Source organism: Porites lutea, chromosome 6, assembly GCF_958299795.1.
Source record: "Porites lutea chromosome 6, jaPorLute2.1, whole genome shotgun sequence".
In the NCBI taxonomy this organism is placed as follows: Eukaryota; Metazoa; Cnidaria; class Anthozoa; order Scleractinia; family Poritidae; genus Porites; species Porites lutea.
Window position 1 is genome coordinate 11,098,436 of NC_133206.1, and position 72,089 is coordinate 11,170,524.

Consider the following 72,089-nt stretch of genomic DNA (forward strand, 5'->3'; position numbering starts at 1 on the left):
CTTAACTTTACAGACACTGCGCAAAACGGCTTTGTTCAATCCGGGACCTGGCTGTCCAACCAATTATTTATACATATGTTAAAAGATTAACTCTTGCATTTGGACACTTAAAAAAAACACACAACGTTTAAGTTTTGACGACATGTTATGGATACATCACTTAAAAGTCCCCTGATTCATCGTCAGTTCAAGGATATTTACAAAATTGTGATAGTACGATGGGTACTGATGGATCCAAAATAAAATTAAACATGTCTTCAAAACTTAAAAGTTGTAACCTGTTTTTGAACGTTCAATTTGTTTGTTATTGCAGACGGATCTGCAGTATTTTGACTTTTTTTTTCTAGTTTTCGATTATTTGGTGAAGTTAAACTAGACCTTTTCCCCAAAGTTCCCCTAAGACTGGGAAATAGTTCGGGTTGGACTCACCAATAAATTGCCCAAGGGGAAGAGTAAACTTGAAACCGGTTTAGCGGTAATGTCCCTGCAAACATTGACGACTGACACTTAAACGGTTTTCCACAAATTTTACCCCCTTCATCGGAAAATTCCAGTTTAGGTTCATACTTTTTCCTTTTAAAATTTTGGTCTTTAACCCCTCCCCCCCTCCCCCCGCTTCCCATTCAGAATGTCCAATGAGCCTCTATGGGGTGAGAACAGATATTTTCTGGACCACAGAACGAGTATTTTTTATTGGCTTTGCTTCATGCAGAGACAAATAAAACCTCCAAAAGAATTATGCTCAGAAAAAGCGATTTAGCCCTTAACTTTGCAACTTCAACGCAGAAAGGCAAATTAGAGAGATTTAGAATCACGTTTACCGCAAAGGCGGAAAATGTCAGATTTAAGTTGACAGTTTCTCAGAATAGGAAATAAAATAAATAGCAGAAAAAGAAACTGGCGGCTACGCCCATAAAATGTGTTGTTTCCCCCATCACCCTTTCTTTGGTAGAGGTAGGTCGTTAGGTCGGGCCAGCCGAAGATCATAACGAGCCGTTTTGTCACTCTGAGAGAGCTTCTTTTGTCTGAGCGTTAGAAAAGGATGTTACTAAAACGGGAAACGGGGAGTGGGGAACGAGCACGGGAAACGAGAAAATGAAAAAATGGGAACAAAACCTAAGCTGAACCCACGCCCTATCAGTAACTTTATTTTCAATTCTCTGCTTCATATTTCTTTTTCCCGTACCCCGTCCTCGTTCCCCGTTTTGGTACATGTAACTTCCCGTTATAGAAAACAATAGGGAGCTTAAACAACGACGACGGCGACGTCAACGAGAACGGCAAAAAGGGAATAGGTTTAGAGTGGCAAAACAACAACTTTGCACGTGCATCACGCTTTTTTGCACATTTCTTTGCCGTCACTGCATGACTAGGACGTGACATTGCCTAATTTCACGTTTGGTGGGGGACGTGAACACAAGACAACGTATTTCTTTTCCTTTTCCTGAACTTCGATACAGTCTCTTAATAATAATAATAAATAATAATAAATATGACATTTATATTGCGCATATTCAATAGAAATATTTTCATAAGCGGATTACAGACGATAAGATAAAAATAAGTCAATTAAAAGCTACATTCAAATAAAGAAATAAAGAAAGAAAGAAAGAAAGAAAATAAGTAAAAAAAATGAATAAAATAACAAATAAGTCAATTAAAAAGCTATCTTTAAAAGGTACGTTTTGAACAAGAATGGAACAAGATGATATAAGTGCCATAAAGTTTGAAGAAGCGCGACTTCACTTTTTTAATGACATTTTCGTTGCCGTCGCCTTCTACGTTGCTTAACCTCCCTAATGGCAGTGTACAAAAACGGCCACATATGAAAACGGCCTGAAGGGTGTTTTTTAAACAAAATTCCGCATGCTTTTCTAATCGGAGTGATTAAAACCTGCCCCCTGTTGCTCAATTTTCAGCCCAATTTCGTCATGCAAAGATAAAGCTCTAGGGTCGAGATTCAAAACTGCCGTGCACTGCGATTTTCAGTGGTAACGTGGCACTGATCATGAGGGTAAAGAGGGTGGAACGTTTACGTTTACGTGCAACCTTTCATACACTGCCTCCATTCTATTTACACTCCTAAAATTTACGTGCGTACGCGCATAAAAATTACGCGACAGTGAAAATCCACCTTCAGGGCTAGCGCTTGAAACGTCAGTTTTTTCAATCGCGCTACGGTCGCCTCAGTAGATAAACAGGCCCAAATTTTCGCTAGTTCAACAACAACAACACAATCTTTGTTCGCTAATAAGGGTCAGTGTGATCTTTGGTTAGGTAAACGAAAAGTAAAGTGCAAACTTGGTCATGTGGTACCGTGACGTTTGCCATTGACCGCAGAAGTGATTCTAAATCTCTCTAATAGCTCTACACAAATTTAACAGTCCAAAAGAATTCTTGTGTAGCCTGTCGTAATTGCCGGCCAAAGGCGACTCTAATTAAGGTAAACGTTGCTTTTCTGTACTGCCATTTGTCTTGCTAACTTGCTAGCATGCAGAATCATGTTTCTTCTTCTGATTATACTATACACTGGTACGGCTCTTGTGGGGGTCGAAGGAAAGGCGTTCTTGTAGTGGAAGGCCGCCAAGTGTCCGATACACAAACTCCGGATCTTCTCATGATCCCACATAGTAGCTAGGGCATGCCAGGTGAAGGAAAGAAAAAATGGTTAATAATCCATTGAAGGCCCCGTTTATGAGGGGTAAACCCGTCTTGGGTAGAGGGAGGGTCCCCCTCCAAACCGAGTCAACTTTAGCGAGGATTTATGCAAGAAAAATGTTGACCCTTTTCCCGAGCCAACAGCATGCTTTGATTCTCTCGCCTTCATCAAGTTGACCCGGCTGGGCGAGCTAAAGTGTTTGTACGGAGAAAAGTTGGCCCGGCTAGGAGGGTGACCCTACCATCACAAAAGGGAAACCCGCCTAGCCGAGCCAACGTTTTGTTTCCCAACTAAACAGTTCACCACGTTTTGTAGTGAACCATCGTTTTGCGCCCCGCGCTTTGTGTAGATGGCCTCATATGGTCCAGAGTTCGAAATGGTAAGATTTGATTTGATTTAACAAAAAATAGTCCCCTGAGAGGATATGTACTTACTGGCCATAAATAGTCTGTACTCCAGAAAGCATAAAAAAGAAAAAAAAATAAGAAGAAAAAAATCTATTACATTCGGCGAAGAAAATATGGGCGATGCCGGATATCCAACCCAGTGCTTCTGCTTCGAAGGTTATAAATGTTAAAGCTGTGTGCTACGAAGACATTTAATTTCAAACGAGCAGATTTAAATTATTAATAGTTTGTTTCTTTCAGTGTACCTTGTTTTTTTAAGCGAAAAAAAAAAAAAAAGAAAAAAAAGCAAAGACCAACTTCTTACAAATTTATTTCTTTTAATCTAATTATCTTCGAAATGATTAATGTACTTTCATGATATTAAATTGTTGGGCTTAAAAAAGAAAGAAAGGAAAAAAAGAATCTATTAAATTCGTTGTGAAAAAAAGGGCGATAGCGGGTATCGAGCCCAGTACCTTCGGCTCTGAAGATTAAGCTTTAACGCCTCGCGCTACGAGGACAACAGAAATACCCTTACGGACGGACGGATGGACTAACACAGACGTTGACACAATGCGTATTGGCTATAAAGCCAATACGCCGAGAGAACTATGCTTATAATGAGAAGACTCTTCAAACGAGATGACCAGCACGAAATGAGGAAAGCAAAATGCACTACTTAACATATTTTTGACAGCAAAATTACTGGCCTTGTCACATGCAATGTAGAAGCTAGGGACAGACCAGAGGAGGGGTGGGGGACCATATGAATGCGACGGGGATGCTTGTTGGGAAATTAGAATTAAACCTCTAAAAGAGATCAATTTCCGCGTGGTTCGGGCGCTATTTGAATCCTTAAGGAGACTGTACCAAAACAGACAACTAAACCCTGTCAACACTTATCCAGATAATTTTAAAAGCGGAGATTCTTTTTCTCCGTTTTCACCATATGCTGTACACTCTTTATCTCTCCACAATGATTCGTTATTTTTTATGTTTTAAACTACAAAATTTTTCCTTTCTCTAACTGGCAAAACTAGCCAATAAAACGATAGACACCTGTACTACCTTATTACATGAAATTTTCGCGACATGTTTATTTCGCGATTTTGAGAAAATTTTATATTTTGAATCACTTTAAATTCGCGCTTTTTGAGTACAACAATTTACATTTCATAGCCGGGTAATGTTATTTAACATGTATTTGAATAAAATTAAACAACTTTATTATCAAACGAACAATAACGTCAAAATTAAGAAAAACGTAACAGTAGAATCAACAGTAGAAATATCGCGAAATTAACGTGTCGCGAAAATTTCATGTAATAAGGTAGCCAAATATCTTCTCTATACATTCTAAAACGGAGGTGTTATACGCCATAAACTAAGAATATTTACTGGAAATTCAGGGAGCTTTACATCGGCAAAAAAATAAGAATATTTGGCCAGAGCCGGAAAACAATATTATTATACAAAAAAGATTGTTTTCAACACAGGATGATGCTGATGGTGCTTGGTTTGTTTGATATAGAATTTTCTTTAAGTGTCACCCTAGGCGATACCTTTATGGGTAAAACTATGGCTTTCTGTCCTGAACACCCTAAGACAGACCGAAATCTGTAATTTCTACCCCTAGGGAGACGACGAGCATCCCCGTCTTTTTATAAGGGAGTCACCTCTCCCAGCCCTCCACCCGGGGAAGCAAGGATTGTAAATGACTGATGATGCGACAACTGATAGAATAGGTTCCATGTATTCGGCGATAAGCACTACTCTACTAGAAAGCCTTCCGTACTCTCGATTTAGCTTAATAGCCTGACTCGTAACGCGCACGGCGGGAGCAGGGGGTGATGGGAAGGGAGAAGAGAGGAAGACTCTCTTCCTCGCCTTCCTCCTTCCCATCACCCCCGCGCGCCCTTAGGGAGAGGTTGTCAGAGACGACTGGGGACGAATCAGCTTAATAGTTATGATGCCAAAAAAGGTGCAGGTGATATAAGCGAGTTTCTAATACTAACTTATCCTTTTTTAAGGACTAAGATGATTCAAGTACTTGCAAAGAGTAAGTAACAAAGATGCTACAAATGGGTAAAAATTGTGCGTTCGGTAAATCACTAGCGGTTGGTTTAAACACACGAGGCAATACGCATGTCAGAAAAATCACACGGTCCAGAGGAGTTTAGTTGGTTATTAGAGCTTAAGCAATGACGTCGGCGACGAGACAATGTGACAATGGTTTATTTTGATGACATTCCGTTACGCAACATATAGACCGCAGACCTAAAGAATGAGGGCTCCGAACATACCAAGATTGGCTTACCTCGGGACTCCGAGCCTCGTTCGGAAAGCGAACGTCACCCTCTGGGGGACAATCGTTGGTACCCAGACAACCAAAGTCGGCGCCATTCGACGATAACGCGACCACACTTGGAACACGATCGCAAGACGCTACGATCGGTGACGTTTATTTGAAGTCCTCTGTTACCTGTGGAAACATACGTAAAAGCGGTAACTTGTTGCGGTAACTCTTGTCTCCCATAAACAAAGGCCGCTAATGAAAAGTACGCTGTTGCTTCTGCGTACGTTGTATGTGCTTATCAGTGTTTCGTGTGTGTGACTACCAAGCAGCGCTTAAATTTAACCAGCAAAACTCTGGGCTGTGTAATACTACTTGAAAAGGGGTTGCTGTTTGAGGTTTTATATGAACTTAACTGAAAGTATAAGCAATCTATTTTGATACCGTAGTGAATTTAATGCCTGATATTTGTAAGGGACTTGCTCTTTCGCCGTTAAGAAATCTTTTCACTAGGTCAAATGAAAGGCAATTATTATCAGAAAGAGGCTAAGTTGTAAATTTTCAAACACTCGTTTTCAAAAAACGAGAACAAAAGTATGGCACCCACTCCTTCTGAATGAGGAGATACCTTTAAATCCGTTTTTTAGAGAAAAAATAGCAGATTTCTATTCGATAATCTTTTGGATAGGGGCGACTATGTTGAGGTCGTCACTTTAGTTCAAAAAGGCAACACTCAAGCTCTTCAAAACAGATGTAATGTATTTAATAAATTTCCAAGGCTATTCTTAGTACGTTACTTATTCCTTGACCGACAACCCGGCAGTCCAACACCACATCAGGCAGAGGTAAACCGCATGCTTGGGCCGGTGAAGATCCTGTTCAGTACCCAACCTTCGCGCAAAACATCTCATATTTCATCTCATCTACAACATCTGATATCTAAGTCAGCGATCTTAAGAAAATATTCCACACGGGAAACACATACCAGAAAAATCAGTTCATCTGCAACCATTTTCAAAAAGGCAAGCGACTTAAAACCATTATGTTCGTACTACAGAGATCACATTCCTGGAATTTCTTACTGAGGCGGGCCAAGTGGCGGGCACTATTGGGAAAGGTACCAGGCTCCCACCAAGCTTCTGTTTCAAAGCGAGGTTACGTGCGAAGCTATTGATATGAAAATGTTTCCTTATTCTCTGGCAAATAAAACTCATTTTCACAAGAAAGGTTGTGCACTTAGCCTCGTTTAGAAAATGAGAGTTTTTTGGAATTTGGAAATGGCCTATTGAACTGTTGCTTCCCAGATCGCAATAACTGTCACATTTCACATCGCAACGCATCTGATGGATAAAGCGGAAGAATAGTTTAACCGTCTGGCATTACACTATTACTCCAATGACAAAACTATCTATACAGACAATTTTTCGCGCAAAATCCAATATAGATACCAAGAGATCATGGCAGAAGTCGAGTGAAAAAAATCGCTCAATTTCTACTGCTGCTGCTGAAAGGAGTTTATGACGGCTACAGCAACGATAACGTCAAAAAAGGAATAAGTTGCAAAACAACAACTCACTCTTGCACGTTCACGACGCTTTTTTTGTACATTTCCTTTCCGTCACTGCAGGACTACAACGTGAAAATGCCTAATTTCAGGTTTAATGAAGAACGCAAACAAACGAAGACAAATCTTTCTTTCTCTTTCTTTCCTTGGGTATCACTCACTCCTCAACCTCTTCTGATCCAGGCTGGGACATAAGGCTCAAGGGTATCAGTTTCTATGAATTTCACTCCAAGAGAGTTCGCCCATATTTTACAAGTAAGCGAGTTGGAATAATCGTGCTGAAGTAGTCAATTCCTTAGTGGCGTTTTCGTCGGACGAAGACGGTAGGGTTCGATTGGCTGCGCCCAACTTATGGAATGCTCTTCCGCGTGAGCTTCTAGATATTCCAAACCTGCATACTTTTAAGAGCAATCTTAAGACGTATCTTTTTAAGTTTGCTTATGGTTGAATGAATTTTAATTGTTACATAACGATACTTTAGATTTTTATGGCGGAGGTGTATATATTTTTATTGTTTGGCTTATTGTAAATAGGTTTGTAGTTTTTTTTTTTCATGCTTTTATTACTAATGTAATGCGCATTTGATCATTTTTATGAATACCCGTGCAATATATAGAGGATATTACACGGTGCGCGATGATATGAATTTTATTTTCGAGTGGCAAAACAATATTTTACCAACGAGCGCAGCGAGTGAGTAAAATATTGTTTTTGCCACGACAAAATAAAATTCATATCTTCAAGCCGCCGTGTCATGTTCTTTTTATTATATAGACAAAAAGACATTGATAAAATAATAGAGGGAAATGACCGAAATTACGTCATCGATAAACTTACGTGTGAGATTATGGAAAATAAACCACTCGGGTCCCGGATGTAGTTTTTATGAATTTTACGAGTGGCATATTTTCCAGTAAAACACTCGTGTCCATATAATAAAAGTGATTAAATTATTATTATATAGCGCGCAACCTGAAAGGCTCACTTCGGATCCCGCGTAGAACTTTCTAGTTCGTTGCTAAATGTTGTAGGACAAGGAGATGCCTAAACATTCCAGAAAAGAAGCAGTTCTCCAAGTTCTAAAAGCAGCTTGTAAATTGCCCCGGTTAAGAAAGACTATGAAGCAAGTCAGTGAACTAAAGTATTCTACCCATAAGCAAATGGGAAAAAGGTTTAAAAACGCAGGCTAATGGAAAAACAAACAAACAAACAAAACAAAAAGATGATCACGTGATCCCCCTCTCATTGAATAAAACCTGCTCATATCCAGGGCTTCATGTATATTTGCTTTAGGTATGGATTAATTAGTATAAAATGACAAATTGAAAGCGATGTACATCTGTAGGTCCTATTCGTAGCAAAAAACATATATTTTATGTATTCCTCCTTATTAAATCTGCAGTTAAGTACCGTATTTCCTCGAATAATAGCCGGGGGGCAACTATTTCTTTTTTCGCGCGAAAAGGGGGCGATTATTCGAGGGAAGGCGATTGTTTGAGGGAGGCGCTTTTTTCAAATATTGCTTACTGGAAGTCGTGCCCTAAAAATTTTGTTTTATTTTCCCATTAAATCCAAAAATAGTCACATCAAATAAAATAAACATGGGATTTTGAAGTGTTCCAACTTTAGAACCTTGATTAATTTTCATCGCTTGAATCGAGCGTCTGAATCGTCACTAATCAGTTTTGCTGCCGCGATCACATTGCACTTCAACTTGACAAGGAGAGGATAAAAGGAAGAGAGGATGGCGAGAGGAGCGGGAGGGGGGGGGGGGGGGGCGATTATTTTAAATATTCCGTCAAAGGGGGGCGATTATTCGAGGGACGGCTATTATTCGAGGAAATACGGTATACAGACCTCCGGAAATTTTGCGATCCATCTTTACAGACCTAACAGATCATAATCATCATACGCACACGCGTTGTCCTGGCAAGAGAATTCCTCATTCAACCACCTTTAAAAACCTTCGTTTGGATTGAAAACTAATTTGTCTTAAAAGGAACACATACAAGTTAATTGAAACCCGCAACGCTGGAAATAACATTAGTCTGAAGTCTGAAATATCATCCGTCTCTTCGCCTCACCCCCCAACGGGCGGCATTACAAGACAGACTAGAAATAACATATACTAGCCCCCCACACAGGCGTTTTTAGGGAGCTCGTTTTTCATCCCTCCCCACAAACGAGCTCCCCTAAAAAAGCCTGCGTGGGTGGCTAAGCATATACCCACTTAAGCAAATAATCACCTCTGCGGCTTTCAACCAGCTGTCAGTCCTTTTCATTTTACATCTATTATACAAAGTTGCCTTCGTCAAAATTTAGCGAGAAAGAGGAAAAATGATATGCCTTGCTATTTTTACACCATATTTTTCTTGAATCTAGCTTCTCATTTGTAATGTTGAAAGAAAATTCTTGACAAAATTCTTTACGGTAAAAGACGAATTAAAAACAAGACATGAAAACAAAATGCTAATTTTTCCCCTCATTAATCTTTTCTAGGAAAGGAATTAAATGAAGACACCTTTCAAGGAAATGATTGTCTATACAATCTCAAAGATCAGCCAATCATGAGAAGCAGACTAAGCAGTACACAAATACAGCCGTTTGGTTTAATAAGAGGTAAAAATCTGACCCTTCAGTATCACGTTTAAGAACTTCTTACCTCAGTTAGCAAGGCTGAGGCTGTTATCTACAGCTAGAGGGGAAAACGCCACTTCCGTCGAACACAAAAAGATGCAAGCGAAAGCGAGTATGGCGTTGCAAGTTTCTTATATCTGGCGTGTTAGTCGAGATGGTAAGTAAAGCGATCGAGTCCAGGGTTTTTTTTTCCGTACAAAAGTTCACAACTACTGGAACACTTCGAAACAGTGCAGTTCAATTCAATTGCTAACATAGTGTGACAACGATTTTTCGTAAGAAGTAAATGGATGTGACACACCGGCAGGGTTTTCGTATGAAGATATTTCAGTGCAACCAAGAAGAGTAACGTTTACCTTTCCTACCACTTTTACAGTCTCACAGCAGAGAGGTTTTCTTTAACGGATTGAATATTTATTCAAAAATCTTTAGGAGAGTAAAATCACTTTCATGTAAATGATATATATTTATTTCGAAATATAAGGAGAGTGTACAGTTCACGTCCCACGTTACTGTCACATTGTCGCAGGGAGTTTTCGTGTTACGAAGTACACGATCTAATTTTAAAGGGTTGAACCCCTAACTGCTGGAAGTCGCCGATTATTTAAATAGTGAAAATAAACAATCCAAAGATCACAAAAACTACGCAGGGTTCTGTGTACACCGATTTCAATTTTTCTGGAGCGGCAAACCTATTTTTTCTTTGAAGGAAGACGGATAAAGGCCGAACAGCCCAGTTATGAAAAAAAATTTCTTTTCGGCATGGGCACATAGACAAAACTATATTCTTTACAAACACTTACACGGTTACGCCAAAATAATAATTGTATTTTAAGAGCCGCGATACACAGCAACAAAGTCGTATGTACAATTAGCTGGAGGCGGATAAACATTTGAAAGTGCATCACCTTTCCGAAACTTCAAACCATATTTCAGGGATTTTATCTATAACTAACTATCGACACCTGATCTTTAGAAGTGAAGAAAAAAACAGGCTAAGGGGTGTTTTCTGTTGAAATTCAAATATTAGGCCGGCAACCATAGGTCAGCATTTGACTTCATTTAAAGACGAATCATAACTATGACAAAATTCTCGAATCTGATTGGCTATCAACTGCCCTGATTTCAGCCTTAATTGGACAATTTAATAGGACAGTACGCGTCATGCCTAAGTAATTGGACAGTACGCGCCATCACGCGCGCTTAAATGGCTTCTTTTCACTACTAGCATAAAAAAATTGGAATTTCTTCTGTTTTGATTTTAAAAAAGGGCTGATATATCACAAATTTTGTTAAAGTTATGATTAATTGGTAACAAAACTCCGTGTCGTCCAATTCAGTCTGTAATCATACTCGTGATTAAACAGATCGGACTCCCGCTACGCGGTCGTCCGATTTTGTTAATCACTCGTATGATTACAGACCGAATTGGACTCCACTCAGTCCTGTTACCATTACAAATACGGCGGAAATACAGTATTACGCCACGGTAACTGCATTTACTGACGGAAGTTTTCTCGCCTTAATGTTGCCCTTATTCTTGTTTAAGCTCTGAAGATACTCCTAGGAAGACTGGTGTACGTGGAGGGACTTGCCACAGATGCCGCAGAAATAAGTGAATTAATAAAAACCGAGTAAGATAATCATGCCAGGGGCACCCAACGAGAATATAGTTCAAAACCACTTAAACATAGCATTGTTCAACGTACTTTAGTATCTAAACGGTAGATATAGGCATATTTTTATCCCCTAATAATTTTTTATCTGTGCGGATTTCCTAGCTGAAAGTCTAGCGATCCGAAAATTATAGGGATCAAAACTTACCTTTTCGAAAATTTCAGCCAGAAAAAAGGCTCCCGAAAATTCTGGGTGACGTTTTAACAGTAAAAATCCGTTAAAAATGGGCAATTATAGTAGTTTTTAGATGTTCGAAAATCCTAGCAGAGGCATGCAAGCAAACAATGTTACATCAAATGTCCGGAAAATTCTAGATCTCAAATCGTCTTCCGAACAGATATTTTCCGAAAATTGTCGTTGGGTGCCCCTGCTTCATCTCTTATACTCTAAGTTATTTTTCTGCCCCCGGTTCCTCTTAGGAAGTTCAGGATAAGTTACCGCTTTCTATTAGCAATTTTTAGTTGAAATTCGTTGTACTTGTCCCTTAAAGCTTTCAGCAAACAAGATCGTTTCGTTTTTTCTTCAATACAGCTGCTCAAGTGTGCGTAAGGAAAACATTGGATGCCGAGATGACACGTGGTACAAAAAACGTCAAATTTGACAGGCAATAATTCCAGAAGTTTATATCGCCAAAATGGCCATGTCTTAAACAGTCCTAGCAGCAAGAAACAACAACCGTAGGTTCTATCCAAGCCTCCAGACTGATGAAATCTGTATTCGTACGGGGCAACGGCTGTGCGGACACCCCCGGGACACAGTCGCCGCGAGTTTTAAAGCGATGCGCGCAAGTCACACAGGAAACGCGCGTCTTCCTCCCTTGCGAGTATCGTTCTGATTTTTCCCGCTTCATTATTTTCCTTTTGCGTATGAGACGCGGGCCAGGTAGTAAATTGATCGGAAAACATCGCTTGCCGAGACAGCCTAATATAAAACTGGTACAGGTGAAGCAATTCGATAGAGCAAATGGCAACAAGTTGTTTGGTATGGTGTGGTGTGCACAATAGCAAGGATGGACATAGATTGCAGTTATCGAATTATTTTTTAAGATCAGGCAAATTCAAGCGGCCATTCTCAGTTTGACATTCTGATGGTCAAGCTTTCAATTTTGTAGGTCAGCTCAGTTTTGTGTTTGGTTGGTTTACTTTTATCGCTCTGATGTTTCCCGCTTCATTATTTTCCTTTTGCGTGTGAGACGCGGGCCAGGTAGTAACTTGATCGGAAAACATCGCTTGCTGGAGAAGTCAACGATAAACTGAGATAAAGAACAACAGAGCTTATCGTCGCTGCTTGGCAAATTGGTCGCCAATTAGTCATGCACATGAAAAAGCGACAACGAAACAGTCCCGGATTGCATGAACCATCTTTCCACATGGGATTAAAGAGTATTTGACAAGAAATGTTTTCAAACTGATTTTGGCCCTTAGATATGTTTAATTAACAATTCTAAACTTTAATTTCTTGAATTTTGGCCGTCCAAAAACTTCTTTTCTTCTCGAGAAATGTCCCAGAGAATTGTTTTGTGTTTTTTGAATTAAGCGATGTATTTGCCTGTAAGAAACGTACGGCAAAGCAAATGAAGATTGTGAAGATGATTGGGGAGTTGTCGACAACAAAAATCCTTCATATTTGCCGCCATATTGTTATTAGGCCATTCCGGCCCGAGTTCCCCCGTGCCACTGTTTCAAAGAGAGGCCATTGATCGGAAGCCATTGATCGGAAATCGAAGCCATTGATCGGAAATCGAAGCCATTGATCGGAAATGTTTTTTAATTCTTCGGCAAATGAAACTCATTTTCACATAAAAGGTTTTGCGCTTAGCCTCGTGGTTTGGGAACTCCAAAAAATCTAGATTTTTTCAAATCATTCTACGTCATACTTGGCCCCGCGATAGGACGGACATTTTTGGAGGGAAATCTGCGTGTTTTGAAGACGAAAAAACAGGTTTTGCAAGATTCTGACGAGTTTAAATTTCGAATACATATATTATACATACTGAAAAAAAGGTGTCATATACACTTTAAACAACATCAAAGGTTGGAAAGTTAACAGTAGCCACACGAGGAATAGAGGATAGGCAACGACAACGTGACTGAACCTCACAACTGCTCACTCTAACAGTAAGTACAATATAATTCTACTAGATGACTCTACTAATTTGACGCCATATTCGCCCAATAAAAAACATAAATAAAGACTTGAACCAGTTGTTGGCGCTTCGACTTTCAATTTCAAAATTCTACAGTGAGACTATTAAAAAGAACAGCTACCGAGTAAAACACACCTGATCACAGAAAATGTAAAGCTAATTTAAAACACTTTTAATCGTGTACTTTTATTAAATTCGCACTTGTACTTGATACAAAGGAATTAGGACCCTTTTTAGAGCATGCAGCTCCTTAGTTAAGTGCAAGAACACTTTCTCGTGTCTGTATTCCTGAGTTTCTCCAAACAAAGATATCTTTTTAGCTTAATGTCTGATATGTGCGGAAAAGGGCAAGACCAGGTTTGCACGCAACTGCAAAGTCTGCGATGTTTCGCCTGCTTGCAAAAAATCGCAAAATTGCAAGCGCAAACCTTGACATATCACCAATTCTTTGGCCTGAAACCGTTTTAAGGCAATGGATTTACCGTGATAGATAGATAGATAGATAGATGGAAACTTTATTAAAGTGTCAAAGCCGTCTAGCCAGGGAAAAAAGAATCCCTTACTAATTTGGGTGTCGTGGGCGCTTAATTCAAATTTGGGATAAGAGGAAATTCGAATTTAGCGTCAGCCTAAAGTGAAGAGGGCCCCGCCCAGCCAATTTTATCCAAATGGAAGCCAGATAGGTAGACGTTTATGTTGTAACATGATTAAGCCTGCATGTTCGAAGCAACATTTAGTACCTAAGTCAAAAAAAAATAATAATAATAAAAAAAAGGGGGGGGGGTAGCCTGCGTAGCAACATTTCAGGTAAAGGGGTGAGGAAAGGGCTGCTTGAATGGGAGAGGCCATGAGTGCAAAATTTACTAAGGTCGCGTATTGGAGGATAGCAACTGCTTGTAAGATACGGTGGTGTAAAGATATTGACACGCTTTCGAGTCACAAGAAAACTGTTTCGAGCCAGGTTGACGAAATGTTGAGAGAATAAATCCGCCACCGATAAGGTAGAGCTGTTTTTGAGAGAACCAATCAAGTGACTCAAGGACGACGTAACAGCATAGATAATTCAAGTAGAATCCTTAACACGTGCGTTGAGTTGGCTGCGGGCACTGAGTTTATTCTACATTAAAGAAATAGGTAAGTATTAAGCAAATATTGACAGTCGTTTATAAACAAATCCGATTTTTATAGCAGGAGGGAGTCAAATTGTGAGCCCAAGTAACAGCTTTGTTTTAGACGCAGTGCAGATGCGATAATGTCGCCGTTTAACACATCCACAACTGGATTTTCGGGAAAAAGCTGGTCAAACAATCTCGTCTGAAATCATCTAAAAAGTTTACGCGACAAAACAAAAGAAAAAAAAGAAAAGTAGCTCACTTAGGTTTCATTGAACGGAGCGCGAATGTCAGGCATATTTATTTAACGGTTACCGAATGATACAACATAAATCGAGTATGTATTCACTTTAGCAACAGTATCCTTTCACTTTCAATGACGCGTTTCCCAATTCTTCTACGAGAACGCTTATAAGAATACCTAACTTAAATGACCATTAACCCAATACAAACTAAAAACGGATGAAACAGCCCAACAAAGTTCAAAAGTAGGCTTATCTATGCAGAGTGGAAAGTCTTAAGATTGAACCGAACGATGGATACGTAGAAATAGGGCTTCGTAGTCACTGATCTTGTTTTAAAAAAATAAAACATAATAACACAATAAAATGATCATAACGGCAATTTTCAGTGTCTTGATGGTGGGCTCCAACGTGCATTAGTAAGACCTTACCTCCACAAGCCTCGATGGTAAGGGACTCAGTGCATTTGCATATATAAAGCAAAACACTTTTAACACAAGTTATAACTGTTCACAACTCTTGCTTTTTGCAGCAATTTTGAAGATGTCCGGCTCACCACAGAACGGAAATGTAAGTTAACTTTGTGAGTTTTAATTTTAGTATTAATGTAGTACATCTATCACCTAATCGTTGTTTTCATAAACCATCACTACCTGTGTACTCTTCGACAAAATCAAATAATGATATTTCAAGAAATCGAAAATACACTTTAAGAAAAATAATACTTGACAAATTGAAAGTACAATGTGAGCTTTGAACATTTTTCTTTTAAGCCTATGAACAAAAAACAGAAAAGACTATAAAAGTAAACCAACCAAACACAAAACTGAGCTGACCTACAAAATTGAAAGCTTGACCATCAGAATGTCAAACTGAGAATGGCCGCTTGAATTTGCCTGATCTTAAAAAACAATTCGATAACTGCAATCTACGTCCATCCTTGCTATTGTGCACACCACACCATACCAAACAACTTGTTGCCATTTGCTCTATCGAATTGCTTCACCTGTACCAGTTTTATATTAGGCTGTCTCGGGGCACTACAGCTTGGACATTAAAATGTATTCTTCCACGCTTAGGATTGACCAGGGCCTAAAATTCAACAACATTTTCAACTTAACCTTTGCAAAATACTGAAATACAGACAACAGCAAGCACTGTTGAAGACGTCTCATTTAAACGATCATCGCAACAGATGATTTGGACAATGATGTTACAGTGAATTATGATCACTTGTCTCCATTACTGACTCTGGCAGCGAACACGTTAAGAGGTCGACCTTGTGATATTTAGACGGTACTCAGCTACCCTGAGATATTAACTTTACACCTTTTACACAGTGAGTAACTTGGTACAACTGAACCGTTTTTAACTCTCACAAAAATAGAAAACAACAGTCCTGAACCGACGCACTTTGTTACATACTTACTTTCACTGAACTGAAACATATTAAAGGAAAAAAGAAAAATGTACCCTCACAAAACAGAAACTGGACAAAGAGAAACAATGGTCACTACCTCCCTCTGTTTTGCTCTCTGGAGTTATTTTTTCCTGTCTAAAAATGTTTAATTTTGTTCCCAGAAATTATGGTAATAAACATAGTACCCCCGCCCCCACCTCCTCCACCTACCTTTCGTTGCACTCTTTCCTAGCCAAAAAGCTGGCGTAAACAAAATATTTCAAGACAGATAGCATTTCGCTGAAAAAGTTTGGTTTAAGTGCTGACATAAGTTGGTTTCTTTACATCTCCCTTTCAGCTTGTGCAAGCCGCCAACCGTAACAACGAGTAAGTCAGTATTTCGGTGCAAGCAGTGTTATCTTCTGTTAACCATTCTTAATGTTGTTATTTACTCTGAATTTATATCCTCACTGCAATACCTTGGTGTGTAAAGCACATGTGTTATAGTCTGCAGTGTTCTTACTTGGTGACAATTTTTTTGTCTGGTTCTCGTTATAGACAAATGGTGCATGAAGTACAGTTGCTGGCATACGTACCAAATAGCCTGGATCAGGTATTCGATCAGGTACACCCAATGAAGTTTATTCCAGTACAAACATCATGTGATGAGTATAAATACAGCTTATTCTGGCCTAGAACGATTAATGACTGGAACAGTTTACCGCCAAATATCATAAACATGACCTCAATAAGTAATTTTAAAGCTGCTGTAAATAATTATATCTCTGCTTAAGTTTTAGTTTTCTTAACTTAATTATTAACTGATTGTTATTTAGTTCCTCATTACTATATCACAATTATTTATTACCTTATTTGCACATATTTATTTATTCGTTTTTATTCTTGTACTTTGTACTGGAATTTGCTAGATGTCCTTAAAGGATTTTGCAAATAAATCGTGTAGATGTAGAAACTATTATAAACGCATTCAAATTGCAACAGTTTGTGTCAATTATAGCTTCCTCTCTGTGTGATCAGTGGCCCGCAATAATTAGATGACCAGAAACAGGTGACTCGTTTGTTTGAACTAATTTTCAAGGTCATGGCCTACAATTATCAGATAAATGAGATGGCAAACAGCTTAAGCTAGCCAGCCAGCTCTCATATCTCTCTCTGGTATGAGACCAGATATGGTTTGTGTGACCTTGTACGATGGGTCCAATTTTTGTATCTTTTTTTTCATATTGTGCAAATTGAACTAAATAGGCTCAAACCTTAGCTTTTATGCACATGCATGACAAGCTGCACTGAATCTATACTGTACAAGATCTCAGTCCAATATTTATGAACTGAATACCGAAAGCAAGGAGGGTATTTTTGTATTTCTCACAAGAATATGCCTGCAGTTAGTATGGACTGTTATATCAATCATATTTACCAAAACTGTGAAGGTGCTATTCTCTTCTTTCATCCTTAACTTCTCTTATTGAAAGAGATTTTTTCAAGACTTAGGTTACAGGTGCTGTAAGCTATCTAAATCATAACTAGAGCACATCCAATTTGAGTGTGTTCATAATAATGACTCAGATTTTAACTCAGGTTATGGCCTCTGTCATAATAAAGTTTAAAACAATAATAATAATAAAATCTGCCATTCATTGTCTAATTCACCAGTAAAACATGGACTTTGTATACTGAAACTGTTTATTACCTTATTGTAGGTGCCTGGAGATGAAAGGAATAGAGGAAGGTAACAAAATTCCACAAAATAATTATTAATGATATTTTAGCATAAAATAAAAGTTAATGTTGGCAAGCATTAACCTGTAAGCCTGCAGATCACTGCGGTTTACTCCATGTGGTATTTCCTTATTTAGCACTGTGCCTTAGTGAATTCACACAAAAGGTAGTTATGAAATTACTACCAGCTCAGTTTTCTTCATATTTTGTGATATAAATGTCTTCAAAGCAATTTTAATCATGCAAAAATCTTTCAATCTGACAGAATACAGGGAGGTTCTCATAACAAATTGACTGCTTATTATGCATGCAGTAATGCAGATTTGAATTTGATACTGGCTGTGGCAACAACTAACAGATTCATGTTTCAAATAATCAATTCATTAATGGAATCTATGGGGGTATGCTTGACCTGGCATGACTGTAAGGTGCCCACATTATCAAAAACTAACCCACTCAAGCACCCACTCATTCAACACTAACCTTGCAACACATAGAGATCATTTCACCTACATTATCATTCATTCAAAATATTTCTCCATTTCTGATCAGCTTAAATCCCCTGCCTGTTTCAGGCATTTCCTCAATAACAGTCCCACTAACATAAGTGCTATAAATACTGCCAAGGGTAAACAATGGACATCACCATCATCATCATCATTATTATTATTATCACCCTCCTCGATCGATCAGCATAACATTCTTCATATCATAATTTGCATAAAACAATAATACTAAATATTGTCACTTTCAATTAAGTCGGTTTTTAAAAAATTTCCAATTTTCCCCTACCAATAATTGTTACACTGTATGCTTAGTGCTGTTAAACTTTAATTGTGTGCCATTCAGAGACTGTGTGTTTTATTTAACCATCCCTCATTTCAAATTTATTATGGCAAGAAATATGAGGGCACAGGGGCGGATCTAGGGGGAGGGTGCAGGGGGTGCCCCCCCCCCCCCGAGATGACCTGCGGTTTTCTAATACAACTGGTATTCTACCAAAAAAAAAAAACTATGTGGTTTATTGGTGTTGAAGTAGAGCAGGAGACGAGTGCACCCCCTCCTAAAAAAAAAATCCTGGATCCATCACTCTGAGATTCTTCCTATTTTTATCAGGCACTAACTAGAAAATACCAAAAAGTGGGCATCAATGAGCAGACGCTTGCCCTATCGCTTCCTACAGCATGCTGTGCACCTCTTTAACATTTTTCTGTGGACATCCATGTGCTGGGTATACAATAACGCCTAGAGGCCTGTGTTCCTTCACCCCTTTTAGCAAAGACTAACTAGCCTGAACCATGCTCTCCCTGTATCTTTACAAGAAAAAATTCACAAAAAAATGCCCGATCGCATGTCAGCAGTACAAAAACAAAAGCTCCTTGTCATCTTGCCAATAAGATTCTTTTTGTCTCTAAGATACTAAGGGTTCAAAGAGAATGTTGTCTCTAATTTGTAATCTCAAAATGTCATTAGGTTGACTAGAATCTCCCTACCATTGATATCTGGTTTCTGATTATTATTGTTTTTCCTTAGCAGAGAAAATCATCTATGGGCAGGAATCCCTATGAGCTTAGAGGTACAGACTTACATTAGAACTGATGTAAATACATTAATATTTATTAATAATTAGAATAGTAATCAATTAAAATTATCATACACAACCAGTACTTATATTAATAGCTCCCTTAAAAAAATTACCTGCACATGACTTTATAATAATTTCCCATATCCCTTATAAAATAATTAAGTAGTACATGTAGTCACAGCTAGTGCAGGTCCAACAGTAAATAACAATATTATTATTCATGCTTTAACACTTTATAGACCTCTCTTTAATTTACATGAAAAGCATACATGTGGTTCATATCTAGAGTTCTGCCACTCGTATTAAACACTGATGGGCAATTTAATGTTACATCACAACAGACAAAAGCATATTAATCAATTCACCAAATTTATCAAAAATACTATTACAAAACACGAACTTAAAAGGAGACCTATGAACCTGTTACCTCGCCAAAATGCTGGCAAGTCAGAAAGTACTGACAAAATGGTTGAAACCTGGCCATATTATAAGAAAAAGACATGACTTGAAAAAAAAAGAAAATATTATGAACACACTCTGATTTCTGGTCAGCAGAAAAACCTGTAATGTACTTGGTGTAACACACACAGATCAGAATTGCCCTCTGTAAATTAAGGTCAAACTATCTCAGAAGAAAAAGCACTTGGGCACAAAAAATTGAAAGGAAAAACAGGTTGCACATGAATGAATAACTCAAATAATGTACAGTTTTGTATGTGGTTTAGTCTGTTAAAATCAACTTGCAGGTAAAGTACCTTTTTGAGTGATGTCAAATAAGCTTATATTTAAGGCTATCTTGATTGAAGGGTTGGAAAGACTGTTTTTTGATTCACTAATTCTTCATCAGACTGCTGTTTTCATCTGAAAGATTGTACACTAGAAAAACAAAAATTATGTAGTACACAATGAAAGTACTTTTAACATGAGAGATCTATTCCAAACAGTTCATCACAAGCTTTCGTTCTTTTCTCAGCTGCAGAAATCTAGGAGGCCACACAGTCCCTGATACATTTGGTAAGTTGCACTCCACAAAAGTATGGTTACTATACAATATTTAATTGTGTAATAACAGAGTACATGCACGAAAAAAGCACTCTGCTGACTGCAGAATCGCTAATACAACATATAATATATGCCTGAGTGGCAAGCTGTAAAATTGACTCTCTTTGCACCCTCGCTGGGTAACCAATGGGTATGTGGGTGACCCTTCTACCTGGGATAACCTGTCTCCATATAAATGGGACCTTAGTCTTAACTTACTCCCTAAAAGGACATGTAAAAAAAAAAAAAAGTCCTCTAAGAGGACATGAGGTTACTGGTGCTGAATAACTGCCATGACAATGGTGAAAATAGGGTTCTCAACTCTTTCCTTTATGCCACATAATAGTCTCAGGTACTGATTAAAGATGTGTAAGGAATGGGTAAAGAATCAATAATGTTGAACATAAATGAAATAACGGAATGTTTTTGTTTGATGTTGGGATAACACTCAGCAAAAGACAAAGTCTTTTTATCAATACTTGTAATTAATTCATCTTAAAAGGTAGTAATTAAATATTAATAATTAAGGGAAAATTTGGAACACAACATTAAAAGAAATGACAACACCAAAAATATCAATAAAAAGGAAACATGTAAGAGATTCTGGCCTTTTCCTTAAAAAAGCTGTAATGTAAACAGTAGACATTCTCTGGAACTGATAGCTGCTCTGGCCATAATTTATAGCATATTTATAGTTGTCAAACAATGCAAACACATTGATCTTTAAACAATCATCTTTTCAATCAAAACCTTTCAGAAACAACTTAAAGCCCTGCAATCTTGACAATATTTTTCCGTGTTGGGTGAAAGCCGTACCTGGTCAAATGAGAAAAAAAGATAGAAAACTCAAAAGATTGTCCATACTTGCCAAAATACCCAAACTTGGCATGTTGAATCACAAGGGAAAACAAGACTGCAATATTCTACATTTTGGCTACTGACTTGGATGATTGCCTGCCTCATTTTTGGCCTGGTGAATTTGCTCCATGCTGTACACGATGCAAACAAAAAAAAATTTTCAGAGACTTCCCAAAATCCACTAAGTGTACAACTTCATAGCTAATTTTCACATAGAAAAACACACTAGGTCACAGTAACACAATCAGCTATTATTTGACAACTTAGCATCTGATCTGAGGGGTCGCGGGTTGAAACCCCGGGAAAGCAAAAAAAAGAATAATTATTTATTCCTCAATAAATTAAAACATTTAATTCTAGCAAAAAGAACTCTAAGTGATCTTGAGATATCTTGAAATGTTTCCAGTCTCACTTTGTGAAATAGGTGAAAGAGCCAAAAAGTCACAGACTTACATACCCAGTGACATAGCGGTGACTGTGGCTTAAGAAGCCAGTAACCTCAAAAAATCATCACAGCAATGACTGCAGCAATTACATAGACTTGGGTTTATTGTGTTGTAAATAATTATTATAACGACCCATGGTCTTATAGTTGTTATTTTTCGTTTCTCGTTGTATCCAAGAGCACATAAGCCAGACTTTTAAAAGACATGTCACATATTTATACCTGTGTTACTTATGCTGTTCCAAGCTTTTGTACAGTTAAACCAGTCTCTTGACCACCGCAACTGTAAATTAAAAGATGTTCAACCTCACAGCAGATAAACCTAGACTTACTCTACTACTATCAGTCTGCAATCTGTTTTGTAGTATACAGGCAATTATCTGCTAAAATGAGAAATCATCTCTCAAAGAGACCGCAGAGCATATTTTGGTTTGGTAGTGCAAGCTTATCTAGGGAGATGCCAGAGGCATGCTCCTCTGGACAAGTCTGAAAGTTAGAGTTTCTGAAATCATCAGAAATGTGTTTATTTCTATCAATCCTGAGAAAATTTTGTCAAATTCTTATGCTAGTCCAGTTAATTGGCTATATGAAGGAGGTCATTCAATGAACCATGGCACGCTGATTTAAGGCAAGGCTCTTCACTTCATTCAATATATCTGAAAAACTTTGGATCTGTTTCCCCTTCATCAGAACCTTGAATATTTCCAGCTGGGGAGGAAGATAGTAGTACTCAATGTCTTTTTTGATCTTCTGAATAATTTTATTTTTCTTTCACAAACTTTATTAATTGAGGAAAAATATTTGTCATCATTAAGAAAGTTAACAAGAACACTTTCCAAGTTTTTATATTATGCTGTAAAACTCCGCTGATCAAAACGTTGACTTTGTTAATAGCAGAAACAACATTCTGTTTGCAACACCAATAATTTATTGCCCATTCACTGATGGAAACAAAACTTCTTTAGCTAACGTCTAATTGTCTGAACTTAACTGGTAAAAATAAAGAAGTCAAAGAACAGATATAAAAAATGACGCTAATGGGTAGACATGATCAAAGCACTTTGAGAATAGAGTTCAAATGTATGATGCGATTTCAAATCAAGTGATACTATAAAAACATGGGAGAGCAGGAAATTTGCATAATGCTTAACATTGCTTCTAACACAAAGACTTTAAAGGATCAGCAGGGAGAATAAAGGGAAACAAGCCAACGGGGAAAAAAAGTGTACAAAGTTTAAAAGTAAGGCTTTGCCGTAATTAGAACTCACTCCCTCTAAATCTACCACAACTGAGGTTAGATCTTTGACCACTGTGCCATGCAGCCACTGATTATATATATATATATCTATTGTTATGCTAAAATTATTATACTTGAGCATTTTTCTCTGACATGAACGCTGTTTGAAGTTGGTGGAACTGTATTTATCATAAATTCAAAAATACGTTTGAAGAAAATTAACTTAAAGGCTTATTTCAAAGCAATTCGATCTGCATTATTTCTGTGTTTATTCACTCTCGGGTTCAATGGTGGGTGGATGTATGGAGCTCAAACCAGCCTTTGATTGGATCAATCGGTCACATTGATCGGCGGGGAAAGAACCAATTCACTATTGGTATGCCTTGGTGTAATAAGAATTCAAAGGTACAGATTTTAGGGAAAAGCAAGCCTTTGCCGATAAAAAGCCGAAGTGAAACGCACTTTTGAATAAAACATGATAGTGCACCACAGCATTTGCATTCGCACTTGAAGTAGTGTTGCCTGGCAACCGTAAAAGGCACCCTGATGTCACAATTGGATGATGTCTACTGCAGACACCCAAGAGATATAATAGAAATATTTGCAACTCGAGTTTCTGCCTTGCTGTGCGATCAACACGTGAGCGGCATTGCATGTGCGACAAATTTATAAACCTTGCAAGGCTTGGAATTATTTACAACTTTATTTTTTACTGTGTTGTGCTAACACGGACCATTTCTGACTGAAAACCCTCTTCTTTTTTTACAGGGAGAAGTGGAAAAGATGATAATGTTTCAACTGTATTCAATTCTGGACAAATGTTTATTTTATGGTAACTTCAAATACAATACGCTTTTCAACGAAGTTACACAAAATAATGGACGTTCATTTTAAATATAACTATTTCTAAAAGTTTGACATGATATTAATCGTGTTATTAAAATACAATAATTGGTAATATTGTGTTATAGAGCGTTTTCACATGACGTCATGGCGGCTATATTGGTGTTCCAAAACAATAAAACAGCAGCCATGTTGGTGTAACAAACTTTGTAAACTTATCCTTTTGTTTCAAATAATTTGCATAGATGGAGGTCACGTGAGTGAAAACGCTCTATTATTTGATTAAGATTTGATTTTAATTAATCCTTGTACAAAGAAGATGGAGTAAGAGACAATTAGGCCATAAGATTTACTGTAAAAAGAAAACAATGAAATGAAAGGGGTGAGCTTGGAAGTTGAGACCATTAGAAGCAGAATTAGTATTAATTTGTGCTTATAAGGTGATTTAGATTTTTTTATACATAAGGCATATGATTTTTAAAAGCAATAAAACTCCTTCTTAGACTTTCACATTTTGGTTCTAATTGTGGTTTTTTCCTTACAAACTTAAAGAGGGCCACTGTGCAGTAGAGCCACAGTCAGAGGTTTTCACTTGTTTTTTTTTTATCAATTTCACCTCTATAATTGAATTAAAACAGTAACCTTGTCAAGATGTACCTGTACTGGTGCAATACATACACTGTGCTTGGCATTAATAATGCAGGTCTGCATAATACAGAATTGACTGTAAAATTAGAATAGAAGTTGAAAACAGTCACTAATTGGCCACTGACCTATTGTTGACTGCTGACTGCCCATTAAAATCATGGAAAGAGCAATTTGGAGGAAAATGGCTTGAATAAAATGATGAATTCCTCGGCAAGCCATGTAATGCTTTCAGCTGCTGCTTTTTTCATAATTACAAGGTGACTCCAGAGATATGCACAACTGGACTGAAAAAGAATAACCACAACACAATCAGTCATTAAAATAATGATGAATATGATGAAATTCTTGTAATAAACTGCAGAATGAAGAAATACAGTTACAGTTACAGTTTACGATGCAACTAACTGAATGCTATGATCTCCTTGCATTATTTCACGCTTGTGAAAAATTTAAAGTCAACTTATAGGCAGGTCTAATCCAGGCTCAATTACCAGTTACTGTTCAGGAAATGACCCCTGACTCCTCCCCCCAAAAAGGGATGGACACCTGGGTTTGCTATTGTTGATTTCCACCAATCAGATAGATAATTGCCTGCTCAATTGCATCAATTATTTTTCCCGATGCAGTTTTCAAACAGCTGATGCAAAGGTGTTTTTTTTTGGGGGGGGGGAGGGGGGTGGGGGGGTGGGGGTACTTCCTTATAAGAGGCTAATGGGGATGTGCCGCTGGATGGGGTCGCATTTTTATGACTGGATTGACTATAATGGGGTTGCTGTTTCAATAGAGTTACTAGAATGGGGTTGCACATTTTCTGATTTTTGGCGTAAGAAAGTTCTTCACATTTATGGTTAGCAAACGGACCAGAATGTTTGTACTGTAGGTGCATGAAAAGTAAAGTGTTCTTCATTCAATTTAAAAATGGGTCACTTCATTTTATGATGACCTATTTAAAGGTTTGATAAGGTAGATACATAGATAGAAAGTGGCTAAATTGGGACCGTGAAAATTACATATTTGCCCAAAAGTGATTAAGATGGGGTCTTTAATTGCCCACAGAATAGACTATAATGGAGTAGCAGCTCTGAGAGGCCAGCAGCACATACCAAGCAAAAATAAACCCACGTACCCTGCTGCCACCCCTCTCCCCCCCCCCCCCCCCCCCCCCACCGTTTGATGGCATGTGATCGCCTTTTGCAGCGTTTTACCATAAAAGAAACTGAGATATTTACAACAAAAAGACTTTTTTAGAGGCTGGTTAATGGACTAAGTGGTGGAGATTTTCCAGTAATTCAACCAACTGGATCTTGATAATCATCAATTATTTTGTGGCTGACAGCCTCCATGAAAGAGATGACTTTTAAGTCCATTTCATCCCTGTTCAGAACATGTAAAGTTCAATGTTTGAAATGGGCCTTAATTACCATAAGTTTTGCAAATTCTGCTTTGAATTTCTTCAAGAATTATTGTTCAATTGACAAGCTATATCAAATACTTCACACAGTTTCAGCCACTAAGTAGCCTCCCATGCAGATGCTCTAAGGGCTTCGTCACACACTTGATTCTTACACAACGAACAGATTCGCGTAGAAAGTTAACCTTGCTAATGCGGACACTTCATTATCAACTATACGTTATAACAGGAAACCTTTCCTTCTTGAAGGTAAAAAAATCTTCAGTTGACAGCATGTTGATGTTCTCAGCACTACAGTAAACCAGATATAGTGATTTGTAGATGTCAATTTCAGACTATTTTCTGGCATCAAACTAGTTATGCCAAGAACTATATTATACCTGCCAACTTTTTCTGAGATATAAGCATGAGAGTTTTATCCTGGGAGTGCTGGGATTTTTGAAGACGACACGATCATTTCCGAAGATTCCCGAAGAAGTCCGAAGTCTTCCGAAGAAGTCCGAAGTTTTCCGAAGACGTCCGAAGTGTGCCGAAGTCTGCCGAAGGCAAGCTCGCTCTCAGTGCTTTTCACTTCAAAAAGGAAGGTATTGTCATTTATTCATTTTACACATGGTTTTCATTCCTTACATGGGTCTGAGTTAACATATGTTTGGAAATTGTGTCAAGCAAGACAGCAACAACTCACATTTTTCAATCAGGCGTGAGAAATTGGCCCGCAAGCGTGAGCCGGCGTGAGATCGAAGTTTCCAACCCGCCGGTGTGAGAATCACGCCTAAGGCGTGAGAGTTGGCAGGTATACTATATAGATAAGCAATTTTTTTCAGTGTTTCAGTGGATTTAGTCCACGGAATGATGACTTTGTGAAAGTTAGAGATGTTGTTAATTTGAAGATGCTAATGTCCTCTTTTATTTCTTTAGTATTTTGTTCTAATAACGCCGCCCTTAACACGGACACCCTATGGACACTTTCTATGGTCCCTTCAGTGTCCATATTAATGAGGTTTGACTGTATTTCCTTCCTCGTACATGTGACATAAATGCTTAGACCACCCTAGTGAATCATATTATTTGTTGTTGTGTATTGTGTGACATACACAAGGAATAAAGTGCTTTTAGCTGGTCAACCATCTTGGCTGTCGTATTTATCTTACATGGTTTCAAAGTACATTGAAAATCCAAGCTGAACAATTGTTCTTCAATCACAGTCTATCATTCAATTTTCGGGTAGTGAGTGACGTCACTGGACGCCATTAACGGTTCAGACGTTAGTGAGGGAGTAATAATGACTCGAAGTAATTGGATAAAATTCAGGCTAGTTTGTTCAGATGATTCAGGACAAAGTGGACATGAGTCACCCCTGTTTGGTTGAATCAAACAGTGTAGCTAAGGATGAACAATTTTATGAAACTGTTGAGGTAGAGGACACCAAAGTTCCATTCAAACTCGATAGCGGTGTGAAAGCTACTGTTATTTCCTTGAAGACCTACAGCAGCCTCAAGTGCAGACCCCTACCACCCTGGAGAAAGACAAGACCTGTACTGCTTTCCTTTTCAAAGCACAAACTGAAGCCTCAAGGAGAAGTAGTGTTGATCATTCAATACAAAAATAAAGTGGAAAACATCAAATTCTTTGTTGTGGATACTGAGGTGGAATCTGTGCTTAGTGGAAACTCCTGCACTAAGCTTGGTCCTCCAAAAAGGGTTTATCAGCTGATAGGTCAGGATCTACCATCCAAATGAGTGGAACTGGAGGACTATCCAGAATTGTTGACTGGCTTAGAATGTTTGCCTTGCGTTTTTAACATAGAGCTCACAGAAGAAGCTTTGCCTATAGTCCACGCCCCATGGAAGGTACCTGTTCCACAGAGAGTAAAAGTTGTTAAGGCAATAAAAATGATGGAAAAGCTAGGAGTAATTGTGCACAGGAAGAACCAACTAAATTGGTCAACTCACTTGTTGTAGTACAGAAACCTACTGGTACAGTGAGACTGTTCATTGATCCGAGGGATCTAAGTCGTGCCATAAAGAGACCCCAATACCCCATGATGACTATTGATGAAGTGGTCAGTTGTCTTAAAGGTGCCATTACTTCAGCATTCTAGATGTTGCAAGTGGCTTCTGGCAGCTAAAGTTAGATGAAGAGTCTTCATGCCTCTGCACATTCAACACTTCTATCGGCTGGTACAGATTTACATTAGGCTACCCTTTGGAGTGAAATGCGCCCTGGAAATCTTTCAAAGGACCACGCATCGAATGGTTGAAGATTTGGATGGTGTGGTCTTGGATGATGAAATAGTGGCTGGTGATGAGACAATGCATGACAAGCAAAGAAGATGTGAAACACCTTTGCCTTTGATTGCAGCAAGTTCCACCAGTACATCTACGGCAGAAGTGTTGTTGTAGAGAAAAGACCACAGGTGCTTACAAGCAATCAGTACCAAACCACTGTCACAAGCTCCACTGAGGTTTGATAGAATGTTGCTTAGTTTGCCAGACTGTGATGTTGAGATTTGCTACATTCCCAGTTATAAACAAGTCTTTGCAGACACACTGAACTGGGCAGCTGTGCCAACTGTTAACAGTGAAGCTTATGAAGAATTCTAGGAAATTAACATGGTCCTGTCCATGCATATTAGAGGAGCGGTATGGAAACTTCCAGAAAGAGACCATAGTATACCCAGAGCTACAAGCAGTCCTAACCATAAAGAGAGTTAATGGATGGCCAGACACAAAGCAGCAAGTTGCTATAGAGGCGCAAGACTCTACTGGACATTCAGTGACAAAGTCGCAACAGCAGATGGACTCCTCTTCAAAGGATTACGCTTGATTGTCCAAAAGGTTATGAGACCTGAAATTCTTCACCAGATCCACAAGAGTCATCTAGGAATAGCCAAATGCAGACAAAGAGCCAGAGAGGTACAATTTTGGCCAGGAATGTCCCTAGATGTGGAGCAAATGGTCTCCAATTGTAGCCGGTGGGCAGATTTTGTGAAGAAACAGCCTATGGAGCCATTGAAATCCACTGCACTACCATCACTTCCTTGGCAGAAGATAGGAACTGATCTGTTTGAATTTTGAGGGGAACACTATTTACTCTCTGTATGCTATCGCAGCAAGTTCCCAGAAGGTTACCAAGATGGAGTCTTTGAGAAGCAGTGTGTTGTAGTAGAAGAGCTGAAGAGGCAATTTCGAGTTAATGGGATCCAAGCAGAAGTGGTCTCAGTTAATGACCCCCAATTGAGCAGCAGCGAATTTCAAGAATTTGCAAAAGAGTAAGGTTTCAAGCATGTCATCAATTCGCCACACTACCCAAAGTCTAACGGAGAGGCGGAGAGAACCATTCAGACTGTCAGAAAATCTATGGTGGAAGAACAGAGACAAACATCTGGCCTTGCTAAACTATTGGATGACACCACTACCAGGCAATGAACTGTTGCCAGCACAACTACTGATGGGACATCGACTGAGAAACAAGTTACCAATGATGGACAGCTTGATTCAACTTGCTAGTGTCAATCAAAAGGATGTTTCCATGTACCTGAAGAAGACCAAAGAGGATCAGAAGAAGTACCATGACCGACATGCTAGCAGTGAAATGAAGGACCTACAGCCCAGAACGAAGGTGCGAATGCAGCCCTGGACTGATTCCACAAAGTGAAAGCCAGTGACAGTAGTCAGACAAAAAACACAGCAAGGTCCTATGTAGTTCATGCAGAAAATGACAGAAAGTACCCCTGTAACAGACAGCAGCTATGGGTTTGCCCAGCTCCAGGACATGGAAGTTTAAATGTGGAACTGTCTCTTGATGGTAGTGCACACCAGAACCTAACCAAGGATTAGGCTGACCATGCTGCAGCCCCAGCAGTGTTGCCTGTAATTTCACCTCAGGAGCAACACCATGACCCTGAACCACCAAAGATGGACATCTCAGCGCCTTATGTTACCTGAAGTACCAGATGAGTAGTAAAACCAGAACAGTTGAACCTCTAGACCAAATTAGGGACTAAGAACCATTTAATGGTTTTGTTTTCTTTTAGAGCGGTTTTCACTTGACTGTTGTAAAACCAAAACCAAAGTAAATACACTAGCCAACCAAAGGGCGTAGTAAAACCAAAACCAAACCAATTCCTCAATTACTTTCGACAGTCAAGTGAAAACCGCTCTAAAATCCAAGGACAGAGACACTTTTTTAGGCATAGATTTTATTTCATTTCATTAAACTTAGTTTTTTTTCCAAAAAGGGAAGGATAAGGCATAAATGCTTAGACCAGATGCGCATATTTCATCTCTTCTTCTGAGGACCCTAGTATGTCATTAATTCTCATAGTGCATCACGTAACATATACGAAGAATAAAGCCCTTTCAGCTGGTTAGCCATCTTGACTGTTGTGTTTATCATACAGTATACTCCCTGATTATCATTGATTGTCACAGAAAACAAGTGGAAAGAATTCCAAGATTTGCCAGCTTGTCTACCTGGTCTTTGATAAGATTTACAAGTGGCGAAGCCACAACAACAACATGGCCAGTGGCTTCAAAAATTGGGTCAAAAACAGACAGTAAAGCTTGATAAATCAGTGACTTTGCACATCTGGTTAGAAGATTTACAAAAACATCAGTCTTCTTCTGAACAAATTGGACTATGGCTTCTCTTTGATATGGCTTGAACTCTCTAATATCACATGTTTTGCACATCAGCACATCATTTTACATATTTAAGTTCGCTACCCTGTCCTTGGTAATAATAACAAACACAAGTTTACCCATAGTTGGAAAACGGCCTCTAATTGGACCATTTCTATGAATGGAAGTGAATGCTCATTTCAGCAGGCATTTGTTGGGAAGGAATGCGGACAAAGCCCTAAAAATGCCTGCATGGGAGGCTGTCCAATATGCAGACACTTCAAACTTGGTCTTTCATTCTACTTCTTGGTGTCTGGATATCACATGAAACAATTAGGAGCTGTCTTGTGTTTGATATATTACATGGTGAAAAAATTTGTGCAGTACTGGGGAAAAACATGGCCAATATAAATTCCAACAGATTTCAACAAGTATTGAAGGATAGTCTTCAAAGAAAGTTCCATCAAAGATAGAATGCACTTCATTCATATTAAAGAGAAAAATACAGTGAAACAAATGCAATTTAGGATGTGGATATTTGAGCAGTGATAAGATATTTTATAGGGTCAAGTAGGGTCAACATCAATTTTTGACAAGATAAGCATACCCTGCTGCTTAAGCCTCATTTAGGATCTTTTCATCCCCAAGTTTTCCCTTGACGAGTGTTCCTCAGAAGAGGAAAAGTTTTTCGTATTGTTACATCAATACTAGCAAGGAAACTTTTCAAAAAAAGCTTGTTAATACAGGGACCACGGTTCATAGTTTGGATTGGTGGGGCTGAACGAGCCTTGAACGAAGGTGCAAGTACGTCTAGGGGGGTCAGGGGGTATGCTACCACCAAAAACTTTTAAATTCAGAGCTTCTTTAATCACTAGAAACGTGTATTTTTCTATCAATCTTGAGAACATTTTGTAAAATTTCTAGCACCATTTTGATAGTTATCTGCACAAAAAATTAAATTTAAACATAATTAAAATATGATATGAGGCTCATTCAATGTGACAAAAGCTTAAAAGTGATATTGAGGGCAATCCTTAAATTTATCTTCTTTTACCATTTAAACTGGATTTCACCACACAGTATTAATAAATTATCAAGAAAAAATAAATGAGTCTTAAAGGTTTCGCTTTGGACCTATTTCGGGTTCATCATTTATTATTATATGCTAGTCCACGTAGTTGGCTATAGAAAGGAGATCAGTGTCAGAAAATGTTCCAAAGTGATGTTTGCAGTTATCACTTTGACTGTCAAATTCTTTAGCCACATCAGCAAGTCATACAGCGTCAGTTCTTGTCTTCAGTGTGTGTATGAAGATTGCAACATTGTTAATTCTCTGCTGGGTCATCTTTGGTCGCAGCCAGGTTTTGACTCTGGATGCCATAGAAATTTAACGATCTTTTGCCTGTTGCTGCAGTGGCTGGATTGACTGGCATGGAGATTTAGTTTGTAGATTTTTATAACCTCAGCAATCATGGCAAGCTGATTATTCAAGGCAGGGCTCTTCACTTCATTTAATATATCTGAAAAACTTTTGATTCGGTTTGCCCTTCATCAGAACCTTGAATATCTCCAACCGGGGAAGAAGATAATAGAACTTGATGTCTTCTGCAAAATTTTCTTACACAAACTTTATTTGAGAAGAAATTTGGTCGTCATTAAGAAAGTTGGCAAGAACACTTTCCAAGTTCTTATTATAAGCTATAAAACTCGGCTGATCAAAACTTTCGTTACTAGTAGAAACAACATTCCGTTTGTCACGCCAATTGCCCATCCACGGAAGGAAACAAAATTTTGGTCGCGTATATCTGATAATCTAAACTCACTATTGTAGAAATGAAGCAGTCAAACAGATAACCGAACAGATTTAAAAAAACGCGAACGCTTACAGGCACGTTGAATGATCGAGACACCCTGGGAAAAGAGTGGACGCGATTTCAATCACATATGCTTACAAAAACATGGGACAACAGGAAATTCGCATTATGCTTAATTGGTACATTGCTTTTCACACAAAGATTACAACTGCTTGGGTGAATGCAAAAAGAAAAAAAAAGAATCCCCGCGAAATTATTGGTGGGGTTATAACCCAGCCAGCCCCTATGAACCACGGTCCCTGTAATGTGAAATTAAAAAGATCGGGGCTTTCCTTAAGGTGACCTAAGGTCTTCGTGTAAACAAAACGACGTTTAAACTTGACCTTTGGTCTCATCAAGAATATAAAGTCTTAATTAATGCGTCAGCTCTTCAATTTAACTCTTAACAGGGAAGGAAAAGAGCAAAAAGCCCTGAAAATAAGCCTGTTATACTCACGTGTAATGGTGGTAAACCACAGCCAAACCAAACTAGTTACAGTGCGTTTAGCGGGAAGAATGAAGACTGGTTGTGGTACGTCCCGAAACCAGAACAAAAAGCTAAATCGTTCTTTAGAATAACTCACAGACGATAATTGACCACGTTGAATATTGGATTTAGTAGTCGTTGCATTGAGGAAATGTTACAAAATTCAAAAGAACTTTTTCCTTTTCCTGACCAGCATAAACTTTTTCTGAATGGACCGAAACGCATCATGGGTAGAGTTGTAGTGGTACCAATTCATACAGGAGAGAGACAGTGAAAAACAAAAAGTAAACATTCAAAGATGCATCGAAAAAACCAGGTATTATCGCGTTATCCCTTTTATCAGGTATAGATCAGATCCTTGCGAGGGTCGGGGAAGGAATTAGGGGTTCTATTTCAGCACTCCGGCCGTCAGAGCGCCACAGAGAGCTTGCTCGCAGGCTACGCACGCTCCTATTGGTACTTTATTGGTGAGATAAGTTGGCGTGTGCAACAGCATGCATTTAATAGGGACCTTACGAAACTACAACGGCAACGGCAACAGGAACGCGAACGCCTAAAACACAATAGGTTTAGGGAGCAAAGCAACAACTCTGCACGTGCATCACGCTTTTTTGTAAGTATCTTTGCAGTCCTGTACAACTACGACGTTGAAATAACTCAGTGATAACTGGATTCGGATGCGATCTTCACCCTTCAGCTCCAACTGGCCGGGGGCGACTTGGAATTTATGAATCACGAAAAAGTTTGAAAGGTTACGAAGTGAGTTCTCTGCGACGTTTCAATTGGCGTCGCCGTTGTCGAATAAATGGGGAGGGCAACCAGAACGGCAAGGAAGCAATAGGTTTAGATTAGCAAAATAACAACTCTGCATGTGCATCACGCTTTTAGTACCTTTGTTTGCCGTCGTTGCACGATTACGACGCGAAACTTACTAATTTCACATGTTTTGAAGGACGTGAACACATAGCAAAAATTTTCTTTATCTTCTTCCAGACTTAGATACAGCCTTTTAGAAATCAAATCCACAAAAATTCGCCAAAAGTTGACGAATTGAGTGAGATGGAGTAAGAAGGGGTGAAGTGTGAAACGGCCCAGATTCACTTTTCAAGTGATGTTTTCGCCGCCGTCGCCGTCCTTTAAGTTTCCTGACGCCCCTGTTAATAGGGACCTTAAGATACGACGACGGCGACGGCAACGAGAACGTCACAAAAGCAAATAGGTTTAATAACCAAAACAACAAGTTTGCACGTGCATCACGCTTTTTGGTACATTTCTTTGCCGTCACTGCACGACTACGACGTGAAACTGGCCTAATTTCACGTTGTACAGAGGAAGTACATAAGCGACGACGAAATTTCCTCCCTTTTTCTGAACTTGGATATGGTTCTTTGGAATTCAGCCTCTGGAGGGTTCGCCTACATTTCACAAAGTAAGTGACTTGGAGTAATCGCGATAAAGATTGAAAAAACGCGAATTCACTTTTTCAGCGACGTTTTCTCTGCCGTCGCCGTCCTCGGATTTTAAGGCTTCTATTAAGTTGTGAGCGGAGGAGGCTGGGTGATTAGGTGAGGCCGAGAGATAAGAACGGTTCAAGTTGTTTCGCTACCGTCAATACGTCTCCAGCGTCTTGTACGATTGTTCTTGCTGTTTTTGTTTTATATGTTGAAGCATACTGTTTTGAAAGAAAGTTCAGCACTGGCTGAAGACAGTCAAGACAGTCAAGAAAGGAACATTAAAAAAGCCCCCATCCTGACTGAAAACTGAAAACATCCTGACTGTAAACTGGTTTTAAATCCAATCAATCAAATTTCATCTAACTAAATTCGCGATCGCGTGAAAGCGTACGGGTTATTATGACTTTTTTTATATATTAATATATTTTTTTGATTTTTTTAGCCTAAACTGGGGAAAATCTTAAGTCAAGGTCTGGCTCTTACACCATGACTGAACTTGCTAGCTAATCGACTTATAAAACTTTAGCGAACTTGACCAGGCACGTTAGTGAAACGACTTAAGACGTTTGCGAAGCGAACAGGACGTAAGGAAATGAACGAGAACGTCACAGCATTTCCACGACTTCGACCGTTATTTTGTTTAGAAACAATGAAGTTTGTTCGACTGAAGAAGAAGAAGAAGAAGAAGAAGAAGAAGGAGAAGGAGAAGGAGAAGGAGAAGAAGGAGAAGGAGAAGGAGAAGGAGAAGGAGAAGGAGAAGGAGAAGGAGAAGGAGAAGGAGAAGGAGAAGGAGAAGAAGGAGAAGGAGAAGGAGAAGGAGAAGGAGAAGGAGAAGAAGGAGAAGGAGAAGGAGAAGGAGAAGGAGAAGGAGAAGGAGAAGAAGGAGAAGGAGAAGGAGAAGGAGAAGGAGAAGGAGAAGGAGAAGGAGAAGGAGAAGGAGAAGGAGAAGGAGAAGGAGAAGAAGGAGAAGGAGAAGGAGAAGGAGAAGGAGAAGGAGAAGAAGAAGAAGAAGAAGAATATCATACTTTTCTTAAACTGTTTATGCCGTGCATAAGTACAATGGTACCCTGATAGAACTGTGTTTAAATGTAGAGACCTCATTTTGTTGTACAGCATACTGAATTAGTTTTTCAGCACTTTTTGCCTGGCAAGAGAGGATTAAGCGTCTCTCTTGTTAACTGGTTATTTGTAGGGGATAATTAGAGATAATGATGTTAATAACAATAATGATAATAATAATAATAATAATAATAATAATAATAATAATAATAATAATAATAATAACAATAATACACTTTATTTAAAGAGGGTAGCACGGAATAGTTACAGAAACTAGTAAACTTGTGGCCCTGTATAAGATTACTTGTAACATGTAGGAACAATAATATTTTCAAATTTAAAACAACAACAACGACAACCAAAACTTACCGTAAAGTTCCGAAAGTAAAGTAACGTTACTTTCGGATTTATCGCTACTTTCGGGGGATCGTTACTTTCGGTAGCTGAAACGTGTACCGTACAAGGGCCGTTCAAAATTACGGTAACAATATCGCGACAAATGTGGAAAATGCACACTTTTTACTTGCAGAAACTATTTTCATATTATTGATTTGAATAAAAATTCAACAAAAAGAATTGTTTGATTATAGTATAGTTCAGAGACGAAAGGGATACTAATAATGAAAACATTTGTAATGTACTTTTAGAGTTATTTATTGTCCTTTAAATAGGAATGTCAGAGATCATTTATAATTGTAATCGTTGAAAATAAACCTCAGATCAGTTCGGTATGGCTTGTTATATCTATCATTTCCGTTATTGCTTGCAAAAAAGTAAAATCGCTTTTGAGGTCGCTATTTTCGGAGAGTCGTTGTTATCGGACGAGTAGCTACTTTCGGGATTTGCAACACCGGTGAAATTTTATCGCTACTTTCGGAGGGTCGTTACTTCTTTCGGAACTTTAAGGTAACGCAGTGAGTATCAACTGATAGATGGCTTGTAACAAAAAAAAAAACAGAAAAGGTATACATTAGGTTGAAATTGTTCGTGAGCACCATGGTGGAAGATTAATCAGGCGTCACAGAGCAAGAACTGAGAGCGGTGCTGAGATGAAGCGAGAAACAAACTTCCGGTTAACACCGGTTCAATTAACGTTGACAAGTGACTCGAGAAAATAACTAAAATATCATGTTTACTTTATAAATTTATAAAACACACTGAAACAATAACAACACTGAGTCAGAATCGTGTGTAGACTTACAGTTTTGTAACAATTCATGAGATTACAAAAAACGTTTGCCTAGCGCGATTGGAGCACAGTAAGGTTTAACCGGCCGCGGCAGATAGGCTCGGCTTAATAAGTTATACACACTAAGATGGCACACTTCTAACTCACGGAAAAGGAACGTCGCAACGTCATGTTGACAGAGAGTTTGCCACTGACGGTTTTCTTAGTGCATCTCAGTGTTTGATCAGCCTTGGGATTTTCGAAGGATCGCGGGAATATGAATATGTTTGTTTGATTTAATTCGAGTTTCAGAGAGTGGTTCAATACACCTAATCAGTACTTTCTACTTTACTGAACATGTATGAAAAACTGCTATTTGACGAATAGTTTGCTTGAATACCAAACAATCCATGATGTCTACACAATGTCAACTGAACTAAACGCTTGTCTCACGCTTGCTGTATTGTGAAAAAAAGAACAGTAGTCTACTATTGTGGCAAACTACAAACCACAAAGTCGTGAAACTTCCTTGCTTTGTTTTCAGTCGTACCCAGAACCCACTGTTACTAAGACTATTGCATGCGAATAATTTAATGTCATTTATTTACTTGTATTTTTCACTAACTATATCATCTTCTATACTAATAAAACTGAAGATGTGAATAGTCAATGCTTACGTATACTAGGTCGAGTAATTTCGTAGAAAGGATGGCACCTGCGGGTGTTTGACCGTCTGTTCCTTGGTTTGAGGTTTTCCGTCACTTTCTAATACATCTGGAAGGAAAAAAGATAAAACCAAGAGAATGTGTGTTTCCTCGCCAGTTCAGGTCCCCATATAATCTCGGGGGTACTATACCGTGTCTACTGCTAATTCTCTTATAGAGCAGATAAGTATGTTAATCATAATGACTGAAAGCGCTGAGTTCAGTTTAACAGATAAGAATCATATGCCTTTTGTACCTCTAAGGATGGAAGCAGAGGAATTTCGACCATGACATACAGTATTGGAGACAGAAACTACTGAGAGATCGAAGTCACTGGAAAATGTCGATGGAAGCTCGCTTCAATGCAGTCTTGCACAGTGATCAGTGGCCCAATCTGGGAACACTGATGATATCCATGGGTACGCGCTGGGCACAAAAGCTGCGGAACACATGTCGTGACATGTAAAAGTCTGAGAAAATGTTAAATGCATTCTAGCGAGGTCCTTTTGGTCGGAGAATCCACTTCCTCGCTGCAGATAATAATTGAGTTAATATCCCTAAGAGCCAATTCACTTTTCTGTTCTAAGGAACTAATTCAAACTTACAACAGCATTCCAACAAAATAATCGGTGGTCACGAAATCATGGGACTGACTATGCGCGATGAAACGTGATTCGAGGAAGAGTTTAGTCTAGTCCCTCCGAGAATTGATCCGGCTACTTGTACGTCGAAAAGCATTATAAAAATACATTGACACATAAATACCTTGCCGTTCTCTTGTACAAGTTGGAAGAGTTGGCACCCTTTCTGTGGCTTCCATCTAGACTGGAAGTAGAACTGCACTTATCATCAGCGCTTGTCCATGTCTTTACTTTGTTGGAAATGACAAAAGTCGGCACAGTAAAGCTAGTAGTAAGGGGTGATACCTGCTATTAACGTTTTCCTAAACAACGCAACGATGGATTACGTATGAGGCAGTAAGACAGAATAAATAAGATGTATTACAGCCTCCATTTAAGATGAATGATGAAGCGTGTAGTCATGATCCATGCCATACTCCAATCATTCCCAGCTGAAGAGGTAGGAGAACAAACCTTAAACCTAGTCTTTTAAACTTCTACAAAAGCCGTGCGCTGTTTTCTATTTAAAGAGGAACTACGAGCCGAGTACTGCCGAACAAATATTTTTGAATTTCCCTTGATTAATTTTCCCTTGATTACTCGTTCCGCATTGGTGCCCTTTACTTGACGCAACTGCTCAAACCAACCAACCATGACCCAAAAAACCTGATGTCACGGCGAAGTAAGTTTAGTCCGTTTCCCGTTGGACTTCTGTTTTGTGATTTTTTTACCGGAGAATAAAGGACGAATCCATGTCAAAATTATCCATCTACGTATGACTCTTGTGTCGGTACGAAAGCCATTATCGTTTACAGTCGTCCCGGGGGGGAGTACTTCCTTACACATACCTATATAAGCTATATAGGTATGTGCCGCCCCATCGGCTAGGGTTTATTCGCCGTTTTGGTCTGAAAACGGGTACACACTTTGCCCATTTGGTCTGGAATCGGGTATGGTTTTTGAGGGAACTACGGGAGTGTATGAACGTATTTATCGTTTCAATTCCAGATGAGTAAGAACGAAATAGAAATATGCGAATTTGAAATGACGAAGATGATGATGATAATAAACTTTATTTCAGTGTCAGGCCTTTTCTAGTTGGCCATGTAAGGCCTAAGAATCCTAAGAATTTTTTGTTTGCGCTCTAATCTAAGTAATGATAACATAATTTCTGCCTCAAAGTCAGAACTGAAAACGGGTATGGATTTTAGAGGTCTGGTCTGAAAACGGGCGTGGAAATTACATTTTTGGTCTGAAATAGGGTCAGGATTTGGAGAACCGGGCGGCACACCCCCACCAAGAATTACCAGGGGTACCCCCCCCCCCCGACAGTCGTTCTTTGTTCGAAATAGCACGAATAGTGGTGTCATTAACAAACGTTGCCATTTGGCACGATTCGATACAGGGAAGATTCTGTGATGAGAATAGCTTGAGAAACTGTAACGAGACATTACAAACTTGGTTCGGAGCATTTTATAGTCATTTTTCTTGCGCTGTCACAATCGTGATTTTTCTTTCTTGAACTGATAAAATTCTTTGATCCAGATATCGTGTCTCAACATGAGATATCCGGTATAGTGCGCCTTATCTGATTTATGTGTGAGAGATTTTGTCCAGTTCAAGTTCTAGGCCATACCTCGTAAAGAGATTTTGTTTTTATTCAATAAACCTGAAAAACAGAGACTGGATCGAAGAATATGTATACCTGGAGCATTACTCTAGTGCATTCTCCCCTGCTTGAGCTTTAAGTGGGCCATAAATATGGACAGCGAAGGCATTCAATTATCCTTAAATTTCTCCAGAATAACTACTTGGTGGGTAAAGTTGTCCCAAAAAGTATTTAAACGTCTTGTGACAGGGGCACCCAACGACAATTTTCGGGAAAATATCTGTTCGGAAGAAGATTTGAGATCTAGAATTTTCGGAACATTTGTTGTAAAATTTCTTGCTTGCCTGCCTCTCCTAGGAATTTCGAACAACTAAAAATGGTATAATTGCCCATTTTTTAACGGATTTTTACCCTAAAAAGGTCACCTCGAATTTTCGGGAGCCTTTTTTCTGGCTGAAATTTTCGAAAAGGTAACTTTTGATCCCTATAATTATCGGATCATTAGACTTTCAGCTAGGAAATCCGAACAGATGAAAAATTTTAAGGGGATGAAAATATGCCTATATCTACCGTTTAAATACTAACTACATTCTCGTTGGGTGCCCCTGTTGTGAGTCTTGGTCTAATCGGAGCCTTCGAGGCCTTGGTTGTTGATTTCTGTTGTGCTTACTGAATATTGCTGATTTTTTAAAACTAACTATGCATGACTTTGAATATAACCTCAAGTCATATTTAGACACTGTTTAGAGCTTTGCGTAAATATGTACTGTAGACCTGGGCCTTCGACACAAGCGCTTTTTTAAGCTTTGTGTCATACAATTATTATTCAGGATTATTATGGCAGTAAAAACTTCTGAATGCTTAGAGTGAAACATTACCGGGTGCATTGCATAACCCGGCGCCGTGGGCTATATCTAAAATCTGGAAGAGTCCTCTGTCATGTATAAATAACCATTGCCTACAATACATCAAATATTTTCAAAAGTTCAAGTTCCTTTACCTGTACTAAAGATGGCTTTGGTATAAAAATGTTTAAAAAATGTGTTAAAAAATTGCCTTAAACGTATTCAAAAACATTACCTAAAAGATTCCGAAAATATGATTTAAAATTGCCTAAAACGTATACAAACACTGATAGGACTGGGCCGTTCCTCGAGAACACGTGAGAAAGAGAACACGTGATAAATAGGCGTTAGAGACTATGTAATCGGATATCTAGTTCGGAATGGTTTATAGTACAGTCTCGGAAAGGATCTCAAGTTTTAGGAGTCAGTCTTGTACGGAAAATTATCTGTTATCAGAATAAAGAGTATGGTCAGTTCATCATTTTTGGTGCCGAAGACCCGGGATGAATGAATTGACACAAGAATACTGGATTGCTGAATAATAAATTGAGCGGAAAGAACTGACGCGGATCGGAAACGAACAGAAGACATCAAGTTATAAACACATGTTACACGGATCATTTCACGTGGAAAAGTTTATAACAACGTGAGATCTCAACAAAAAAATTTTGGAACGGTCGGGCTTTAGAGTCTACGTGCGAAAGGTTGTAAGTACAGTCAGAGAATTGCTACAAGAAGAGGACGTGGAAAATATTCGCCCAACGCTAGAGTCTCACAAGATCAACCTCGAGAAACAGCAGAAACAGATCGAAAATCTCAACCAAGAATTAATCGCTGAATTAGTGGGAGCGGATGCAATTGAAAAAGAAATATTAGACCGCTGTGAATTCGAAGCTTACCTTCAGGAAACAATTTCGCTTATTTCTTCACGGTTATCGTTTGCCAAGGAATCCAAAATTTCAGCCGAGACAACGCCGTCGATAAATCAAGGAGCTCCGATTGGCGCCAAAACGAGTAGGAAGGCTAAACTTCCAAAACTCACTTTGCCAAAGTTCGCTGGCGATCCCACAGAATGGACAACATTTTGGGACAGTTTCTCATCTGCTATCCATTTAAGCGAGGAACTCGGCGAAGTCGATAAAATCCTTGTTAGTGGTAACTATTTTATACTAGTCATGAATAACGAATAGATTTTCGGTGTAAGGGCTCGTGTAAGGGCCCTTACACCATTACAGCAGTTTCAAGATTATAATGCGAGGTATAATGTGACGCTTTACTCTTTTCTTATCAACGCAACAATGACAATAGACAAAATGGCGTATGTAACCCGTTTGCAGCAGCCTATGACTTCTTTGAAGGCTCATGCTGTTGTCATGGCAACAGCATTTTTTGTTTAATATTTGTCTTCATCACATGGATTTCGCCAGGTGGTTTATTAGCCAAGAAGGGTGAACAGGACATTTTCCGCGAAATGCACAACAGCCATACCGCAATATTTTTTTAAGCGCAAAAACCAAGTTGTTTTTTTAGCCTTTTATGATTTTGTTTTGTTGTTGTTTTTGTTTGTTTGTTTGTTTGTTTTTTTCGCGCTTGCTTTGCTACAAAAATGCAAATCGCTTACGTTGCCCATAAGGCACCTGTCATCTGGCCTACCAAACACAGTTTCCTCTATTTACTATTGGTTCTTTTAAGCGATTTGGAGAGGCTCGGTTGAAAGAATAGCATAGAGCTCTTTAAGCCTTACAGCCCTTACAGCCCTTACAGCCCTTACAGCCCTTACAGCCCTTACGCCCTTACGCCCTTACAGCCCTTACACCCTTACAGCCCTTACACCCTTACAGCCCTTACAGCCGTTACAGCCCTTACACCCTTACAGCCCTTACAGCCGTTACACCCTTACAGCCGTTACAGCCCTTACACCCTTACACCCTTACAGCCCTTACGCCCTTACACCCTTACAGCCCTTACGCCCTTACACCCTTACAGCCCTTACACCCTTACAGCCGTTACAGCCCTTACACCCTTACAGCCCTTACAGCCGTTACAGCCCTTACAGCCGTTACAGCCCTTACACCCTTACAGCCCTTACGCCTTTACAGCCGTTAAAGCCCTTACACCCTTATAGCCTAGCATACCTTTCAGCCTAGCAAACCTTATATCCTTTCAGACTGTTGAGATAGGACGGTGGTTGTGAAAGATGTTAACACTGAAACAATTATTAGGTAAGTTCTTCAAACCAACTCTCAAAGCTGAAGGGGTCATCAAGGGTAAACGTTCACTTGTCAGACATACTACGATTATTTACCGAGTGCTTTTTATTTATGATTTATTTTTTGACACACAAAGTCCTAACTGCTGACCTCACCAAAATGGTTTGAATTGCTGTTCGTTGTTTTGTTAACGTCAATATTTGTATCATCTGAAAGAGCTTTTGAAGGAGCCCGCCGGTAAAACACAGTAGACCGTTTTTTGCTATGAGACGTAAAACTCGACTTATGGGAGTTCAAATTTTACAGGTGCAGCCCCCGAAACCATGATTTTCCTAGCTTGCATAGCAGGCGCTTGGAAGTACTCTAGTTTACAAATTGGACATATTATTATTTCTTCAGGTTTTTTATTAAGGTGATGTTACACGGGACGATTCGCAAGGACAATTTTTAGTGCAACACAGCGTTGCAATGTTAGAGAATGTTGTAACAATTCGAGACAATGTCGCAGCAATATTGCAACGCTGTGTTGCGCTAAAAATCGCCGTTGCAAATCGTCTCGTGTAACATCACCTTAAGGTCTTAAGTATAGCCCCGTTTCGAGTTGGTGAGTTTGTGGCTGCTTTAAAAAAATCGCGATTTTTTGTTAACGTTATTCTTTGGCGGCTCATTTTGTTATTATGGTCAGCATCTCTTCTACGTATGTCGTTATTCATTTCACTTATCCATTGTTGTAATTCTATATCCTTAATTAAACCTTTGCCTTTTTATGCCTACGATTAATGTTGAGTCCACATATAATGTGCTTTTATCCAAAATTCTCCTAGTCCTATATATCTGATCAGTCTTAATGTGCTTCTGATTTTTTTGCTGCAGAAAGCTTTATTTTCATTCCATTTTATATCATCGTTTGTTATTTGCGAAAATTTATTTTCTTTCTTCATCAGAGATAGCCAGAACTTTAAATTCCTACACTGGGCATCAATTTTCATTGGGAACCTTCCCGTCTCCACCCTGCACACAATATTATTACAGTATGTATTTACACCCAGAAACCATTTTAAGAATTTGTTCTGAACTAGTTTTGTGGAATCCTTATCTATTTTTCCATTGCAGTCAATGCCCCATTTTTCGTTTCCATAGAAAAGTTTCGGGGATACAAGTGTGTCAAATAACTTTATCGTTAATTTACATTTGCAATATTTTCTCTATAGTGGTCTCCCATCTCTATTCGTAAATAATATAGAGCATTGATTGCAGTTTTTCCGGCTCCTGGCTAGCGAGATTATAATTTCCATATTAGCTCAATATTTGTCCGAGGTATTTGTATGATTTGAAGTTTTCTAATTTATTTGCGCCATATGTTAACGAATAGCTGTTTAAGAATTTGAGTGCTACAGTTATTAAAAATCATAACTTTTGTTTTATAGAAGTTGGCATTTTAATCGGCAAAATCACAGAATGATTCCAGTTTTTTCAAAATCTTTCGCAGGACTTTTGCTGATCTAGTAAACATCACTATTGTAGGTCGTCATGTTGGATGTAAGGGGCAATTTATAGATTTTTCTCCTTGAGTTATGTCCTCTGAACTCGCTGTAGAATTCAGCAGTTTGGATAGATCACTAAGGTAAAAGTTAAAGAGAGTGGGTGATAACATGCGACCTTGCTTTACCCCGGAGTGGCAAGAAAAGAATTGTCAATTTTGACTGCCGATTTATCGTTCGAGTATAGAAATCAGTACTTCTAAGAAACGCCCTTAAACGTTTTTAAACTAAAAGATGCAATCAACTGTGTGCCATGCATTTGTCAGAAGCCGCCTTGTTCTGCTTTTAAAATTCCTTTTTCGATCATGTAGGAGTACAATCTGATATTAAGGAGTATCCTGATAGTTTTCTACTTTAGATTGATCAACTTTTTTTGTATATGGGTACAATGAGGCCAAAACTCGATCCAGCGAATAAGGTTTTTGCCAGTATTGAAGATGCGATTGAATATCCCGTGAGAATTTGATGTCAAGTCTAAAAAGCCTGAATAAATTACCAAATACAAGGGCTTTAAGTGCACCTGAAAAATGGATGGTTAGAAGGTACTGGAGTTGTTGCCTTTATTTCTCCCCATAATGGAAACCTGCGACGCTAAAAACTCTTGAGAGTTTTTCGCAGATGCTATAATGTATATTTTACCTTGTTAAGATAGGTTTCGAAAGGAGAGGGACAAACACAAAGTAAGTTTGATGAATGGAGGTTCTTTAATCTTGCCCCGCATTTAGCATAAAGTTGTTCTTCTTGTATTGCGAACTGTATTCACCGTGAGTTTCTCATTACTCAGTTTCTTGCAACTGAAGCTTTGGGCAAGATACTCTTGCAGATAGGAAATAGTCCGTTGGCAGTTTTTCTCTATTTGTGCGTCAACGTTCACAAATGTGTTGGCTAGCGTTGCATTTTCAGGCTAAATTTGACCAGCTATTTGTGCGGCAAGTTCTACGGTCACGATTGACTTCAAACTTGCAGATATAAAACAAAAGAGCTTTGAAGCTTATTTGCTGAAGTTAGAGACAAATCTGTCTTAGGGTTTCGAAGTTATTGTCATTTTTTGTAAAAATGCGGTTTTAAACATATGTCGATATCTCAAACGTTTTTATACCTACAAGAAAATAACTCACATTTCCTTAAAGTTTAACCCAAGGACGTCAGAAATCATAGAAATCGGCTCGATCGTTACTGCCGAAAAACGCGATTCAAAAACATAACCAACATGCACATAAAAAAACTAAGGTTCGGGCCACCTTAAAAAGTTCTCGAAGTGTGATGCCGACGAGTGCCGCGAGAGGCACCGGGAACTATTTCTCTCACATCGTGGCTTGATCTTTGAAATTAAATAAAAAATGAAAAAATTAACAAATAACTACTGAAACAAATGTATATACCTTGACTGTTGAGACCTAAATAATCTTTTAAAGTTAAGCTAACTCTATCTTTTTTAGCTCTCTCCTCTTACCCCTCTTCAAAAGGCTTGAATCTGGACGGAGAAGCTGAGCCCGCTCTTCCAACTAGTTTTAAAGTTTTGTCTGTATTTTTGTTATCGGAGTCAGTTGAACCGGAAGATATGTAAGGCAGTGGACATCGCTGTAGCAAACAAAAAAAAATTATGGATATCGCAAAATTTAACATACTAGGGTACCAGCCGGTCAAATACAAAACATCAGCGTAGTTTCTCTTGTACATTCTCTGGGACATAGGCACAAACCTAGCTTACCGCAAAATAATTTCGGAAACTGAAACGATAGAAACTACAGATCTTTTCTCCTTTATAGGCTACGAGTTGGAACCGACATCGATTTTAGTCTTATATACCTACCTTATAAATTTATTTATTTATCATTTTCTTCCGTCCCCCTATTCGCTGTAGGCCGTTCGTTTACTCTTTTTACAGCATCGTGCATTTTTGGTGGCGAACCTACAACATGGAATGACGGAATGCCCGTAACACGGAATGCCGGAAAGGCGGAAAATAGCCCCAAATGCTAAAAGACGGAATTTCTCCCTTAATTTTGAAAATAAAATAAAATGAAAATGACAAACAACATAGAATTTAAAAAATAATAATAATAATGCGATACGTAAAACCTAGCTTATGAAACTGATGTGTAGTAACTTTCCATGCGGAAAACCTAAAAATATCAGTGTTTCACCTTGTTTGAAGGGTGGTCGCCACTTGCAGAAAAAAGCGAAAAAAACAAAGACTGAACTGTTTAAAGTTTGGTATTGACTGAAAATTTTGGAATTTTACTAAAAAAATTCTAAATGTTTGAAAAATACGAGATAGGAACTTGCCAGGAGAGTAATTTTGTTGGTCTGATGCCCATTTGAAGGGAAAAAACTCGTTTATTTACCCGGAGTGGTCAATCGATAAAAATCGGTATCGATAAAAATCGATAGCAATCAAGTGATTTTTATCGATTGATAACGGAAATCGGTGAAAATCGATAAACTAAATTGCTGTGTCAAATCGATACTATCGATTTTTCATGATTTTAACGATTTATAACGGTAAGTCCGACATTGTTGTTTTGTTTTTTGGCATCAGTTAATTAAATAGTACAGCTGAGAAAACAGATCCACGAGTAACAGCTGATCAACAAACATGAAAAGAAGAAATGCGGAAACTATTACAGACACAAGATTCTCTCTAAATACCGTGACCCTTTTGTATATAATAACAGAAACGGTTCGGTTTAATTATATTCACAGTTCTCGCAGGCAAGTACCACGAGAAATACAACTTTAGATAAAAGATTTCCCAGCCTGAATTTCACACATCCTTAGAGTCGAAGGGATGCCCGAAATTCAGACTTAATGATTTCTCTGGATTAAAACTTTTTTTTAAAAAAGTGATAATAAATTGTTTGATCCTTCGACTCTCAATTGCAACTCAATTGAGAATCACTGTTTGCTGAATTCACTGTTTGCATGAAATCGGTTTTCATTTTTGGATGAACAGAAGAACAGATGTATCTTCCGATAAAAATCGACGGAATCGGTAAAATCTAGATAAATCGATAAACGAGGCGAGTGTGTCATCGATTTCTACCGATTAATCGATGCAATCGATATCAATCAAATCAGATTTACCGATTTTTATCGATTTATAAATCGATACCGATTTTTATCGATTGACTACTCCGGGCTATATTTAAAAAGAATTGAAACATATTTACCTCCAACATTTATTACTTCCCATTGATAGAAAGTCACAACACAACAGACAACAGCACAGCTTGGACACATCTACTTAATTTTCATTTTAATTACTTAATTTTATTTTAAGTTCAAATAAATGTGACTTTATTTCACCACTTTTATGATCGTTAACGCAAATTAAAATTTGAGACATTTGTCCAGACCCGAACCCAGATGTTAAAGAGGTCAACAGACTCCCTTCAGTTTCGTCTGGAAAAAAGGGACCTTCATGACTGTCACGTATGTTGTCGAATACAGTTACACAGGGACTAACCTGAGATCAGGCGTTATCTATCTATTTTTCTGCTTCTCTGCTTCTTTGGTTCGAGAGGGAAAAAATAAAACAGATTACAGAGATCAAGGGAGAGGGCGTGATCGCAGACTACACAGGGACCTAAATATTGAACCTTAAAAAGGAAAATGTTTGATTTTTTTTACAAAAAAAAACATACGAAAAAAAGGAGTTAAAGGAAAAGGCACTCACTAGACATGTTGTGTGACAGAAAGCAACCTACTCCCCCGGGGTGGGTACTCCTGGGAATTCTTAGTGGTGGCCAAAAATGTCATTTTCCACCGCCCGTTTTTAGACCAGACCTCTAAAATCCACACCTGTTTTCAGACCTGGCCTGTAGACAGAAATTATGTCATTATTACTTAGATTGGAGTGCACACAAAAAAATTCTTCAAACCCATTTAGAATTCGCATATTTCTCCCTCTTTCTTTCACATTTGAATTGAAACGATAAATACGTTCATACACTCCCGTAGTTCCCTCGAAAACCATACCCGATTCCAGACCAAAATGGGCATAATCTGTACCCGTTTTCAGACCAAAAAGGCGCAAACACCCTACCCCAAAGGGGGGGGGGGAGGGCACATACCTATATAGCTTACATTTTCCCACTTCTCGGGCTTACTCCCTTAACGGAAAGAGACAGGAACTCACCACTCACATGTTTAACCTGTTACAACAACATTTATTTCTTTTACAGATTTTTTATCGAACTTTATATACATACCAGTACTTTATATTCCGTCTTTTAGGATTTGGGGCGATATTCCACCATTCCACCATTCCACCATTCCACCATTCCATCATTCCATTCTTCCATCGTTCTGTGTTGTTTTGGTGGAAATGGTACGCAGTGCAACTCAACATTGTTTATGTTGGCCTAGAATGTTAACGGTTTTGCTAAAAAAGGACCAATTTAATCGTCTTTACGGTCAATACCAATGTTGATTGCCGAAGTTGCATGTTGATACGTAACATTTGTATTTTGACGCTGAATTCTCGACTCGAAGGTTACATTTTCAGTATGGCGGGATATTATTGTGTAAGATGGAGACACTTTGTTGTTGAACGTACTGGATTTGTTTAGATGGAGCGAGGGTCCCCGAAATTAATGTAACGAAATCCTGTTTAACTTATAACCTTTTAAATTTTGGGTCTTAAAAATATTAGATGCTAAGTCGCTTCACGGAACAATTGGCGCAAAACGGGCGCAAAACGCTTACCGGTCGTATCGATTGCAATAGTCATATACAAGTTGATTCACTACTCCCCCGTGTAAATAATTTCGCGCAGTTGGCTTGGCTAAACTTCACCATCCCCGGCCACTTATTTGCATCTTGTTCAATAACCAAAAAAATTTGTGTTTACTCACCGTTGAACGCGGTTTGGCTTTATATGGAAAGAGGAATAATAATCCACGCACGCAATGTGATATGATGTTTTTTCTTGTTTACGAATCGAGACGACTTATGGAAACTTGGAAAAAACCGGCAGACTCAACTGTTAAGAGTACAGTCACACGTTAGCCACACTTTAAACTAACCTTGCAACAGGGTGAAAAGTAGTAATATTTAGCGAGAAACGATGAAGTCAAACATTTTATGATCAGCTCTAACTCTCTCCGAATACTTGGAGCCAAACTCCTTTTATGTGTGAGTGTCAGCCTGTAAGGTTGTAAGGGCCCTGACACCAGCCCTTACACTGAAAACCTATTCGTAATTCGTGACTCATTTGACTATTTCGGGTTTGCCTTTGAGCGGGTCGAATTACAACCATGCGGTCGATCTTCTCATGAAGCGGTTAGGAAGCAAACAAGTTATACGGAACATTTCTCACGCCTGTCATAATGGCCAAAATACCGCAAGAGTTACGTCTTATTTTAAGTCGTGGGATGTCCGACGAATGGGACTTGGAAACTGTGATGAAATCCTTTGCGGAAGAATTACAAATACGGGAAAGGTGTGCCCTGGGACCGGTTTCAGAGCAAACGCCAAAGTTGGGAGTGAAGGAAAAACGAGGCTTCGGATTTGGATTTCGTCACGGTCAAATCAGGGGACCTCCCACTTCATCAACGTTGTTTTCGAACCGAGAAGGACCACTGCCCAGCAAAGAAATGTGGTGTACCTTTTGCAACGGTCCTCATCCATCAAACAGGTGTGCTGTTGTCACTGATCCTGAGACAAGGAAGAACATTCTCCGACAGAAAGGACGATGTTTTGGTTGTTGAAGGAGTGGTCACATCAGTAACGATTGTTCAGCCAGATGTTATCGTTGTGGCGGGAAACATCATTTATCCTTGTGCAGCATGCAGAAACAACCGATGCAATGTAGACAACCCCGCGGCGCCACACAGGTAGAAACTGTGAGTACAAATTTGTATTTCACTCAGGATGTTATTGTTACAAACGGCTAGAGCAAAGATCGGAAATCCCAGTGGCGATGTTTATTGTAATGTGAGAATTCTGCTTGATTCTTGTGCTCAGAAGTCCTACATAAGCACTAGGTTGAGAAACGAATTATGTCTGCCTTCAATTAGAAGAGGAACAGTTTTAATTAAAACATTTGGAAACAATGAACCCTTGCTGAAGAAACGTAACATTGTTCAGTTTGCGTTGGAATGCCAGGACAATTTGAGAGTGTTCATCAATGCCTATGAAGTTGAATTAATCTTTGGTCCTATTGCAAATCAAACCATTGAAATAGCACGGCATTGTTATCCGCATTTTCAAGGTTTGCCTCTGGGTGTTACGAAAACTAAGACCTAAGACCTAAGACCCGTCTTAGTTTTCGAAATTACGAAAACTAAGACCCACTAAAATCGAATCCGGCGAAATATGAAGTCAAATTGTAATCGAAATAGGTCTAATCTGTCAACTTATCTTTTGTCTGACTCTTTCCACCGGGTTTTCGGTCAAATTTAACGGTAGATAATTTCGAAAACAAAGACCCCTCTTAGTTTTCGTTGTTACGAAAACTAAGACCCCATAAAAACCGATCCATAATATATATATATGAAGCCGAATTACGACCGTTCAAAGACTATAGGCCGTAAAACAACCAAAAACTATCATCCGCGTGCTGACGATCCGCTTCTTCTAAAATTTGCAGACATATCAGTTTTTAGGCTTTAAAAAGAGGACGAAAAGCCTCAATTGTACACTGAAAATGTGTCTTACCCCACCAATTGGTCTATAAAATTGATTGTTTATTCTTAAAAATCGTAAAATTGGCTTTCTACATGCTGGACATGGATTTTTACCTTTGTATCTCTGCGGGACCGTCTCTGCGACCGTGATTGTGTTACCTAAAAATCACCAAAGGGGTGTTCTGTTTTGATTGTTTGTTTATTATATTTTTTCTGAAATTAAAACGCAAACTTTTCGAAATGATGCCTTGCTAGTGTGGGAAATTTATTCATTCATTCATTGTGTATTAAATGAGTGATTTTAGCCAGTGTCCCTCAGACAATTTCTCCTTGCCCCCAACCTACCCCTCAACTACCCCTTACATTGTAACTTTTCACCTTGTTTCCGGTGATCTCCGGAGTGGGAACGATAAAAATAAACTGTTAAAAAACGCAATGTAGTATATACTCTTTTATTCGCCCTTTCTAAGAAAGAATTTTTCTGGCTATGGCCTGGCCAGAAAAGGAAAAAAAACAGCATTTTTGTGTGAGTAATTGACCACTTGACGACCGGTGTCACAGTGATATGTGTATCCCCGTGATATGTGTATCCCCGTACACATATCCCTAGTGATATGTGTATCCCTTCAATATGGCTGCCAGTGAAATGTGTATCCCCTACCCCCCACCCCTCCAAACAAGTGTCGGTTTTATTTCTGTTGTTTTTGTGAATTTGGGGGAATCATTGTCAAGGGGACTACAAATGATTCAAGATTATGAGTAATATAATCGACAAAAGAGCAACGATTCGAGAGGAAATAATCGCAAAGCCGTTTCTGGCGAGTTTACTTCTTCATGGGCCTCAATTTTGATTTGACACTCGTTCCTCTCCTTATCCAACGTGATTATAATTTTATGTCACTAGTCGCGTTAAATAAGTATGACTGACAAAATTTCATTCAGCAAGGGATAACTCAAATTTTCCATCTCTGCATGTTGTTTGATTCCCGTCTTAACCCTAGTTGTGTTACTAATTGTGTTAGATGATATCGACGATATTTCCTTCAGCAAGAGAACAAAAAAACAGGGGATACGCATATCCCTGCGCCGGTTCAGTGATATGTGTATCCCCCCTGCGAGCGCCACAATTTTCCATCTTTGCATGTTGTTTGATTCCTGTCTTAACCCTAGTTGTGTTACTAGTTGTGTTAGATGATATCGACGATATTTCCTTTAGCAAGAGAAGATAAAACAGTAAAAAATGAAGGGGATACAGATAGCTCTGCGCTGACTCAGTGATATTTGTATCCCCCCGAGAGCGCCAACAATCTTCCACCTTCGCATGTACTTTGAAAAAAAAAAACCCGTAGCAAGAGAAGTTTCAGTGATATGTGTATCCCCCGCGTACCATTTGTATCACTGTGAAGTGAGTAACTTCAGCCGCACACTATTGTTTTACAGCCAATCACGCGAACCCAGTAAAATAATAACATGGCCCAGAAACTCTTTCAAGGTTTCACTCCTTTTTGGCGGGAATTTTGGTGCCGAAATGGACTCCATGAAATATGAAGATATAGTACGATATTTAAGAGATGGCGAGTATCCCACGGGCTCAAGCAAACAAGAAAAATCAGTCTTGCGAAGGTCCGCAAAGAACTTCACTGCAGAATCCAGCAACCTTTTTCACTAAGACAAAGGTCAAAATGGGTCGACATTTATGCGTTTGGTTATTAAAGAAGAGGAAAAATTGAGAGTGTTCCAAGAGTGCTACAGCTCAGATTTTGGTGGTCACGCTGGACGTGACAACACGATCCAGAAGATCAAAGATCGCTATTACTGGCCTCAGTACTACAACGACACCGTTGAAATGGTAAGAAAAAATAAGCGTCTCCTTTACGTGACATTGACACGATGTATTAAGCTGTGATATGACAGTTATAATAATGTCTTGCTAAGGTAAGGAATGGGGGTTAAATAAATTCGTGTTGTAGGGGATTTCGGTATTCTCGACGAACTAAAGAGAAAATAGAGGATCTATAAAGTAGACTAGTCACACTAGGATGCTTGGGGTCATGTTTTCTCACCCCACGCGAATTTCGCGGGGCAAGATTCGGTCTGACCAGGGGCTAGCGCTCGAAATGTCACCTTCTCAATACCCCTCCCGTGGCCAATGAACTCAGTTGCTAAAAGCAAAAATTCCCATATTGCACTCCTTGCCCCACCGATGCAATTTCACCCCTTCATTCGTCTGATATTCAACAAAACAACTTCCCACTAGTCAAGTCTTTTGATCGCATCTGCGTTGATAGCGGACAGCAAAGGGAGCAATTTTAGAATAAGTTATCATTTTTTATTTTTCAAAGAAATTAAGTAAATGCTTGTAACCTCATGAGGACAAGTACACAAAGAAACTCAACTACGCTATTCTTTCTGTTAGATCAAAAATTGTGACCGGTGCCAACGTAATAGCCGTGAAAACAAAAGCTACAACGTGCTGCACCCAGTGAAAGTTACAGCTAAAGTGTGGTATCTTGTGGGCATTGACCTCATTGATGCTAGTAGGACATCTGCGAAGGGGAACCGCTACCTGCTTACCCAGACAGACTACTTCAGCAAGTACGTCGAAGCTATTCCTCTCCCTGACAAGAGTGCCTTGAGTGTGGCAAAAGGCCTTTTCAAGACTTATTGTCGACACGGAGCTCCAGCTCACATAATTTCTGACCAGGGAAGGGACTTTGTGAATCAGGTAGGTAGCATAGACTTTGAAATCACCTAGCTTTTAATAGTCCATCAACATTTTCAAAGTTATTTTAAGTGGGTGTCTTTACTCCAGGTATGTGAACAGCTAATGAAGACTTTTGGAGTCCAGCACAGGATCACATCGTCATATTATCCACAGTCAAATGGTCTAAATGAGAGATCAAACCAGTCTATTGAAAGGTACGCCCATTTTATTCTTAAAGTATTATAAAAGCAATAACCAAACAACAGTAACAACAATCGAAAATACTGGCATGGACAACATTAAGTGTACCCGTTTCAAGCACCTTCAGAAAGTGCTTGTAAGCTCATTTTACCACTTCACGGAAAGTAATGAAACAACCGAATATTTATCATTATTCAGTCCAAATAGGCCCTTTGCAGCTTGCCATTCTCGTGGTACAAAACCGCCGAGCTGGGACGCAAAAGTCGCACTGGGACAAGACCAACATAGGAAAGTACCGTTTAAAATTGTCTGCCTTTTGTTGGTCTTGCCCCAGGGCGAATTTTGCGTCCGAGCATGGCGGTTTTGTACCACGAGAATGGCAAGCTGCAAAGGGCCTATATCTCTCCTTTAATCATTTCGTGTCATCTCCCCGGGCACCCCAAATAGCATGTTCTGTCAAATATGGACGACTATGAAAATTAGAAACATCCCAGTCAAACCACTTTTCCTTAGCAAAAAACACCAAACCTGAACATGACTGTCAATTTCTTTTCAATTAGGAATTTACTCCCTTTCATTTTTTTAACCAGCATCCTCAGGAAGGTCATGGATGAACAAGACGACAACTGGGATGACTACATTGATGGGGCTCTTTTTGCGATCAACACCAACGTTTCTACCACGACCAAGTGCAGTCCATTTTTTGTCATGTTTGGGCGGCACCCTCGGATGCCATTTGAAGTCGAAAAGTTTGTAACACCTCTCGAAGAGGGAGATGAGGCGATCAATAATGTTATGACAGAGTTGTGTTCAGGTGATAGTTTACAGGCACATATAGAAAAAATGACCGAAATCAGAGATGCTGTCTTTCCCAAAATTGAAAGAAACATAGACGTTGCCCAGCAAAAGCAAAAGCAACAATACCTTAAAAGGAAAGGAGGTCTGAAGTTTACCTTCAATAATGGTGATACTGTTCTGCGGAGAAACATGCTGCAGAAGACATCAAAGGGGCACAAGATGGAGGACCAATGGATTGGGCCATATACTGTAGAAGGACTTGATTTGGTGAACGGAACATGCCAACTACGTGCGAAAGACGGAAGACTACTTCAAAGAAAAATTAATCTTAAAGACCTTAAATTGTATAGGGAGCAGTCCACGTCACAAACACCTTCAAATGATGCCCTACTACAGGCATCCTCAGCTCAACAACACCCTACACTACCCCAAGACACTATATCAGCTGTACCACAAAATAACCAGTCTGGGGGATCAAGTGTGTGGCAACATACACAATCCACTCAGCTGAGTGGTGCAGCAGTACAACAACCTGCCCCAACACCAACAACAAGTCAGCCCGATGGACCAGCCACTCACAGAACAGCCCAATCAACAAGTCAAGCAAGAGGAGCAGGGGTGCAACAACCTGTCCAAATAACAACAACAAGTCAGCCAGGTGGGCCAGCCACTCAAAGACCAGCTCCATCAACGAGTCAACCGAGAGAAGCAGGGGTGCAACAACCTGTCCGAATACCAGCAACAAGTCAGCCAGGTGGGCCAGCCACTCAAAGACCAGCCCAATCAACAAGTCAACCGAGAGGAGCAGGGGCGCAACAACCTGCCCCAACACCGACAACAAGTCAGCCCAATGGGCCAGCCACTCAAAGACCAGCTCCATCAACGAGTCAGCCGGGAGGAGCAGGGGTGCAACAACCTGCCCCAATGCCAACAACAAGTCAGCCCAGTGGACCAGTCACTCAAAGACCAGCCCCAGCAACGAGTCAGCCGGGAGGAGCAGGGGTGCAACAACCTGCCCCAATGCCAACAACAAGTCAGCCCAGTGGACCAGTCACTCAAAGACCAGCCCCATCAACGAGTCAAGCAAGAGGAGCAGGGGTGCAACAACCTGCCCCAATGCCAACAAAAAGTCAGCCCAGTGAACAAGTCACTCAAAGACCAGCCCCATCAACGAGTCAGCCGGGAGGGCCAGGGGTGCAACAACCTGCCCCAACACAAACAACAAGTCAGCCCAGTGGACCAGTCACTCACAGACCAGCCCCATCAACGAGTCAACCGGGAGGAGCAGGGGTGCAACAACCTGCCCCAACAACAACAACAAGTCAGCCCGATGGACCAGCCACTCAAAGACCAGCCCAATCAACGAGTCAACCGAGAGGAGCAGGGGTGCAACAACCCGTCCAAAGACCAGCCCCTTCAACATATGACCAACGAGAAGCGGGAGTAACAGAACCTGCCCCAGATACAAACGAGTCCATTAGAGCAGCTACAGCGCCTCCCTCAACATCAAGCAACCTAGGTAAAGAAGCTGCACAGCAGGCCCCTCTGCCAGGAAATTTGCATGGAGCAAGAGATTTTCGCAGCTTAAGTAACAAACTCAAGGCCATAACTGAACAGGACATCATTGCCAGTTTCAATGAAGTCATACTGGGTGTTTTATCAAGCATACTTGATGGCACTAACAACAGTTGGCGATACAATGTTTACTGTCGTAAAACGTCTTTGGAAGGGGTTGAAACCATTGACAGAGATAACCTGAAATTTAATGTCACATTTGGTGATTTTGATGAAAACCAAGCTTATGCTATGCTTCAACTAATTGCCAAACATTTTCCAAAGCTTCCAAGTACGTGCCTAACAGAAGTACTGCTGCCTGAGGCACTTGTCCACCTGTGCTGCCATCGACTAGATATGACCTATGACCAGGCAGAAACATTCCTATCCCTTGGTGGTGAGGACGAACTGGGGGACTTCATGGCACACCTGAAAAATAAAGTAGACAAGAAAACCAAAAAGAAAAGAAATAACTTTGGAAAGAAAAGGAAAAATTGTGCACAGGACGGGGAAGTAGAGTTTATAACACGTTGTAAGATGGATGAGCAAGCAATCCTCAAGATGCAGAGGCCAAAGTTTAACCTGGAACCAGAGGATAGTGCAATAAGCAAAACTACAATGCTTACTGACAAGCACATTCAAATGGCACAGGAACTGTTACATCGCCAATTTCCTCACATAGAGGGACTGATGTCTCCTTCAATATCAACTGTCCGACAGTTTCCAGTAATGAGACAGGAATTCGTCCAAGTTCTTCACACTGGAGGACTTCACTGGGTCATCGTGAGCACTATTGGATGTAAGGGGAACAACAAAATCAACCTATGTGATAGCCTCTACCATGGTATATCTCCCCAGACTGAGGAGCAGATAACATCCCTTCTCTTTGTTGATAATGCTGAACATATTGAGGTATCTATTCCACCAGTTGTTCAGCAGACCAACGGGACCGACTGTGGAGTATATGCCATAGCATTTGCCACAGCTCTCTGCAACAACCTTGACCCAACATCTCTTAAGTTCAACAGACGGGCAATTAGAGATCATCTTTGGCAAGCATTACAGTGTGGACACTTGAGCATGTTCCCATTTGAGAAGAGGAGGCCACAAGATCAAAACAAGCCTGTCAAAATCAGTGTCGTCTGCGAATGCCGCATGCCATACAACCCCCCAAAAGACAAAATGGCAGAATGTAGAGGTTGCAAAAAGTGGTTCCACAAAGAATGCCAACAGATCGCTGACAAAGTTTTCAAATTTGCCAGATTTCAATGGAGGTGCAAAACGTGCACGAGGGGAAATCTACCAACTCCCCCTATTTCTACAAGTTCCTAAGTAGCAAAACTTCTGTAATTACCTAAGGATAAGCTGAATATCTTTTCCAAAGAAGTAGTACCAAAGTTGTTAATGTTAGAGTTGCGATTGATTAGTAAGTCCCAGCATTGTTATTGACATTCATTAATATACGGTATCACAAGATTATGCCAAAGCAGAGCTCGTTTGTTTCTGTTGAAAGTATACATAAAACAATAATTTGTGTTGATTAAGCACATTTTCATACTTCCTGCAACGAGCAAAGGTTGAAAACAAGCACAAGATGTAGGTGCAAAGAAACCTCCACTGCATTTTGGTTCAAACCGGTGAAGCAGAATCTTGCCCGATTACTAAGCATAAATATTTGATTCAGAACACTAATGTGACTGGTAGTGATTTCAGTCAAGGTTGTGGTTTGGTTGGTTGGCAGAGTCATTCTTTTTTATTCTATGCATTTAGAGATATAAATCATGTAGACAAAAGATAACTGTCAGTAGCAAGAGCTCTGAAAAAAGGAACTCAACTCACACGCTCACAAGCTTACATCACTCCCTGCCAAAATATAAGGTTTGTTGGTCAAGAAAATTTTAGTAACAAGCTACATATAAGTGTGTGTGGCCTACGCGCAAGCCTGTATTAATTTATGGAAACTGTCACTGTAAGCTAGGAAAAGCTTTTGGAAGAAAAATGATAACTGCTCAGTAAGACTGTGTTAAGACCTGACTGTTAACTCAGACTTTGTTTTGGGTCAGTTTTTCAGTAAGTTGTTTCAATGTTGTACATGTGGTGATACTCCTGTCAGAAGCAGGCTGTGGCTCTAAAAAGGCCTAGAGGCACAGAAGTCCTGAGCCTATGATATCTAGGGTAGCAAACTTTTCAGTTTTTTGAGAAATGTGACATTCCCATTCCAAAAATAGCCAAAGAGCCTGTAGGTTGCCAGGGGCCGGCAAAGCAAATCAAATGATAACAGTTTGCAAAAACAGTACTCTCAATTAGGTACACATGTAGAGGAACATTTAAAGCCTACGTACAGACAACCTCTTTCAAAAAGGTCTGTTATCATGCAGCCACTCGTAATTCAGTAACCAGTCACCAGATACCCTGTGGATAAAACTTAAATTGTGTCAGTAATTTGCTGTATCAAAATAGCATCACTTTTAAGCAGCCACTTTTCCTTTCCCAGAGGGTGGCTGGTTATTTATTATTACCAAGGCTAAACTGTAATTACAAACTTGTGATATGATAATTTTCTGAAAGTATATCCCTTTGAATGGATCAGACATACCTAACTCCAGAAAATGGACTGCTATTATTACAGTTATTCAGTTCTTCCTACAAAATGTATGTTTTCTCACAAAGACGTATCTATTCCAGCTAAACTTGAACACTTAACTATGTGTGAATAAAAATGCATTTATCCAAGTTATTGTTGTTAGCCTTCCACGTACACATCCTTCGGGATTCTTCACACATTTGTATCCCCCGTGGGAGTGGGAGGCATCACAAATGCCTGTCAGATTATAAAGCAACAAAAAATACAGTGTATTTTTTTCAAGATCCATAAAGCTTACAATACTTCATGCCCTGCAAATAGCTATAGCGCTAATCTAGGCAGGACAAAAATAAATTATTATAAATAAATGACATATTAAGAAAAAAGGAAAAGAAAAGAAATACAACAACATACAGAAAGAAAAACCCCTCACACAAACTGAAGCACAAGGGTTTTGTTATTAGAAAAAAAAAAAGACTAAAATTACAACAGGAGGCATACACGATGTACCAGCAGGTTAACTTTTTAAAATATTCTACTAAATACATAACATTCCAATAATTATCTTCATTAACCTAGGGTATTAAGGAGTAGTGATTTCATTTTTTTAAGAAAATTTGATACGTTGAGAGTTTTAACAAAATGTGGAATAGAATGTCAAATAGAAATTCGTTGCATTGTTCAAATGCATCAAACAAAGTATTAATCAGTATTATTTGATGTTATAGGTTTGGCTTGTTAGGATCTCCTTCAGTTTGAAAATACTGATAAACTGCTCTTTCTGTGAAATCGTGGGACCCCTTCGAATAGGCATGTTAAAGCTGTTAAAGTTTCTTGAGCTGTCCCAGTGGTCAGTAAGCACAGGGAGCCGACACAATCTGTTCACAATCTATTCGTGAAACCCATTGTATTGTAATTTTATAGTCAATGTACTGGATTTACTGTTTGCTTCATCTGTAGCGCGGTACATCGCTAAATACGTGCATGGATCAATGATAATTAAACGTTGCGTCAATTTTCCCAAGGTAAAGGGCCATACTTTTGCCTCAGAAGTGGTATTTTGAGCGATTTTGAAGGATTTTGAGTTCACTGTTTAATAGAATCTTTCGAACTTTCAGCTGCGAAGTTTGATAGCGAAGTAATGCGATTTTGGGGAGAAAATCGCTCCAGTGCTGGAGCTGTTAAAAAAATACATTACACTCTTGTCTTTTTATTAAGAGAACAGTAAACAGCGAACTCAAAACCTTCCAAATTACTCAAAATATCACTTCTGAGGCAAAAAGACAACCATTCAGGTAGGTAAGCTAACACAACGTTTATTTACCCAATCCAAACCGAGAGTACAATAATCGGCGTTTTCTCCCCTGGTTTTGTCTCGAGACAAGTAATGGCCTGGGCTGCTGACGACCGTAATACCAACCGGCCAACAAAAACTATTGAATAAAATTAATTTATTCCTTACCTTGATTCTTAAAAACGATCTCCGACGTTTTCTCTTAGACTCCTTGACAAAGTGAATAGTACAGTGTTTAAGAGTCTAACTGAAAACAAAACAACCATTTGCTCCCTCTTGAGCCGCCATTTTTATTATTGAGCCGCGGATGGACACTTAGCATCAGTGTTTATTGTATCCCCACCCGGGATACACATATCACTAGGGATATGTGTATGGGGATACACATATCACGGGGATACACATATCACTGTGACACCGGAAGCGATTATGATTTATTCAGGTAACGCCGTCGGCAGCAACATGTCAGCTGGCAACAAAGGCAAAAATCCATCTCCAGGGGAAAGCCAATTTTACGATTTTTAAGGATAAACAACTAAAATTAGAGACCAACCGGCGGGTATGCATACTTTCAGTGTACAATTATACACAGGCAATGGCTTTTCATGGCTAATGGCTAGTCAATATTGGCTAGCCTCCTACACAGACGTTCTTAAGGGTTTGTCATGCGTTCCTGCCCCACGAACGTCTGCTGACTTGAGCGGAAAAAAACGTAGACCAATCACGGCAGAGTTCCAAATCTGGGAAGTGCACTTTGAACCTTGAGAAGTTTCGCGCTTGACTTTATAGCGGAGCTTTGGCGTGCGATGCGTTCCTGCGGAGCACCATGGGTAAGTAAACCTACCCATCCCAGAAAATTTGGTAATCACGTGACCCTATACCGCCCGCTGCCCGCCCATCCGTCCGCACCACAGGGCAACCAATGTTCAAAACTCAGACTTTCTAGCTAGTTTGGGAGCACAGGAAGACTGATATTGCACACATATTGCACATCAATGTTGTGATCAATTGACAGGTGTCAAAACAGGGTATCCGCTGACCGGTATCACCTAACCGTATCGCGAGCTCAGGTGTCGACCCATCGAGTTCGAGTATCTTTTTGAAGTTATCCGCTGACAAGTTACTAGTTTTCAAATGATTGCAGGCTCAAGTTTAATTTTTTTTAATTCATATGAAATATGTTGTGTTTTATATGTGCCACACGATTAAAAATTTGATTTCAAACTTACCTCGGAAGCTAGAATTCAGCCAGTTTTTACAGGCAGGGAAGACATGCCAGTTGCTTTTGACTTTTCTCACCAAGGTCACGCGTTGGTCACGCTCTACGTCCAATTTTTATGCTCTGATTGGTCAAAACTTACAGCGGTGATCATATTGGCGTGAAGACCTAAAATATGTCTGGAATGTTTATTGTGATGTAACCAATTACAGACGAGATCATCACACCACAGAAACCACAGGCAACGAACGGTTTCCTATCTGTCACGGAACAAATTATTTTCATTTTGTTTTAACATTCAGTCTTTTTACAAGTAAACAATTGCTTTTCCTTCCTATTTGTTTACAGTATTTGCTATAATAGCGAAGAATACAGGTTTGAGCGATGTTGAAATAAATTACAAAGCCGATGTGCCGGGCCTACGCACGCGACGGTTTGGCGCGCGAGTTTTCAAACTTTTTGTAACGATCGAAATCGGTAGTTACGCCTAATCGTAGGTAGTAGATAGTAGTTCGAAGGTTCAATCGCTAGTTCACACAAATCGAATCCCCTTGTTCTACAAAAAAATATCAGCAAGGATTGTGCTATCAGAAACGAAAACATGACGATTGTTCATTTTTTATTGTCTTCATGTGATATGTCGTTACATGGAAAGCTGGTCGCCGTCGCGTCGCGTTGGCTTCTAAAACTTTTCTTTCTAAAATCGAACGATGTACTGGATGCGGTCCTCGGCACTGATCTTGGGGAACAGCAGTGTTAAATTCCTAATAAGGCAGTTTGTATCGTTAAACAAAACGAAAATAATTTGTTCCATGACCGATCGGAAACCGTTCGTTGCCTGTGGTTTCTGTGGTGTGAAGATCTCACCTGTGATTGGTTGCAACACAATAAACATTCCAGACATATTTTAGGTGTTCACACCAATAGAGTTTGACTAATAGTCGCGGGTCGCGGGTCGCGGGTCCAAAGTCGCGGTCGCGGGTCCAAAGTCGGGGTCGCGGGTCCAATGTCGCGGTCGCGGGTCCAATGTCGCGGTAGGGGAAAATGATTTGGGGTTCGAGGTAACAGCTGAGTGAAAACGACTGATATGAACACAATATAAAGGGAAAAAATCTTTTTTATGCACGATACCCTACGGTAGCCAATTTACAGGTTACGGATGTCGGAGTCAACAAAATAATGTCTCAAGAAAAGACCTAAAAGAAAAAGGCTGGCCGACTTTTGTGTTCACCGCAAGTTTATTTTGTTTTTCTTTCCATCGGGCTCAGTTATGTGTAAATTCAGTTTTGAATATACTTAGGCATAACAGTATCTGATTAAAAAGTTACCATAAGTTACCATTGCTTTCCTCTTGTCGATGAATTTCTCACAAATGCTTAGGGGTTCATTTACTGAACAATATGCGATACACTTCATAGACTACAGATTATAAACGTTGCAACAAGTTAAAGCCTTTTTTTTAAAAAAGCGAACGCGGGCTGAAAAAGCTACGAGTCTGTCGGTAGAAGAAACGAGAACTCTTATATTTAACAAATTTTTTAGGCAAAACTGAAAGAAAATGTAAATAGGCGCATGAAACTTCATTCAAGCGGTATTCAAGGCATGAATTTAATATGGAAACGAGTAAAAATCCACAGAAAGGAGTCTGTTCCTCGAAGCAAGATTTTCGCTTAATGCTTTTATTTTTACAACTGAGACGGCAACCCAGAGTGTTCAATATAACTTCTTGTTCTCTTCACCTAAATGGCAACCAGGACAACCTGACAATAGGAAGCCATTCACTGTGCGTCTCAGTCAAATCTTGAAAACATGCATCGTAATATAACTAAGTGAGTAAGTAGGTAAGGAAATAATAACGCCCGATATCATGAAGCTGAAAAAGAAAGTAAACCAGACACTGAAAACGGTAAGTTATCAACTCCACCAGAGCTAAGAAAAGACAAGAAATTAGGTAAGTAATTCCAGATTCCAGGTACTGGATTCAACTCTTTTTCAGTAGAACCAAGAGACTATGATCTATTCTCTCTTGGTAGAACTTGGATCCCGGATTTCAGTCGTTAGTTAGAACAAACTCCTATCTGTGGACAAGAGAGGATAAATCTCGAGCTTTATCCCCTCTTGCTGTGGATTATTACTTGTTTCTATATTAAATTCATGCCTTGAATACCCACTTGAATGTACTTTACTGGCACTTCAAGCCCAACGTCTCTCCTCCTCTTTCCAGTTACTTGTGCAAAGAGTTTATTTTGGGAGTTTGCGGCCAGGAAGTTTTTCCACAAGCGTTTTCTTTATTTTTGCCGAAAACAGTTGTTAAAATTGAAACAGTTCTCGTTTCTTCTACCGACAGACTCGTAGCTTTTCGAGCCCGAGTTAGCATTTTTTAAAAAGGGTTTTAAGTTGTTGTAACGTTTATAATTTATACTCTGTGAAGTGTATCGCACATTTTTCAGTGAATGCACCCCTAAGAATTTGTGAGCAATTCATAGACAAGAAGAAAACAATGGTAACTCATGGTAACATTTTTTATCAGATACTGTCATGCATAAGTATACATTCAAAGCTGAATTCATACATAACTGGGCCCGATAGAAAGAAAACAAAATGAACTTTGCGGTGAACATAAAAGTCGGCCAGCTTTTTCTTTTAGGTCTTTTCTTGAGACATTATTTTGTTGTCTCCAACATCCATAACCTGTAAATTGGCTACCGCAGAGTATCATGCATAAAAACGATTTTTTGCCTTTTATATTTTTTTCATATCACTCGTTTTCACTCAGTTACCTCGAACTCCAAATCATTTTCCCCTGCCGCGACATTGGACCCGCGACCGCGACTTTGGACCCGCGACCGCGACATTGGACCCGCGACCGCGACATTGGACCCGCGACCGCGACTTTACACCCGCGACCCGCGACCCGCGACTATTAGTCAAACTCATTTTTTTCATATCACTCGTTTTCACTCAGTTACCTCGAACTCCAAATCATTTTCCCCTGCCGCGACATTGGACCCGCGACCGCGACTTTGGACCCGCGACCGCGACATTGGACCCGCGACCGCGACTTTGCACCCGCGACCCGCGACTCGCGACTATTAGTCAAACTCACACCAATATAATCACCGCTGTAACAGGTGAGTTGATGCGGAAAATTTATGCAGCATCTTGAAACTTGTTTACTTTGACGGCTGAAGCTGATAGAGTTTTGTGTCAACTCGTCATGTTTTTGACTATCTTTTTCCACTGAATGTACAAAATGAAATTCAGCTGCTATCGAAAGTCTTCTGTTTTTCATGGCTACAATCAGGGACAAAAGTAGTTGACACACTTGTTTAAAACGGGTGCTTTTAGCAAACATTTAATTCATCTATTATTTCATTCTTTTTAAACGCCGTAAATCCCCTCACCCCCCGAATCAATGTTGTCTGAAGTAAAAAAAAGACTTGAGGGTCCAAAATTCAACATTGATTTTGGGGGGGAAGGGGTTGGGGTAGACAGGGGAATGGGATAAGTATATCCACTATGCAAAAAGGGGCCATTTTACGGAAGTGTGCCAACACTTTTGTCCCTCATTGTCTGAATGCAAAATTGTGCTACTGCACACAAGTTGAGCCGTGCATGACACTGATTTTAACTGAAATTAAAGAAATCAAAGACATAATTATGTTATTGGTGGTGGGGGTGACATTGACTTATTCACGACCGAATTATAGGGCCAATTGGAATTACGTGATGACGTAATAAAAGGGCCGCGATATCCAGAATTAACGTCGATATGGTTTACAAGCTAAAAACTAACGCTGAAACTCGCGCTCATGTACAACTTTTGATGAATTTCAAGGGTACGCGTACTGAAAATGTTTTTAATAAAGTGAATATTTCTCGTTCTTCACTTTATCCGATGGTTAAGGCGCAAACAATCACGGGTAGGGTAAGGATTGACACGTAGTGGGGATAGTCACTGGCCGGCCACGGAAATATGGAGCGTTAGTGCGGAGCGGCCGTCACTGCGTTCAATATCGAAACTACGGAAAAGTGAAGGTAAATTCATGGCCAATTCAATAAAAAACTAAGGACAGCGTAGCAAACATTGCAAGTGTCCACGAAAACAATTACTTTCAATCCCACCTCGTGACACCATGAGTGACATGATAACGCAACGCAAATAGCGTGACATGAGCGCATATGTCTGTGTATTTGGACTGTATTTCTCAAGCGAAACCCTGTGTTTTTGTCTATTGTCGGCAGAGAAAATGAAAAGAGAGCTTTGAAACGTGAACTGGTATTTGACTCTCAAAGAAAACGACAGCTCAAACTGAGGAAAACACTGCTTCCTTCGTGTTACAACGGTTAACCACGTTTCGGAAAACGAAAAGTAAAATGAGTCTGTTATGACCTCTTAATGTCCATATGTATTCTCGTGGTTAACCGTTGAAACTCCTTATTTGCACCACATCGCTGGAATTTTTCTTGCCAAGAATACGTATTGCGAAGTACTTTCTACATAGCGGAATCTTCTTTTGCCTTTCGTGAGGAATTAGCGCATAAAAAAGGAAAATTTTCCAGCGCACGGCCGTCATTGATCACATATTATCCCGCTTTCCTTGTCATCAAGTGAACTTCTGGGCAAAAGTAATTGCTGTTTTGGCGATGACGCAAACTGGTGTGTCTATCTTGAAAACAATTTCTTTGGTATTCTGTGATTTACGAGCTGGGAAATGAAATAGTTGTCCATCCAACATCAATAAAAAAATTATGCCACTGAATAAATGGCAGGCGGTCATCTAAAATCATTACAAAAGTACATTCCAAAACCTGGTCTAACCTGTTCGACGCCTACCTACGCTAAAGGTTTGGATCACTTAGGTTTGAAAAGGTCTCCAAAAAAAACACACACCTATATATAGGACATAGCACAAACGGCTGGCCCATCATTTATGAGGTTCATAACCTGTATATTGTTCACGTCCTTTCACTAATGGCACAAGTCAATGTCAAAAATAATGCATGTCCCCTCAGTTACTCTGCAGTACTTCATTCGCTTAAGTTAATCATTTACCAGAACAATTTCCATTGCACCTTAGTGTTTCCATCCTTTTTCCACTATTGATAATACTTGTGAAAACATTACATCCGCTGCAACGGCATTGATCATAACACAAATGATTTCCTCTCGACCCCACAGGGTATCAGGAACGCGCGCGGAAGTACAAGATTAAGTGATGACATACGCTTCGTACATTTTACTCTACGTATACTACAAATCAGGACGAAACTTTACAAATTGTTGTTTCTAAAAAAAACAATTTGGCCCATAGAGTAACGTCATCGCACAAAAATTCAGCAGCGTCAAAAATCTAGCCGGAAAACACAGATACATATTTCAGACATGTCTGAATGCAAAATTGTGCTACTGCACACAAGTTGAGCCGTGCATGACACTGATTTTAACTGAAATTAAAGAAATCAAAGACATAATTATGTTATTGGTGGTGGGGGTGACATTGACTTATTCACGACCGAATTATAGGGCCAATTGGAATTACGTGATGACGTAATAAAAGGGCCGCGATATCCAGAATTAACGTCGATATGGTTTACAAGCTAAAAACTAACGCTGAAACTCGCGCTCATGTACAACTTTTGATGAATTTCAAGGGTACGCGTACTGAAAATGTTTTTAATAAAGTGAATATTTCTCGTTCTTCACTTTATCCGATGGTTAAGGCGCAAACAATCACGGGTAGGGTAAGGATTGACACGTAGTGGGGATAGTCACTGGCCGGCCACGGAAATATGGAGCGTTAGTGCGGAGCGGCCGTCACTGCGTTCAATATCGAAACTACGGAAAAGTGAAGGTAAATTCATGGCCAATTCAATAAAAAACTAAGGACAGCGTAGCAAACATTGCAAGTGTCCACGAAAACAATTACTTTCAATCCCACCTCGTGACACCATGAGTGACATGATAACGCAACGCAAATAGCGTGACATGAGCGCATATGTCTGTGTATTTGGACTGTATTTCTCAAGCGAAACCCTGTGTTTTTGTCTATTGTCGGCAGAGAAAATGAAAAGAGAGCTTTGAAACGTGAACTGGTATTTGACTCTCAAAGAAAACGACAGCTCAAACTGAGGAAAACACTGCTTCCTTCGTGTTACAACGGTTAACCACGTTTCGGAAAACGAAAAGTAAAATGAGTCTGTTATGACCTCTTAATGTCCATATGTATTCTCGTGGTTAACCGTTGAAACTCCTTATTTGCACCACATCGCTGGAATTTTTCTTGCCAAGAATACGTATTGCGAAGTACTTTCTACATAGCGGAATCTTCTTTTGCCTTTCGTGAGGAATTAGCGCATAAAAAAGGAAAATTTTCCAGCGCACGGCCGTCATTGATCACATATTATCCCGCTTTCCTTGTCATCAAGTGAACTTCTGGGCAAAAGTAATTGCTGTTTTGGCGATGACGCAAACTGGTGTGTCTATCTTGAAAACAATTTCTTTGGTATTCTGTGATTTACGAGCTGGGAAATGAAATAGTTGTCCATCCAACATCAATAAAAAAATTATGCCACTGAATAAATGGCAGGCGGTCATCTAAAATCATTACAAAAGTACATTCCAAAACCTGGTCTAACCTGTTCGACGCCTACCTACGCTAAAGGTTTGGATCACTTAGGTTTGAAAAGGTCTCCAAAAAAAACACACACCTATATATAGGACATAGCACAAACGGCTGGCCCATCATTTATGAGGTTCATAACCTGTATATTGTTCACGTCCTTTCACTAATGGCACAAGTCAATGTCAAAAATAATGCATGTCCCCTCAGTTACTCTGCAGTACTTCATTCGCTTAAGTTAATCATTTACCAGAACAATTTCCATTGCACCTTAGTGTTTCCATCCTTTTTCCACTATTGATAATACTTGTGAAAACATTACATCCGCTGCAACGGCATTGATCATAACACAAATGATTTCCTCTCGACCCCACAGGGTATCAGGAACGCGCGCGGAAGTACAAGATTAAGTGATGACATACGCTTCGTACATTTTACTCTACGTATACTACAAATCAGGACGAAACTTTACAAATTGTTGTTTCTAAAAAAAACAATTTGGCCCATAGAGTAACGTCATCGCACAAAAATTCAGCAGCGTCAAAAATCTAGCCGGAAAACACAGATACATATTTCAGACATGTCTGAATGCAAAATTGTGCTACTGCACACAAGTTGAGCCGTGCATGACACTGATTTTAACTGAAATTAAAGAAATCAAAGACATAATTATGTTATTGGTGGTGGGGGTGACATTGACTTATTCACGACCGAATTATAGGGCCAATTGGAATTACGTGATGACGTAATAAAAGGGCCGCGATATCCAGAATTAACGTCGATATGGTTTACAAGCTAAAAACTAACGCTGAAACTCGCGCTCATGTACAACTTTTGATGAATTTCAAGGGTACGCGTACTGAAAATGTTTTTAATAAAGTGAATATTTCTCGTTCTTCACTTTATCCGATGGTTAAGGCGCAAACAATCACGGGTAGGGTAAGGATTGACACGTAGTGGGGATAGTCACTGGCCGGCCACGGAAATATGGAGCGTTAGTGCGGAGCGGCCGTCACTGCGTTCAATATCGAAACTACGGAAAAGTGAAGGTAAATTCATGGCCAATTCAATAAAAAACTAAGGACAGCGTAGCAAACATTGCAAGTGTCCACGAAAACAATTACTTTCAATCCCACCTCGTGACACCATGAGTGACATGATAACGCAACGCAAATAGCGTGACATGAGCGCATATGTCTGTGTATTTGGACTGTATTTCTCAAGCGAAACCCTGTGTTTTTGTCTATTGTCGGCAGAGAAAATGAAAAGAGAGCTTTGAAACGTGAACTGGTATTTGACTCTCAAAGAAAACGACAGCTCAAACTGAGGAAAACACTGCTTCCTTCGTGTTACAACGGTTAACCACGTTTCGGAAAACGAAAAGTAAAATGAGTCTGTTATGACCTCTTAATGTCCATATGTATTCTCGTGGTTAACCGTTGAAACTCCTTATTTGCACCACATCGCTGGAATTTTTCTTGCCAAGAATACGTATTGCGAAGTACTTTCTACATAGCGGAATCTTCTTTTGCCTTTCGTGAGGAATTAGCGCATAAAAAAGGAAAATTTTCCAGCGCACGGCCGTCATTGATCACATATTATCCCGCTTTCCTTGTCATCAAGTGAACTTCTGGGCAAAAGTAATTGCTGTTTTGGCGATGACGCAAACTGGTGTGTCTATCTTGAAAACAATTTCTTTGGTATTCTGTGATTTACGAGCTGGGAAATGAAATAGTTGTCCATCCAACATCAATAAAAAAATTATGCCACTGAATAAATGGCAGGCGGTCATCTAAAATCATTACAAAAGTACATTCCAAAACCTGGTCTAACCTGTTCGACGCCTACCTACGCTAAAGGTTTGGATCACTTAGGTTTGAAAAGGTCTCCAAAAAAAACACACACCTATATATAGGACATAGCACAAACGGCTGGCCCATCATTTATGAGGTTCATAACCTGTATATTGTTCACGTCCTTTCACTAATGGCACAAGTCAATGTCAAAAATAATGCATGTCCCCTCAGTTACTCTGCAGTACTTCATTCGCTTAAGTTAATCATTTACCAGAACAATTTCCATTGCACCTTAGTGTTTCCATCCTTTTTCCACTATTGATAATACTTGTGAAAACATTACATCCGCTGCAACGGCATTGATCATAACACAAATGATTTCCTCTCGACCCCACAGGGTATCAGGAACGCGCGCGGAAGTACAAGATTAAGTGATGACATACGCTTCGTACATTTTACTCTACGTATACTACAAATCAGGACGAAACTTTACAAATTGTTGTTTCTAAAAAAAACAATTTGGCCCATAGAGTAACGTCATCGCACAAAAATTCAGCAGCGTCAAAAATCTAGCCGGAAAACACAGATACATATTTCAGACAATCAGGGACAAAAGTAGTTGACACACTTGTTTAAAACGGGTGCTTTTAGCAAACATTTAATTCATCTATTATTTCATTCTTTTTAAACGCCGTAAATCCCCTCACCCCCCGAATCAATGTTGTCTGAAGTAAAAAAAAGACTTGAGGGTCCAAAATTCAACATTGATTTTGGGGGGGAAGGGGTTGGGGTAGACAGGGGAATGGGATAAGTATATCCACTATGCAAAAAGGGGCCATTTTACGGAAGTGTGCCAACACTTTTGTCCCTCATTGTAGTTTGTTTATTGGGTTTTTAGTTGAGAAATACGTCGCTTGTCAAAGTCGGAAATCCGATTTCGGATGGCATTGTGTTCGTTTTTCACCTTGCTTGATGCGTAAGAGGGTTGAAAAGTCTGAAGCGATTCTGGCCTTACTTGATAGTTTTCAGTGCATCTCGAATGGTAAGCCTGAGTAATTATTTTATTTGATGTTTGTTTTTTATATCAAATTTAATGAAGTCGAGCGTAGTTTATGGAGCAATTTAGTTTATGCACGTTTGTAAGATTTGAGATAATGATCTGACCAAGTATGAGGTTTGATCATAAGCTCATAGAACTTTAAAAAGCCTTCAGACATTTTCCCACCGCAAATAGAAAGAAAACGTTACAAAGAATATTTAGTTATAATTCTGGCTTTAAAAGAAAGCTTTGAGCGATCTTCTTGCGTCGAGTTCATCTTGGAAAAAAGCAAACACCGGGAAGCCGTCTTAAAACATATACAAGGATTTTCAGAGACACTTAAATACTTGTCTTCATGAATGAAAATTGTTGTCTCCGTATATGTTTCACCGAATTATTTTCCTTTTATTATTGATTGTTAGTAGTCTCTTTGCAATTTTAATCGCTGTGCCGTTTGTTTTCACTCGCTCATGAACATCGCTTGAAGGAGTAGTGAAAATGCCACGCGTATCAAACGCTTATGAGGATTACACATCGTTATAAAACTGTTAGATAAAAAATAAACGTAATAAATTCTTTATTATGTTGAAGCGTATAACTCTATTAATCTTAATTTTAAACAGTCGACTTTGGCGCTTGTCAAAAGTGAGAACCGGCTAGCCGTATAGGTGATTTTGGGAATTTTACGGTTTCGCTAAACGCCCACGCGTGCTTAGCCTGAATTTCATCAGATTACTTTGAGTCGTTATTACTCCGCCTCAGTAGTTGTTGAGAGGGGAAAACGACTCGAAGCAATCGGATGAATTTCAGGCTAACGCGTGCTTCGATCGTCCTGAATATTGAATGAGTGCAATTTGTATTGCAAAATTGTGAAATACTGCATTCTGTACGAGGTCTGTATGATAAAAACAGCGCCTCATGGTACCGTTTCACCACAGATGTGATGTATAAAAAGTACAAAAGGATGGTTTACACGTCCTCAGACTTGTTGGCAAGATTTTGTAAAGTAAACTTGTCGAACGCAAAAAATTCGGCCTGATTTGTTTTCTAAGAATTTGTTTTCCAGACCTAATCTACTGTGATCAAGAGCCATAATGGCTATGCTATTTTTTGAGTGTACATATAAGGCTATCAACTCGATGTAAGATTAAGTTCACTCTTAGCTTGGACTGTTTGCAAATTATTTTTCTCTAAAATCACTTAGCCTTTCCTTCAAAAGTCACATGAATGTGCTCTAAAGTTAACTGATTTGTGGAATACGAATTTGAGTTAAATTATAAATTTGAGTTAATAAGAGCTTCGCTTTTAGCCCTGGCTAAATCTGTATATTAGCTCCAGAAAAGATCAGAAAGGTCTCATGAAAGGTGCAGACCTCACAGTTTTAGAACAAACTACTCAGTTAACTCACAAGCATTCGTACTAATGGTTACCCTCAGAATCTCGTTGAAAAAAAATTACCTCGGAGGTTAAATTTGCTGAACGTTCAGCAGACGTTCGTGGGGCAGGAACGCGTGACGAAGCCCTAAGAATGTCTGCGTGGGAGGCTAATA

The 72,089-nt window shown here is 39.4% G+C and overlaps 3 long non-coding RNA genes across 3 annotated transcripts; 1 reads left to right on the forward strand and 2 right to left on the reverse strand.

Annotated features, from left to right (window-relative positions):
* Positions 1 to 5,344: 5,344 nt before the first annotated feature.
* Positions 5,345 to 38,474, reverse strand: LOC140942261 (uncharacterized). Its single transcript, XR_012166517.1, has 4 exons — positions 38,036 to 38,474; positions 37,244 to 37,340; positions 24,638 to 24,796; positions 5,345 to 5,527 (listed from the first exon to the last, which is right to left on the reverse strand). It is a non-coding gene; the product is annotated as an uncharacterized lncRNA (long non-coding RNA).
* Positions 9,541 to 12,118, forward strand: LOC140942403 (uncharacterized). Its single transcript, XR_012166542.1, has 3 exons — positions 9,541 to 9,696; positions 11,089 to 11,173; positions 11,748 to 12,118. It is a non-coding gene; the product is annotated as an uncharacterized lncRNA (long non-coding RNA).
* Positions 38,475 to 53,097: 14,623 nt separating the features above from the next.
* On the reverse strand, positions 53,098 to 60,163 carry LOC140942286 (uncharacterized). Its single transcript, XR_012166521.1, has 3 exons — positions 60,031 to 60,163; positions 58,334 to 58,396; positions 53,098 to 53,614 (listed from the first exon to the last, which is right to left on the reverse strand). It is a non-coding gene; the product is annotated as an uncharacterized lncRNA (long non-coding RNA).
* Between the last annotated feature and the right edge of the window lie 11,926 nt (positions 60,164 to 72,089).